General features: G+C 49.4%; 2 protein-coding genes and 1 long non-coding RNA gene across 6 annotated transcripts; all 3 read right to left on the bottom strand.

Annotated features, from left to right (window-relative positions):
• Positions 1-8,105: 8,105 nt before the first annotated feature.
• LOC120683922 (zinc finger protein ZAT5-like) lies at positions 8,106-9,871 on the bottom strand. The gene has a single exon (XM_039966017.1). The coding sequence runs from the start codon at positions 9,414-9,416 to the stop codon at positions 8,394-8,396; it is 1,023 nt and encodes a 340-aa protein (XP_039821951.1). The 5' UTR covers positions 9,417-9,871; the 3' UTR covers positions 8,106-8,393.
• A 6,670-nt stretch (positions 9,872-16,541) lies between these two features.
• Positions 16,542-46,622, bottom strand: LOC120681509 (polycomb group protein EMF2B-like). Of its 4 annotated transcripts, XM_039963020.1 has the most exons (22): positions 45,993-46,622; positions 45,759-45,854; positions 45,293-45,452; positions 45,125-45,180; positions 43,359-43,473; positions 43,144-43,279; positions 42,983-43,051; positions 41,901-42,037; positions 41,384-41,443; positions 41,114-41,238; positions 40,357-40,412; positions 28,408-28,460; positions 28,087-28,140; positions 27,953-28,012; positions 21,634-21,680; positions 21,371-21,552; positions 20,006-20,132; positions 19,836-19,884; positions 19,500-19,583; positions 19,272-19,351; positions 16,976-17,065; positions 16,542-16,871 (listed from the first exon to the last, which is right to left on the bottom strand). In XM_039963020.1, exons 2-22 carry the CDS (start codon positions 45,791-45,793, stop codon positions 16,751-16,753), a joined length of 1,896 nt encoding a protein of 631 aa, XP_039818954.1. In that variant the 5' UTR covers positions 45,794-45,854; positions 45,993-46,622; the 3' UTR covers positions 16,542-16,750. The 4 variants fall into 4 exon arrangements, 2 of the variants coding, with proteins under 2 accessions (XP_039818954.1, XP_039818955.1); XR_005677898.1 differs by lacking the exon at positions 19,272-19,351 and having other exon boundaries at positions 16,546-16,871; XR_005677899.1 differs by lacking the exons at positions 21,371-21,552; positions 21,634-21,680 and having other exon boundaries at positions 16,546-16,871.
• A 1,003-nt stretch (positions 46,623-47,625) lies between these two features.
• LOC120681510 lies at positions 47,626-48,812 on the bottom strand. Its single transcript, XR_005677900.1, has 2 exons — positions 48,489-48,812; positions 47,626-48,342 (listed from the first exon to the last, which is right to left on the bottom strand). It is a non-coding gene; the product is annotated as an uncharacterized LOC120681510 (long non-coding RNA).
• Between the last annotated feature and the right edge of the window lie 22,827 nt (positions 48,813-71,639).

Genomic DNA, 71,639 nt, shown 5'->3' with positions numbered 1-71,639 from the left:
AACTTTTGACGACACCCATTCGAAGAAAGAACACCGGGGAACATTCCACTACCATTCTATTAGCGGTTGCAAAAGAGGGATGCCGCCCTTAATAGTTGAAGTTAAAGTTGTGCTAAAATAGTTTGTATGTTTGTGGTTTCCTTTCGCTACTTTAACTCTTCACTAAAATACACTCCTATAAATCGACTCGTTGGAAATATCCGCACTCCTTTTTCATCTCGGTATGGCAACAGGGCATACAACATACACTTCGATAAATCAATTCTCTATAGTTGTCATCACCGTCTTGAAATCTGACACATGCTAGGTCAGTCTCAGTGCTAGTGTCATAAGAGTGTCATATGCATTAAAAGCTATGACACATCAGCATAATGGCAGCAGAGTAAGAGAGAGGGATGACCTGGGCCATCACCATGACCCTCTCATGGCACGGTTGCCAAGTCATGACACGGGGATGACACTCTCCATTGGGGCCGGTCTTCGTTGAGTCATGGCATATTTGATCACACAACTATTATACTATTTAATATTGTAAGTTGTCTATGAAATTGTGCCATGACACTGTGCACTGAGAGTGACTATGTCATTCCAGTGTCAAACTAATGTGGCACTCCTGGCAACTGTGTCATGACACTTCCCACTGAGACTGCCCTCATAGTCGTTCTACGTAAGCTACTATTATTGAATTATGCTTCTCAATGGCTGTTCCAATGACTTTTCTCATAGTTGTTGGCACGCTTCCCTAAATTACACAATGATGGTATGTTTGGTAGAGTTTTGCTCCTTCTAAACTGGCTTTATGACTTTAGTTTAGATGTTACAACCACTTTTTTGAGGACGCTATTTTAGAAAAAAATATTTAGCAAATCAGCTTCTTATAAATGGCAATATAGCGATTCAAAGAACAGCTTAGAGCTTAAGGAGGCAGACCAGAAGTCAGTCAAACCCATTTTTTCTCCTCCTATCTATTATATGCTGCTCTGGGGTTTCATGTGAGTTTCTTATGTGAAGCCATTTTATTTTACCTATTTGGTAGAGCTTCACCAAAAGATGTTGGAGAAGTCCTAGCAAACACACCCAAACAATTGCTAATGGCACTGGTGTTTGAGAATATGATGAAGGTTAAGGCTCGATAAATGCCATAATCAAGCCATTGCTTTGCTACCGACCCATTAAAATTTAACTATAACATTTAATATTTGTTTATTTGTTTGTAGCTCGATCGAAAGGAGAAGCATGCGTCATTCTAATGTTTTCCGCACTAATACTTTAGTAAAATTGAGTGTTAGAAGATGACAATTGTTGTGACATAGTTGATGTACACTGCAGAACTGGACAACTGCTTAAGCAAGCTATACATGTAAGTAATCGACGCAATGGTTAACTTGTTATAAAGCTGCAAAGGAACTACCACCAGTAGTAGTAATAGCATGAAAAATCAATATACATGTGCTTTTATTTAAGTAATTTTCTTCCAAATATTATTAAAAAATATGTGTTGCCACCTTTTAAGGAATTAGCGCATTCACTTGCGACTCTGGCCTTCTGGATGAGGAGCAGATCACTCGCCAGCGCCAGACCCGGACACCAGTGAAATTTAAAGACATATTAGGCGCGGAGGATAAAAAATCTTAGAATTAAGGGTCAGGAAGGCCCATGAAATAAAAGCCATGCAAATAAGGCCCACGATATCAGGGCCGGGTGTACTAAACGCAGACTTATCCCCCTAAAAAAACACTACACGCAGACTCGCAAGGATTCAACTGAAGGAAGCCAATGCAACTAGATTATTAGCTGACTGTTTATTGGTAACTGTGTTCCCATTTGATTAGATAGAAACACCTAGTACGGATAAAGGTTGGGCCCAAATTTGAATGGCCTTACCTAAAACCAAAACTAAAAAAGAAAAATAAACTCAATGCAAGTGAAACGCGTGCACACCAACCATATATGCATGTGGACCAAAAAAAGTACAAAGGGGAACAAATAAAAAATCAATGTTCTGTGAATTGATAGTATACCAACATACCTGAAAGGACTACCGTACCAATCATTATACAAATACCACGAGGCCAACCCACACATAATCTTTCTATACTAGTTTACACACTGCATTTGAGATCTCACTAGCTAAACCTACTAACTGACACATCAGAAGAGATTGATGGGATCTTATTTGTAATTAGCGGAGACGACTAGCGAATTGCTAGGATGACAAGCATTCTGAAAGGAAAAACAACATTATCAAGAGAAGAAGGCCTGAACATCCCTGATATAAATTGCTAATGGAGTTTGTTAACCATGTGCCTTATCCAGGCATGCACGTTGATGCTCCTTCTTGAACCACTCTGGCAAAACCTGATTATATATATGGCGCTTGTTTTTTTAGCGAGACATAAAAGAATCTATTTTCTACAACTGAGTTACCCCATACTACAGTAGATGAGTAAACCATACTACCGTGCTAAGTTTACAAATGACTTATTAGCTGCTGGCCCCGTGTGTTTTTCATGTATCCCGTCTCTAACCACCTATCTACTTTTGCAAGTTTCTGTGTTTCTAGCACTGCATCTGGTGAAGGTGAAGCCGCATGTCATGAATGAGCTTTCAACCTTTCATCAGCTGTGCAATCACTAGGCCGCCATTGCACGGCACTCAGAAGGTTCCCATTGACACTCGTGCACCCTGTGAAAGATTGTGATCGAAATGCCCAACTTGCCAGCGAAAGCCATCCATGTCCAATCAATAAAAAGGCCCCAAGTAAACGAACTGACGGAAGGAACAAAGGAGAATGGTATGGTTAGGAATTACTATGTGTACACCAGGCTAACTCGATCCTTCTGTCCCTTTACCGCATATGGTGCGAATTTCATTCTTTCGAGTACTTTTAATCAGCAGAGCTTGCTTTTGTGTTGTAGATGATATTAGTTTCTTGTCATAGTACTACCTTTTAGTCATAAACAATAATCAGTGACGGACTTCTACCACGCAAATACTTACATGAAAAAAAATGTAATGTATATAATTGATTATATCTACCAAATTTTTAATACACACTTATCAAAACTCACATACATATTAAGTAAGTACTGTAATTCATTAAAGAAAGTGTGTATTACAAATTTTTAAGAAATTGTATTTATCCAGTCCTACCTTTGTCGTAAAGTGTATGTGAGTTTTGATATTGTGTTTGATAGATGTCTTGATTTAAGAAATTTCTATAAAATTAGCTTATCAAAATATTTAAATATTTACTCCCTCCATACCCATAAAACTCGAAGTTTAGGATATGATTGTGGTAACCAAGGAGTCATTAATTAGGGGTAATTTTTTCCTCTCTACCCCTATTAAATGCAGTTGCGGTATACTTCATCTGAGAAACAAACCAAGGGCCTACTGGCTAGCCCAGCGTGGTGGGCGCTGTAACTAGCGTGGCACAGGGTTCGATTCCCCGCGGCCCCACAATTTTTTACTGCTTTGTTTTGCTCGGGCGTTGCTGGCTGGAGGGCACGCGAGGCAAGCGTAAATGCGGACGAGTTACGATGGGGCAAGCATGTGTGACAGTAGCGCAGCGGACGGGCGCGCAACATCCGGATCACGCGGGACAGGCCAGGGGCAGTCAGGTCAAATTGCTAACGCGGGGAGCCAGGGCGTCAAGTTTTGTAGAATCAGCCCGACAGCCCAGGACGTCAAGTTTTATGGGTATGGAGAGAGTATAATACTTGGAGAAGTAGAATATGCATGTCGACATAGTCAGCCTTTTCTACTTTTAACCACATTTTGGATTTGATTGAAACAAATTCTACAATTTTTATTGTTTGGAGTAGCAAATAAAATTGCACATACAATGGAAACACAAGTACCCGCTGTTTAGACAAAATCCTTGTGTCTTGTTGTGACACATTAATTAGAAAAAAAACATCATATATGTGTAATGGTTATCAACTTAACAGAACAATAAGATACACAAAGGCGTCGCCACTAATGTAATGTCTCCTTGTGACAAGAACATATCAAAGTACAGCTACAATAACTTTCAGGTACAACCGAAACATGTATGTATCACACTTAGTGTGATAGCATCTACCAGAGCATGCATCTTAACCCCCACAAGCCATGCTTCTTTGTGGTTAACAAAGGGTGTGTACATAGCATTTTCGGCGCGGCAAGGATGCTTCATGGGGGCAGTTAGTCGCAGGGCCCACAGGACAGTAGGTTCCAACGACCTCTAACTACCATCCAGGCGGGGACGGGAAGTGTCAAGTGTGGCCTGAGGCTGGCCCCGGCCGGCCAGCTGCTTTAATGCCAGTGGAAGTGAAGTCCACTTTGCTGGGAGTGTGAAGCACTCCACTCCACTACCACTCCCCTGCTGTGTGTTGTGGCTGCTGCAGCTGATCGATCCTCTCTCAATGGCTCAAACCCCCCGCAGACACATGGCACAAATACCCCTCTTCTTTCTTAATTAGTTGGTGGCTACTATACTCAACTTGAGCCAAACACCCACCGCTCTTTTCTAGTACCACACACACCATCACACTCGCAGTTTCATGGATTCGATCTGGTGGCAGAGCTTGAAAAATGCCCTCCAGCCCGGGCCAAATCAGTAGACAAGTGATGAACTATTGCTTTAGATCTAATTAATATATAGAAAAAAGTCAATTTTACTCCCCTCAACTATTCACTTTGTTCACTTAACCCCCTAAGTAAAATTTAGTCTCAAGGTACTCTCCAAACTATTTCATTTGGTCCAATCTACCCCTATTGAGATTTCTCTTTTTTATTTCTCCACGTATAAGTGGAATTTTAACTTCAAATTATGCAATGTAACTTATAATATGATGCCCTATTCCAGAAAATATATTCTATTTTTTCATGAGTATTTTTATGTAGAATTGTATCTTTGTGATAAATTTCATGTTAAATGTTTCCAACCTATGAAAATAACCATGAAAGACTATTAATATATTTTTTAGCATAGGGCCTCATGTTCTCTATCCAATCACAAAATTTGAAATTCAATTTTTATATAGAGAAAAAAAGAAATATCATTAGGTGTATATTTAACTAAATAGAATTATCGGTGGAGTAAATTGATTGCTGAGGAATTAAGCTGACAAAGTGAATTGGTTAGAGAAGTAAAATAGGATGAACTGTGCTGCAGCACATCCAACACGGGTCCTGGCTCTGCCCTTGATTTGATGTCATCGAGCATAGTGAGTCACGACTCACAAAAAGAGTGATTAGACTTGTTCAGTTTGGGAATGTCAGGAATGCAAAGAACCATTTCACACGATTTTTCCGGAGTTGATATAGGTACGACGAAAATTAAATTAATCAAGTGAAAGGTATGTCTCAATGCCATCACCCCTAGGTAGATTAGCACTTATCTCGCTGAAAGTTGCACGGAACTCTTTTGATCAGGATGTGCAAGAAAGCAACATGAATTGGTTTTGTATAGCGATAAATAAGTGGCCGAAAGATAAGATCAGACAGAGAATTCTACAGAAACATAGCAGGACAAGTGGGTGCGGTATCTAATACCTTATACGGAACAACTCATGGGGCCTGTGGTGAAAATGCTAGAAGAGAGCTCAGGCTCGGTATAAATAATGTCATTGGCGATTGAATCTGTTTCCGCTGAAAATATATGGATTTGAATTTCAAAATTACACTTATTTGAAAAGGTTCGTTGCTTGGTGGTTGAATCTAGGCAACAATTGATGGGAAATAATGATGAAATATTGCCGAACAATGTACTAGCAAGATAAAATTTCTAATCAAATTCTTTTTTTTCAAAATCAATATGCTTAGAAATATCAAAACACATTTCAATGAAATCACTTTTTTCGATGATGTCATATTTGTTTTTGGAGAAAATGCTTCCTTTTGCTTCTCGGAAAAGGAATATAACAGGAATAATGGGATCTAAGAAATTAATCTAGAGAAGACGGAAGACTTGTTCTTAATCATGAAGTCATGATGAACTGTACAGAGTATAATGACAGTACAGTTGGTGGTGGTGTATATGTATGGATCTTGCATCTGTATAATCCTTAGTCTAGGGGACTGATGAAGTTCCAAAGAATCAAGAAAAACCGAGCGTTGTTAGGCTGCATGTGCCACTCATCACCAGCTGTTACCTGACATTTACTCCCTCTACAGATGCACTTAATTAAATAAACAATAGATAGGCCATATATTTTGAGGCTTTATTTTGTTATATCAAGACTTGAGCACATCACTCGGACCATTTGAATTTCGGAAGAATTCTGCTGAAACAAAATTGTCCTAGTAAGTACAATTAATTTCAAATGGAACGGGGAAAAAACTTATTACATCTTCCTTATATAAGCATGGCGTCTATTATGGCCTTTTCTAACGGTAGTTAGGCGTAGATCAAATCCGGTTGATGCGAAAACGAAATTTCGATCTTTTGTCAACCCTGCATGATATATCCAGGCATTGAAGTATCACATGGAGATTTAAATTAGTTGGTAACGGAAAATGAAGGCTTACTGAAAATCACCAAGCAAGATTACACACACCGACGTGCTGTGTGCACATGTTTTATATATATAAGTTTATTAGTTTCATGTGGTTGGAGCCTTAGCATTTGGTGATGGTACGATTGAGCCAGGCACACCAGCGTGGTTGGGGAAGGTGAAGTGATGTTGACCAAACCCATTGCTAGTTCGATAGCAATCAGGCACACTTGAGACATCATGCTAATTTTCGTTAAATTTAGTAGTCAAAATCAGAGGTTCCCACATGTTAGCTCTCGATGAAAAAAATAAATAGTTTTCTCTCCTTTTTCCCAAAAAAAGGAAAAGTAGAAATGGAAAGAAAAGATGCTAATAATAAATCCAATAAGATGAGAAGCTGGAAGGGAAAGAGAAAGTAGTGGAGGGCCAGTACGTACAAAACATGTGTGTGTGGTGTGGGGAGATGGTTGGAGGCCATGAGTTGAGGCCTCTCACTCGGCGTCATGGTCAGGGGCCGCCGGCAGCTGGGAGCCCTGTCTGGCCCGGTTAGTTAGCATGTTGGCCCGTTGTCCGCTGCCCCACCGCACGAGCTCCCACACCACACCACACCACACCACTCCACACCCTCCCGCCGGATCCTCTGCACCCGCACCACCACCCCTCCCTACTGGCTACTTCCCCATCTTCTAATCACTCATCTACTAGTAACCTATAGTCACCTTTGAAACGCTAAACACTACTACCTGCAGTAAAGTCTAGTAAACTATAATCCTCCAATTTTTCTTTTACCCTTTTAGAGTATAGTCTAGTAAACACTAATACCCTGCAGTGAAGTAAAATAGGGTCATCATTCAGAAATCCTACCCTGCACTGCAGTATAGTATCTATTGATCATGCTGTCCGGGAACACTATATAGAGCACTGTTTGGCAAATAGGAATCGCGTCATAATATTATAATGGAGTGGTTCGCTTGTTGCAAGTTTGTGCTCAAGACAAGCGCTTGGATCAAGAATAGACTGAGGCACTAATTCGATCGGCTATCTAGGTCAATCATGTGAGCTAGTGTGAGGGAGAATCCTAATGCTGATCACCCAATGTGGCCACTGAAGAGAAGGGTTGGGTGGTGTGTGCTTCCAACTTCAACTTGCCAAGGAACCAACCAAGCGAGTGGATGCAACAATGCAAGCAACACAAGGGGGGGGAGCCTTTTCGTGGTGGTAGAGCAATGACCAAACCAAACCCAAGCTAACTCCCCAAAAAGATTAGATGATGATTACGATGGAGATGATGTAGACAGAGGGAGTAGTGAAGGGTCACAGAACACCTAGAGAGAGAGAGAGAGATGCAGAGGGAGGTCACTCCCTTTACGTGAGCACAATGCCTAGCTAGTACCCACCTTTTTCCAGCTCTTTTTCTCTCTCTCTGCTTCTCTCTCACTTGCTTGCCACTTTACACACTCCATTGCACTCATCATCAGCTCACACTCATCTGATCACACACTGGCATGGCAATGCTGATCATATCCTGGCCCAATCAATACTTCAGAAACTACAAGTGACAACTGACTGTTCAAGAAAAAGAATAGTACACACAATGTTTAAGAATTCGGGATACACTCCAGAAACACATCTGAATCAATCAATGAATTAATAGAATTCAGGGATCACACAGGTCAAATATCAAACATATTTCTGTACCGATAATTCACATCGCCCATTCCAAATTTCCAATCATCTGAACAAATAATGGAATGAAAATACCCAAAAAAATAAAGAAGAGAAACTAAAAATAAAGTAGTATTTAGACAACAAGGAGAATTGGTGTGTACTGTATGGATCGGAGTAGTAATTGTGTATGTATGTATGTATCAGCTGAGAACGAAGCAGAGGATGAGAGCTACTTGGTGTTTACTAGTAATGGCAGTCTACCAGGGCCGACGCCGCGGATGCCGGGAAGAGGAGGGGCGCCGGTGGCCTCTCCGCCGCAAAAGCGAACCGCGGCGATGTCAGCACCGGCGACGTCTCCGTCTCGTCGCAGGGTGCGGGCATGTTGAGGTCCAGCTCTAGTAGGCTCTTCTCCTTCCTCGGCGCGCCGTCCCGCGCCGCCGCCGGCACCAGCGGGCGGTGCCGCCGCATGTGCCCGCCCAGCGCCTGCCCCGACCCGAACTCGGCGCCGCAGATGGAGCACTCGTGCACCCGCGGATGCTTCGAGCTGCTGCTGCTGCTCGCGGCGATGAAGGCCGCGGCCTTGACGGCGACGGCGCTCGCGTCCTGCTCTTCTTGCTTCGGCGCCACGGGGACCGTGACCGCGATCGCGAGCACTGTTGCATCGGTGGTGGCTTCCGCCGGGGGCGGAGGCGTCGGAGGGAGCGACGGAGACGGCGCGGCTGGCTCGGCTGCCTTGTTATCCTCGGATGCGAGCGCTGGCGGCGGCGGCGGCGGCGGCGGTGGAAGCAGGCGGGGCTTCTTGTGGCTGGTGCGGTGGCCGCCGAGCGCCTGGAAGGACGGGAAGCACTTGTTGCACGTCTTGCACTCGTACACGTACTCGCCGGCGGCGGCGCCGTCGGCCGGGCGGCGGCTCCTGAACCTGGCCTCCTTGGCGACCACCACCGCATCGTCGTCCTTGGCCGCCGCCGGGACGCCGCGCGCTAGGAGCATGAGGCAGAGCGCCATGTCCTCGTCCTCCTCGGTGAGGCACCCGCCGCTGGACGCGGCCTCGTCCGACAGCGACGTCCCGGACTCCTCCTCCGCGGGCGCCGTGGCCGACGCCGCGGACGACGACCACTCGGGCGCCGCCGACGCGGCTGATGACAGCACCACCGGCGGCGCGTGCACGCGCTGCCTCTTGCTGCGCTTCCCCTTGACGAGCACCGGCGGCACCACCATGGCAGCCCCAGGCGGCGTGCCGGCCTCCTCCTCCTGGACGACGCCCATGGCTGGCCCCGATCGGAGGAGGGAGGAGGCAACTAGGCAAGGTGGAGTGCGCGTGTGGAAGTGGGAGGGAGGAAGGTTGGTGATGCTTGGGGAGAAGGGAAGGGATGGCGCTGCAACTGCAGGTGCGCTGTGCTGTGCTTTGCTGCCTGTGAAGGATATGATTTGATGCTAATGGCACCACATAGACATGCATAGGGAGGGAGGGAGGGAGTAATAAAGTGGATTGTCAACAAGAGAAGGGTGGAGAAAGTTAGGAGAGGTTGACATATGCCCATGGCTGGCAATGTGGCAATAAACTAGTGGCCGAAATCGTCGCATTGGTTGGCTTGGGGGAGAGAGTCTGATGCCATGGGGGATGTGGGGAGAACTGGAGAGGGAGTGGAAACTCACGACGACCTTGCTAGCTAGCTGGAATGGGAGGGAATTTGGTTTGTGGATCGTCACCGGGCGAGGACGATCCACCATCAACTAATTATCGATATAGATTATCGTTATAGAAGTTAACAGTTGTGCTACGATTTTGGTATGGAATTCAAGATTTCTATTTACTGTTCATGAGAAAATAAATTTTAATTGTTGGCTTGGTCCTTACTAATGTTCAAATATCTTGGCACCATGGCCGAGCGAGATTTGTGGTACCAGAGGTGTGGGGGCAGCTTTGATGCCATCTTTAGTGTCCTTGGTATGCAATTGCATGCAACCAGATTCACTGGCACCTAATTAGCGAGCGAGTGGCTAACTTAAAGTGTTGGGACTTTGGACAGTACCGAAAGTGAGTGTTTAATCAGGTGTACCTGCACATTATTGTCTAATTCAGTCCTTTTTTGGGGGCACTTTTATTTCCAACCCGTTTTGTTTCCCTCTGTAAGTTGCGCAGCGCTTACAATTAAGTAGCCATTGCTCCGCTCAGAATAATAATAATCCCCAGCACAGATTGACCAGCATGCATGCTGCATCTAATTAAGCTAGGAGAATACATCGATGCGTGTATTGACCGCCGTCGATCGCCACCTTTTCTGATGGTTTATGTTTAGTCACCAATGGGTTTTGATCTGTTGGCTTGGCAATGTGGAGATGTCTGTCAGACTCGGCCAACAGCTCACGGCCAATGTGTCACTGACAGATGAAAATTCCAATGAATAGGTATGCGTTGGATATTTCTTCCATCCAATCCTTTTTCTGTCCTGCTTATTGAGTCCACAAGGAGCTGCCATTTGCAAACAAAAACAGCGAAGCTGAGGAAGACATATCATAGTTGTTCGAGCATATCGATGTCAAGTTATATTCTGGAAATTTAGACACGACTGAAACCACAAATTCAGTCCTTAGATTTACATTGGAAAGGGACATACAAATTTGAGAATGATGAATTTTAAGAAAACAAATATGAATTGTCAATGCAATTTACTCAAGCATAAGTTAGTGGGTAGTGGTTGAAGCAATAATTACATCCTTGAACAACTACCGCGGATATGGATGCTAGCATATCAATATACTGTTCGGCTAGAGCGAATTTTGCTTACTAGTGCACTGTTTGAGCAAAAAGATTTGGGACGGATGTTTGGGGAGACAAAAGGTGGGGTGGAGGCTTGAAGTGAAAAGGAAGTGATTTCAACCTGGAAAAGAGAATTCTACACTTCTCTTTCAATACTAGGAGACTGCCCCTTCGTCTCCTCCTTTTGCGCCAACTTCTTTGTTAATTTCCGAAATGGAGTAAAGGTTAAACATAAAAAATAGAGATTTTGTTTCTTAATTTTTACTCCTGATCTTGCTTCTTGGCTGATTTATGTTTTTGCTCACTTTTTTATGCACATAAATATATTCGGGAAACAAGACTAGATGGCACACTATAAATTGTACTTTAGCTAAAATGGTTCTTTCATCATGCCCACACTTGGAGCATTTCCAAGAGACTGTAAAAGTAGGTGAATAGCTAAAAATTGCCAAACAGAGGTAAAAACCAGATCTAACAGTGTCTCTATTCTTCAATTCTCGCTATTTAGCTAGCTATCCACGGCGCCCCGCTAGCAATCTTCTCAGAGCCCCATCCTCTCGCCATCCCGGCCCGACCCACGCGCTACCTCCCTCCCTCGCATTGCAGCAGCAGCGCAGGGCTGCACGGCGCGGCTCAAGGCGAGCGCGCTCGACCACGGCTGTACGGCGACGCATGGCACGGCATGCGACGAGGCCGACCAATGGGGGGGGTGGGGGGCTGGCGGCCCTACGACTAGGATGCCCGGGAGGTGCCGGCGCTCGCGGAGGCGCGGCGCAGGACCGCATGGAGAAGCCCCGCGGTGTGCGGCAGGCGGGCCGACGCGGCGATGAGGCAGCGAGCAAATCAGCCGGGAAAGGGGCTGGGGAGGACCAGCTGCGCCGCCGCCAGCTCTGGATCTGGGAGCGGGGGCGTCGCGTGGAAGCCCTCCTCCGGCGGTGTGACGAGCAAATCGACCATGGCGGGGGGTGCAAGCATAGCGGCGGAACGGAAAGGGGTAGGGGAAGGAGATGATGCTTGGGTCCCACACATTAGTGTGTATGGAGGGGAACAATTGAAGGTGTAGTGGGGATTTGGAGAATGAAAATAGAGAGTCTGTTGGTTTTCCTACCTCTTAGAAGGCTCTTTATTTTTTTTAACAAAGTTAGAAAAACTCCAAATTTAGCTAAGAAGATACTATTCTCTTGAAGTTGCTCTTAGGCTTCGGGTTAATATGCCCTTGAATATATTGCAATGGTCTCATGTATAAATATCAACTCCTATCTACGGTGTGATTTTTAGGGTTATTGATGTTCTTGCCCCTATTTTGAGTGCCAATGATGATTTTTATTGAGGCAAAAACGCTAAAAACCTATTCTTTATTGTATTGATACCGTTTATGTTACATAGCTATTGCGTGATTAATATGCTCTGGACTATTTGCAACATTACATTTTTCACCGCAACAGTTACCTTAGATTATATTGCATATAAAAAGACATCACTAAAATCAAAATTATCTTTTTCTAATTCATATTGCAATAGGCCTCCGAATTTTTTATGAAGCACAAATACACATCTAGTGTGGCGCAAGACACCTTGCGCCTAATTTGTCGCTTCCTTATACTGTAGGTCAAGTATTCAGTTCAACCGCTTCCTCAACTCTACCCATTACCTTACTCCATGAGCGTCCCCTTTAATTAGATATGCAATGATCCAAACATTACATGTCAATGAGAGGAAATGAGTGATCCTTAATCATTTGATACCGTGTAAATCCGTTGGCACAAAAGATTAAATAGTTTTGTTCAGGTCAGAGGTTGGTTGGCTTGCTTGCGTCCCACTCCTGTTTTTTAAAGGAAGAGGCAGCTACGGCTGTTGCCTGTCTTTGAAGCTGCAACAATACTTTAGGTGTATGGTGTGCTGTGGTGTGGTGTGTACTAGTAGCATGGTAGTGGAGATGGTGTAAGTGTAAGCAACTGCTTCACTCCTCGCCTACTCTCTCTCTCTCTCTCTCTCTCTCTCTCTCTCTCTCCCTGGAATTTTGGCATCTGTTATTTTTATAGAATGGCCATTCAAATCATGAGAGATTCTCAATGATTAAATAAATCAGACGTCTCGATGGAGAGCTAATGGGCAGTAGTAGTACATGGCTCCTACCTCTCTTGTCATGACCAATTTGGTACATACATTTTGTTGAAGTAGCTGCTGCTTCTACGCAACCTGTATACTATAGATGAGCAACATTCAGCGTAGAAGAAAATTCCTTGGCCACTAGCAGCAGCTTGGTTGCGCAACTTGGACATGAAGGTTCTTAACTTCGCAATTTACTTGGAATTTCAAGTTGCACGGATCTGAATCAGCTCTGTTCCTGACTCCTGAGCTCAAGACTAGTTGTTCGTATCTTCAGACTTGTCCCTCACGTGTTTGCTTGCCCTGCATTCCCATTTCCCTCATCAAAGCATTGTAAGACGGTAGAGGTACATAACAACCATGCGAAATAGCTAATACCTGTATGTGGCTAAAATGCTTGCATTGGAAATTTACAATAGAAAATTTAAAACTTAATGTGACAAACTGTCTGCAGCTTAGTTGGGTTAATTGGTCTCAGATCACTCAGGAGCACAAACTGACCCATTCCGAGACCTTACGTGCAACCAGTTTCCACGTACGCTTCAACATTTGACACCAATCATAACTGTGGCATTGACCCCATCAACTCAGTTAATACTGGATCTGAGAAGCATATCAGCTAGGTCACACACTGTTATCAAATTAATCTACATAACTTGCATTGCTATCCATTCGCTTGTGCAGAGAACTACTCTTCCCCAGATCAAGAGATGTGCAGTTAAGCCTACTGACACAGGTTGACTTAGGCAATGTGTTGTGCACTAAGCACTTGCTGGTGGTTGCTGGCATGTTGTCTCCGTTGCATCCAACCCAACCCTCATGTTCGTCCTCATCATTGCAGTCTTGGATTTAGTTATTAATAAGAGCTCACGACGTGTCGGAGAGAGATTAGTGAATTTTGTGCATGTGGAGCGCTGTTTCAATCCTCTGATGGTTTTCAGTTACTTCGCAGTGTCCTCGGCATTTTACTTTTACATATTCTGATCAACTCAAGGTATTCCTGAGCTCAACAAAATTATTTTTTCAGAAGTTCAGACTTCTTCCCATCCTGTTGCTTGCCCTGCACTTCCAGTTCTGTCATCAAAAGTACATCAACAATTCAACTTGCATGCATTCTCAAAGTCAAGGGTAACAAATACACTAACACCTACCTACCTATTTTTTTTTCGAGTACAAGTTGGCTTCGATATTGAAATTAATACAAATTCTGTTAGAACTAAGGGCTGATATATATTTCGAGACAAAAATACACCAAGTGAATACTTTCTGGTAACCTTTTTGCAGCATGAATGACGTGCAAAGAAAAAATCGCACAACTAGAGGTCCATTGCACACCTATATATAGATCTTCATATGTAGCTTTACAACATAAAACAAAATTGACAACCGGAATTACTTTGAAAAGGAAAAAGAATAATGGCAATAATTTTTAGCACAGCCAGGCTGCAGCTTAGTTGTGCAAAAGCGGTCAGCTACACCGATTGACCCATTCCCACACTTCGCGCGCAATCCACATAATATACATCATGTGCAAAACAAGGAAATGACATCAACATTATAAAAAAAAGGCTACTTTTACAGTTTCCTGTGGAATTTCCGGGTGGCACTGGCACATAGTTGAATAGATTCATATGAGATTTGGTCACGTTCTTTTTCTTCAAATTTGATTTGATACCGTACACCCGGCTGGTCATTTAAACATTGTCATTTTGGCATAATCTTGTCGTAAAATTCATATGAGTAGCGTCTGCAGAGGATGTTAAGGAGTTTAGGTCTCTTTGGATAGGCTAAGTTGAGTGATAAAGTTTAGCATAAATTTTTTGAATCTTGGCTAAACTTTAGCCTACCCCATTAGCACTTGTGCACAGAATTAGCCATCCATTGACTTGTGCACAGAATTAGCCAGAGATAAGGGTATAAAATTGGATCGAAACCGGATCAGGAGAGGATGATGGCACAGTTAAGCCACTGATACTGTCTGACTTGAGGTATGTGCTGTGCACTAAGCACCAGTTAATCATCGCTGTCATGTTGCTTGCATTTCAGGATGTAAGTGGGTGTGTTTTGCGTCAACCAGGGCTCAACCCACTCGACCCAATGGGAAGCTTTTGCGTAGTGGGTTGACCCAAAAATTAAACATCGGGTTATCCAAAACCCATTGGGTTACCCAAAGCTTTGTGTATCCTGCATTCGGTTCCCCTGTTTTCTATCTCTGTCTCGCGCATCACCCTCTCCCTCCCCTACTCCAGCCAGCAGCAACAACAGAGAAAAGCTTGAGGCCGAGTTGGCAAATGCGGAGACCAAGATCCACCGGTTCCCACGCGGCCTTCGGGGGATCGGCAGCCGCGACGGTAACAGCAGCCGCTACATCGCACCGAGCGTGGTGGCCATTGGTGCGCCGTGCCTACGGAAGATGGAGAAGGTCAAGCTCGCGACGGCGTACAACCTCTGCCAGAGAAGAAGCTCGAGGCCGAGTTGGCAAATGCGGAGACCCCTACGCAGCCTTCGGGGGATCGGCGGTGGCGACGGCGGCCACTACATCGCGCCGAGCGTGGTGGCCATCGGCACAACATGGGACTCCGCCGAGGGGTCGTGGCCACCGCCGCCGCCGAGCTCGAGAAGCACGGGCGTAGGTGGGGGCGAAAATGGATCCCGTGCGAACAAGGGTGCGCCGGCACGGGAGGTGCGTAGCTCCGACCGATCCTATCTAGACGAGAGAGCATGGACAGGGGCACGCCGGAGAAAGCCATGGACGATGGTGGTGCTGCGCGAAATTGATTAGAGGAGCGCAGGGAGGGAGAAGAGGCTTACTTTTCTCTTATTTTTTGGGTAACCCAATAACCTATTTTGTAAACCAGTTATTGCACCATATTACTTTTGGGTTAGCTCTATAGGGTTTTTACCCTACTAATTATGAATTGGGTTTTGGGTCACGGGTTGACCCAGGAAATCCTGCATCCTGACCTGCATTGCATCCACAGCCAACACTCATGTTCTTTCCCATCATTGGAGTGTCAGGGAGGCAGTGGATTGCAACTAGATGGGGGAATCTTTTTTTTTTCCCATGTGGAGCGTAGTATCTCAGCCACATCACGGCGTCAATCTTGCTCCCTCGGCACATGGTTTTAGAAAATGAGCAGCAAAAGAAATTTACCTGCTATAGGAGCTTCATGTAGTCCCACGTAAAAAATTCAAAAAATGCGAGTATTTTTGGTATAGTTAGACTCAAAGGCCTTGGCTGGGCATAGTAGGGTGGGAGTCACATGTAGTTATACCAATGCGCTACGCACTCTAACAAGTGTTAGCAGCTTGAAAAATCCAGAACATCTCTGACTCACATGGTGACGGAAGGCTGTAAACGTCAATACAGGATCACATGGGTTACGTGCGACACGAAAAGTTAAGACTCAGAGGGCCTAGGATGGGGCTTAATGGTCACACGGGTGACAGGTATGACATGTTGGGCCAAATTGCTGCACAGTCTGAACAATACGTGTGGTACAATGAGGTAAACAAGGGAATGAGTTGTCCGAATCACTGAATAACCAACACTTCATGTAAAACTTCCTTCAGAAAAAAACAGGTCATGTAAAACTCATGGTACCGAGAATATTAATATCATGATATGGAGCTGGATGTCGATGGCATCACAAATATTGTAGGATGGGAAAGAAAAGAGTTTAACTTGTTTGTCATTGTTCATGACCGAAATGTTTTCAACGCATCGGCTTCACTTGGGATCCGAGCTTTTTTTGTTCTTGACTTCATCAATAATCACGTTGCAGGAGTTCATGGTGCACGCATCTATAAGATTGTGATTCCAGAGTTTGATCATGAAAAACCTCCAGCACCTGTTTGTTACGGTAAGAAAATCTCCAATAAGAAATCAAACTTATGAAAATGCATGCCTGCTGCGGTTCGCAGACATGCATAAACTCATGTAGCGGTAACTCACCGTAGTAGGGAAGGATTTCGTGCAAGTAATTGTCCATGAAGCTGGGAGAAGGCTTTGCAGGCCCATGGCATATGACTATCAACTATCACCCTGCAATTTACCCTTCCATTTTCAGTAAGAAGATCCAAACATATAGGTCGAGGAAATGACCAAACAAAGATGTTGAAGTGTGACAAACTAAATTGCAGTTCCAGGATAAAAATACTGATTAGGGTGGCTGCAAATGTAGTAAAAAAAGATTGTAGTCTGATTAGGATCAAACCATATCTTTTTGTTTTGATTGTTATGCAAGTCTTGCTATTGGCAGTTCCTTTTTTTAATGAAATGATATGCAGGTGTCTCATGTATTTGACAGCTCTCATGCATATTTACAGGAAAAAAGTCTGCTCAAGGCTCAACAATTGATGGTGCATCCTAATCCAAAGAAAAAAGAAGTATGTAGTGGCATTTAAGCAGCACATAATATTACATTTGTAGTACTGCCGTTGCACTATATTGAAGAATATGTTTTATCTAGTTGCAATGTTGGGACTTTATAGTGTTCCTAAATTCTCATTAAATAGACATTTTTTTTTCTGCACAATTCAACTAACCCAAGCTTGTTTATCATAACTAGCACAGTTACGTAGCCAATACTGCAAATACATAAACTAATTTCCAGTAATATAACGTCAATTAGACCATAGCAAACATACGGACATAATCTAAACCTGATGACTGAGCTATCTACATGGGTTACGAGCCAGTACAATACATATACTAGCAATAGACTAGCATTATTTTTTTTCTTGAATATGCAGGTTGCATTAAGATAGGAAGAAAAAAGCCAAAATAGACTTACAGAACACGACACTCTCACATCCTAACTGTTAAGGTTACATACTCGCCCGTGAACAAGAAAGGCCACCCTAGAGCCCTCAAAAAAAAAAGAAAAAAGAAAGGCCACCCTAGACCCACAGCTTAAGACAACTGTCCAACTGGACTCCTAACGACCAGTACACTTAACCCTTTTGCCAAACATCCAGAGCTCAGCTTCCTCTTGCACTAGAGTGATGGCAAGAGCCAACACTCATGTAGTGTAGTGGTAAGCTTCCCGGTTGAGGAAGACACCAACAGGCAGTGGCAGCCGGAGGAATTCATGATTGGGTGTACATAAATATTAGCGAACGGAACAGTCATTGCATATAGGTTTATGAAAAATAAAGGGTACACCGTAAGTAGGAATAATTCCTTAATCCATTCCTCAGTATTGGTGTGCAGGCACTAGCTATGGTTGATTTGGGTTTCATTGCGGCTCTAGTCCATGAAGATTCTAAAATCAATAACCTTCAATCTTTTTTATGCCTACAATTAAACAAATATGCTACATTGAACTACTGGACGAAATGCTGAATACAACAATTCACCGGACCAGACATGAATCAATTGCAACAATTCACTGAGTTGAAGACGGGAGGAGGAACGAGAGCAAACAGGCGTTAATTTCTGCGAGTGTTTTGCTTGAAGGCTTGATGTCCTGCCATTCCTCCCTATCTGGGCCAGTTATGAGTACATTATGCATCGTAACTGAATTTTTCTTCCCCAAATTATTTGGTGTACAGATGAACACCCATGCACCTCTACTGGGTCCGCCCCTGCAACCAGGGTTCAAATCCTGGCGGCAGCAAAAACACCCCTTCCCTGGCAACCCAAAAAATAGTCGCAGGGTGCCAGCCTGGGGCACCCGTGGTTGGTTTGGGCCCTCCTTTCAGGGGGTAGTTGCAGTGGTAGTTAACCTAGTGGGTCATGGTTGGCCCAGGTTATGGTGTGGCCCTATAGGGTGAAGCCAGGTTCGGGGGTTTTCTCGGCCGGATTGGCTGAGGTTGCTTCTTCGTGCAATGCCATGGGGGGCGGTCTTTCCCCTGCCGGTCGAGTTTTTTTTAGAGTGATGGCAAGAGAGACTCTATGTGACACTCCATACCTCACCCTCCAGATCGTCCAGGCACCTAAGACCACAAGTGAGTTGAAGCCCTGCTTAGCATCCTAACCCACCAGACTGGAGGTATGCTGCCACCAATCCAAGAGGCCAGCCGTGTTAGCTTGTGGTGAAGAGACATGAAGACTAGCATTTAGTCTTAGTCTAACTGAAGTAAGCTAACCTACCTGGCTACCTCAACAAAAGAACGCTATCCTTTCTAAAGCATGTCATAGCAGTGAAAACAATTCGAGCTAGTCTATCAACAGCAAGAAGTGAAATCACTTCTATTTACCAGGATAGCCAGAAATTAAATGCAAGAATTGGGGATGAAGACCTGACCTTTGTCTGGAAACAAATGAATTCCACATATGCATGATACACTTCTCATCTTTTGTAACATTAATGAAATCATCAAGCATCTGAATTTAATCAGAAAGTTAAATAACAAGAATTATTAAACTACTACCGCACAGCAAATACAGATTAACTTGAGCTCAAGCTAAGGTAGCAGACTGTTCCTATTCCGTCCTTGTGCAAGAATAGAGCAAAAAGAATATCACATCTTACCCTTCTATCTTCAAAGTCAGCAACATCATCATCAACTTCGTCTTCACTATCATGATCTGAGAGAACTTCTTCAAATGCCATTGGCTACAATAAATATAAGATGATGATTAATTAAGCTAGATGCAAATATAGGAATGAATCATGATGGTAGGAACCAAAGCTCCAGGACAACAAAAGTTACCAGCACAAAGCGCATAACACTAAAGCTAAAAATTGGCCAAAAATGTGTGGAAACAGAGATAAAACTGAAGTCAGTTCAATGCAATTACAGTCAAGATTGGTAGAAAAGTATAGGATGGGAACAAGACATGAAAAGAGCTGCACAAGTTTCAACACCTGTCCTGTGTGAGAATGGAAGAATTGACGTTTTTGAAGGAGTTGCTGACTGCCAGATGATACAAACACAAACAAAGCGATGAGTTAATCGAAGAACTTGTATCTAAGGTGATTGAAGACAGTATTAACTGAGTAACATGGTATCAAGAACATAAACAAAAGGGACATACTTTCTGGGGTTAATCTGGTTGACAGATAGTCTCCTGGTCTTTCCGAACTCGAGTATTCTTGGTGGTGATAGATGGCCGCCATGTAATGAACAGGCAGGATCAACTGACGTGTCTGACACAGAAGTACCTGAAAAATTTAGGCGACATCAGGAAATTTCTTGATTATTATCCGAAATAAAGTGTATGTGCTGCATGCAAGGCACTCTAGGGATACAATGGCAGTGACTGTCTATGTGGCACTATAGAAGCCACATGCAATGTATGCAGGATCCACCTGCAGAATATTAGTTGGAAGCTATAGAAAAATTTAATATTTGTTTTAGGGAATTAAGTTGGCAATGTAAAAGGGGATATCCAGATAGCAATCCCACCATGCCATCCATCCTCCCCTCTCCACAGTAGTTATCCAGCTATGAAATATGCAATGATTTTAGGGCATCATACACCTTAGTACCAGGTTATGCAAAGTAGTGCTGAAGTCAAAATGTAATTCAATATCAACATGCCAGCAGAATGGTTGCCAGAAATATATAAAGAACCACTTTATCAGGCTGCAATGACTCTATTCAACAACCTCTTTCCAAAAGCTACACCAAGAAAAAGGTCGAAGAGTTCAACTTGTACAGACTAGCATGGTGTAGACTAATTGTTCAAGAAGGGTTTTATAAAAAATTACTGCTTCATAACCCTCATTTCTGGTCCAAGATGAGGTGGTGTCTTTTCCCCCCCCTTTTTTTTCTGTTATTGGACCTATAGTTCTCCCTTTTAATACAAAGATACACAGCTCTCCTGTGTATTCGCAAAAAAAAACAAAATTTGCTGCTTGGACCATGTGGCTAATCTGATGTTGAGTATATGTGTCAAGATTTAGTACAAAAAACATGAAGTTTAAAATATATCTTCTCCCCTGAAGGCCTAAACTAAATTTGTTCAACAAATAACTATTGAACTAAGTTAGAAACAAGGGAAGGAGACAAAGGGAATAATTCATGGATGGGTAGGGTTTCAGTATGTTAATATGAATAAAAAAAAGCAAATCAAATAAGATAAGAAATTTGATGTGTCCAACCCATATGAGACAAGAAATCTGACACTGTACATGTTAGGGAATTGGGAGACATTGCTGCTTTAATACCGCAACAATTCTTATATATAACAGCACATGAGACTAGCCTTAGATAAGAGTACATGAGGACTTCCTTGCTAGATCAATAACTAATATGAAACAAAAACCATTAACCGTACACCTAACATTAGTTCATTTCAAAGGCTAAGAGGAAAAGTATATAAATGCACCAATTTCCTTTTGCACATAGCTTCCTTCAAAGCTCACACGGGTATCTACAGGTGATTTTGATCGCATACCAAGTAGATGTCCATGCCTGATTATCTCAGTTGCTTTTGGCGGAACAATCGTCTCAGTTGCTTTTGGCAGAACAGTCACCTCAGTTGCTTCTAACGGTGTGATCACCTCAGTCACTTTTGATGGAACGATAGCTTCAGCCACTTTCGCAACAACTAATCTTGGACGCTTCTTATACTTTGAGCTGAAGGAACATTATTACTGATACAAATTGGTCTGAATAGAGAATTGATAAATCATATAAGGAAAGGGAGAACAAGCATACAAGTAGGAAAATGTTCTCTGCCTCGGATCAACTCCTGCAGGGAAATCCTGGAAATGATAGGGTGGGGTGCATTAGTTTTTCCATGAAATTTATGTGCAAAATTTTTCCAACTAAAATAGTATTGAGTGAAAGTGAATGTGGCTCGGGAAAGCAAAGGTCTCTAGGGTTTATGGAAACGTAACCTAGGAGATGCTCGCCTAATACAATGCCTATCTACCTTTCCCTAGGGGCGACACACGGCAACAGGCCTGTGCGGCCAGCACCCAAGGCTCCGTAGGGCCAACCGAATACCCCTTGCTAACATTTATAAGATAAGTCTCACACATGTGCGTCTATGTATCTATCTATTATACTAGATAGGGCAAAGTATAGCCCCCCCCCTCCCCCCTCCGGGTGATCTCGACCATCGATGGGATAACACGGAAGATTTTCTGGCCTCCTGTGGCCGCTTAGGTGTTAAGAGTCTTGGAGTCTATATATGTATCAAGACTGTCCTTTGGGCCTAAGTTGAATGAAATCAGATCCATTTGGACCAATAATTGGTATCAAGATCCTAGGGTTTCATCTCCCCTTTCTCTCCCGTGCTCCTCCCTCCTCTCCGGAGATCCCACCACCGCCACCCCAGCTCCCCACTCCACGCCGCCGCCTCTATCCTGTCCAGAGGTGCCCCTTCCCTCTCCGGCCCCTCTCCATCCGGCGCTCGCGCGGAACAGCAACCTCGCGCCCTCGATCGAGCCGCACGCCCCTTCGCAAAGGTGGCGCAGATCGGGCAAGAAGAGGTCCAGACTCGGAGCCGCGGCGCGGGAGGCGGGCGTGCGCAGGCAGGCGGCCGGCGCGGGCCCAGCTGCGAGGCAGACGCGCGGGTGCAGGAGGAGCAGGCGTGCGCGCGAGGAAGCGGCGCTACAGCGGCCAGCGTAGGCCACGGATGGCCCGACGCTGGGCCTGCAGCGAGCGGCGTGCAGGCAGCCAGCGGCATCGGCGTGCAGGAGCAGCAGAAGGGCGCTCGCAGCTGCGATTCCCCTTCGGCAGCAGCTCGTCTCCAGCGATTCTTCTCCGACCATGGCTTCCCCTGCACCGAGCCGCGGCTCTAACCACGCCTCCATCTCGTCGAGCACGAGGCGCCAGCGTGGGGAGGATGCAGCAACGCTAGAGGCTGCGGCTGCTGCTGCGGAAGCAGCGCGCACACGTGCGGAGCGGCTACGGCGCGTGCGCGGGTGGAGCATGAGGCTCTCGAGTCCGAGGAGGCCGAGCGAGCAGCCACGGAGGTTGCAGCAGCCCGACGGCGCGGGAACCAACACACGCGTGCAATGGAGGCGCGTGGGGGCCGTGTCGCAGAGAACCAGCAGGTCGTGGCTGAGGCCATGGCCGTGCTACGCATGGCGTAAGCTGCTGACGGCGACCTCGGCGCGGGCAGCGACAACGACGATAGTGTCTTGGAGTTGGAGCGGCGTCAACGAGTCTCCACCCCCAGAGCAGCGTCGGCGGGTCTCTCCATCTCCGGAGCGGCATCGGCGTCGCCCGAGCGGCAAGGGAGATCTACTATCGTCCAGTCGGTCTTCAAGGACTCTGGCGGCAGCACGTGGCCGTTGCTCACGAAGACGAAATACGCAGACTGGAGTTCGATCATGAAGGTCAAGCTGCAGGCATGGCAGATGTGGGAAGCAGTCAAGTACAACGACGTCGACGACCACGAGGACCGGCGTGCCCTTAGGGCGCTTCTCGCGGCCGTCCCAGCGGAGATGGCGTCCATCCTCGCCAAGAAGCCCACCGCCATGCTAGCTTGGGAGGCCATCGCCCAGATGCGTGTCGGCAGCGACCGTGCGCGGCGGTCCACCCTCTAGAAGCTTCGACAGGAGTGGGATCGCTTGGCCTTCCTGCCGAGCGAGGATATCGACAACTTCTCACTCCGCCTCGCCAGCTTGATGCAGAAGCTGGAGATGTTCGGCGACAACGACATCAACGAGGAGCAGGCAGTCGAGAAGCTTCTTCACATCGTCGCCGACAAGTACACTCAGGTTACTCTGGTGGTGGAGACGATTCTAGACTTGTCCGCGCTCACGATCGAGGAGGTGACAGGCCGTCTCAAGGCCGTCGACGACCGCAAGCTGTCTCTCGTCGAGCCGACCACCACGGGTGGCAAGCTTCTCACCGAGGAGCAATGGCGTGCTCGTCAGGGTGAGCGGAAGAAGGGGGTGGCTTCAGGCTCGTCGAGTGACCGCGCGCGTCGACCACGCAAGAAGGACAAGGGCAAGGCTCCACGTCCGCGTGGGGCGACGGCAGCGCCGCCGACGGCGAGCGCAAGGCGAACAGGGACGACATCTGTCGCAACTGTAGCAAGACTGGTCATTGGGCCAAGACTGCACGCGGCCGAAGCGTGGCGGTTAGGCCCACATCGCCGAGGCTCGTGCCGACGATGAGTCGACCTTGTTCCAGATGCATGGGAGTGTCAAGCTGCGCTCCTCTCCTGAGCCGACCGTCACCGCGCTCCTCCACTTCGACTAGCCGTGAGCTCACACCTTCCTCGGGAAGGGCGCAGGCGACGAGAAGATCGATGGATGGTACCTCGACACCAGTGCGCTACCCACCACACGACCAGGCGGCGCGAGTACTTCTCCGACCTGGACTCCACCGTGAGAGGCTCCGTCAAGTTCGGGGACGCCTCCACCGTGGAGATCGAGGGTGTCGGATCCGTTATCTTCGTCGTAAAGACCGGCGAGCACCGGATGCTCACCGGTGTCTACTACATCCCAGCACTGCGGAACTCGATCATCAGCTTGGGACAGCTGGATGAGAACTGGTCGCGCGTGGAGATTGAGCACGGGCTGCTTCGCATTTGGGACACGTCCTCGTCTTCTCGCCAAGGTGAGGAGGAGGAGCAACTGCCTCTACGTCCTCCATGCCAAGGTGGCGCAACCCCATTGCTTCGCAACTCGACGCGACGACGACGGGTGGCGTTGGCACGAGCACTTTGGGCACCTCAACTTTGAGGCCCTGAGGCAGCTCGGTGCTAAGGAGATGGTGCGGGGGATGCCGCACATCGACCATGTCGAGCAGTTCTGCGATACCTGTGTTCTGACGAAGCAGCGGCGGCTGCTCTTCCCGCACCAGGCGAGCTACTGCGCCAAGTAGAAGCTAGAGCTGGTGCACGGCGACCCCTGCGGTCCCGCCACACTGGCTACTCCTGGAGGACTGTGCCACTTCCTTCTTGTCGACAACATCTCCCGCTACATGTGGGCGATCCTCCTCGACACCAAGGCAGCTGCTTCGGACGCCATCAAGCGCCATCAAGCAGCTGCGGAGGAGTGTGGCCGTAAGCTCCATGTGTTGCGCACGAACAACGACGGCGAGTTCACAGCGGCTGAGTTTGTGGCGTACTGCGCCGACGAGGGCATCCAACGCCACTACTCTGCGTCGTACACTCCGCAGCAGAACGGCGCCGTCGAGCAGCGCAACCAGACGATGATGGCCACGGCACGTGCCCTCCTCAAGCAGAGGGGGATGTCGGCCATCTAATGGGGTGAGGCGGTGATGACCACCGTTCGCCTGCTCAACTGCTTGCCTACCAAGGCACTCGACAGCAAGAAGCCATACGAGGTGAGGCATGACCGCAAGCCGGCGGTCAGCCACCTCCGCGTCTTCGGCTGTGTCGCGTTCGTCAAGGAGCTTGGCCACATCGGCAAGCTCGGCGACAAGAGCGCACTAGGGGTCTTCATCAGCTACGCGGACGGCGTGAAGGCCTACCGCATCCTCGACCCTGTTACACAGCATGTGCGCATCGCACGCGATGTTGTGTTCGACTAGGGTCGGGGTTGGGTGTGGGGCAAGGCGGTGGACGACGGCTCGACTTCAACGATCGGTGACTTCGTCGTCGAGTACGCCCACTTCGAGGAAGCTGGGGAGTAGGCAGCTCTCCGTCACCGAGCGTGTTTGCCCCAGCTCCAAGACCGCCACCAACTCCGGCGAGTCCTTCGCCGACACCACTGGCCACGCCTCACTCGCCTACGCCGGCGCCCCGTACACCTACTCCGCCGCCCACGCCTCTGAGTTCAACACCACCAGCCTCGGTCTGCAACGAGCACCGCTCGGTGGAGTTCGTCACGCCACTCTCCAACGAGGACCGCGTCGATGTGTACCACGACGGCGAGCCTCTGCGGTATCGCACCGTGGAGGACATCCTCAACGAGCAGCCGGTGCCTGGACTTGTACCGCACGACTTGGAGGCGGAGCTGCACCTGACGCACAACAATGGCGAGCCCCGCTCCTTCACTGAGGCGGAGGAATACGCAGCCTGGCGTGCCGTGATGCAGTTGGAGATGGACGCCGTCGAGAGGAACCGAATTTGGGAGCTGGCTGATCTCCCAGCCGATCACCTCGCAATCACCCTCAAATGGGTGTTCAAGCTAAAGAAAGATGAAGCCAGTGCGGTCGTCAAGCACAAGGCTCGACTGTTCGTGCAGCAAGAGGGTGTTGACTTCGACGATGCCTTCGCACCCGTCGCATGGATGGAGTCCGTGCGTCTCCTCACACTGGCAGCCCAGGAGGGCTGGCGCGTCCACCACATGGGCGTCAAGTCTGCCTTTCTCAACGGCGACATGAAGGACGAGGTCTACATCTACCAGCCGCTGGGATTCGTCATCCCCGGCAAGGACAAGGTTCTTCGCTTGCGCAAGGCCCTCTACGGCCTGCGGCAGGCACCCCGAGCTTGGAACGCCAAGCTAGACGCTACCATGAAGACCATGGGGTTCGTGCAAAGCCCGCACGAAGCGGCTGTCTACCAGCGGGGCAAGGACGGCTCTGCCTTGCTGGTGGGCGTCTACATCGACGACTTGGTGATCACCGGCGCAAAGGTCGACGAGGTGGAGGCATTCAAGGAGGAGATGAAGGCCACCTTTCCAGATGAGTGACCTGGGGCTCCTCTCCTACTTGGGGATCGAGGTGCACCAGGACGACTCCGGCATCAGTCTCAGTCAGATTGCCTACGCCAAGCGCATCGTTGAGCTAGGTGGACTCACCGAATGCAACCCCTCTCACCCCGATGGAGGAGAGGCTGAAGCTGAGACGCGACAGCACCGCGGAAGAGGTCGACGCCACGGAGTACCGGCGCCTTGTGGGGAGCCTTCGCTACCTCACCCACACGCGGCCGAACTTGGCATTCGCCGTTGGCTACGTCAGTTGGTTCATGCAGCGACCGACGATGGAGCATCTGCAAGCCATCAAGAGGATCATCCGCTACGTCGCGAGCACCCCGACTACGGCCTGCACTACCCGAGGTGTCCTAACGTGGCACACTTTCATCGGCTACAGTGACAGCAACCACACCGGTGACATCGACACTAGCAAGAGTACGAGCGGGATGATGCTCTTCCTTGGCAAGTGTCTTGTCAGCTAGCAGTTGGTCAAGCAATAGGTGGTGGCTCTGTCCAGCTGTGAGACAGAGTACATCGCCGCTACTTCTACCTCTACGCAGGCGATTTGGCTGGCTCGACTGCTTGGTGATCTCCTTGGCAGAGATGCTGAAGTAGTGGAGCTCCGAGTGTACAGCAAGTCCGCTCTAGCTCGGCAAAGAACCATGTCTTCCATGAGCGCAGCAAGCACATCAGGGTGAAGTATCACTTCATAAGGGGCTGCTTGGAGGATGGGAGCGTCAAGGCCAACTACATCAGCACATAGGACCAGCTTGCTGACTTCCTCACCAAATCTCTTGGGAGAGTGAAGTTTCAGAAGTTGCAGTCCAAGATTGGGATGATCCGGATTGGGACCACTATGTGAGACTTAGGGGGAGAATATTAGATAAGTCTAACACATGTGCATCTATGTATCTATCTATTATACTAGATAGGGCTAGGTAGAGACCCCCCGGGTCATCTCGACCATCGATGGGATCACACGGAGGATTTTCTAGCCTCCTGTGGCCGCATAGGTGTTAAAGAGTCTGTTAAGGTGTCTTAAGAATCTTGGAGTCTATATATGTATCAAGACTGCCCTTTGGGCCTAAGTTGAATGAAATCAGATCCATTTGGACCAACAACATTTAGTATGCATGAATCTCCAATATCATGCATGTAAAACCCATTGGATATTCCATGTTAAGCATTCAAATTCTAAACTGGGTTTCAGTGCACCCTTGACTTTTGCATCCAAGAAAGCAACAAGAAAATAGAGCTATGGGTCTTGAACTAGCAAAAGAATAAGAGGGACATGAAATTTGAATGACTTGTAAACCACTGAATGGGGCATGCGTATCAATATACATTATTATTGTTTATTTCTTAATAACTAGACAGCAACATACATTTGATTTTCTTTATCGTTAAATTACCTCATTTGTCCAGGTATTGCGCTTCAAACTAACATTGACACCCTGTTCCTTCTCAGATATCTGTAAGAACAAGCAAAAGTAGTTATCAACAATTGAGTGTGTTTGAAGTAGGTTAGTTTTAGAGGTTTACGAACCCAGAACTCAAAGTTGAACTGGTCATGCGATGAGATTAAGTGATACTTCAGACCCTGACACCCAAAATCATTATATTAGATATGACATCAAAACAGAGTAGAAATGAATGTTACTTCTTTTTTGGTATAAATAAATAAAATAAATATATGAGGTGAAGGTGTGGATATGAAAACACAATCGCAAATTCCTTTATAGGAAAAAAAATATTTGGTTTAATCATTAAAAATGTTATTTCTCTCAATACTAAGAACAGGAGAATCCTTAGGACGAAGTAGTGAAATATAGATATAACACAATAGAAATTTTTCTCCAAACTTTACCATGAAGCTTCCACACTTTATCAAGCAAAACGAGCAGCAGAAATCTTCAGTAACTGGTAAGAAGGATTCAAAAAATCAATATAAACAAATGTTATAATGAGGAAAGGTTCCTGCTGTAACTGCCAGTAAGTGATGCAAAATTGCAGTACAAAGAGCAATTGCAGAGCGTAACTTATAATATTGGCCATGAAAAGCTACCATAGAAAGCACAAGCAGATGGCAATCCAGGATTCCAGGTGTAAAGAAATGACCCCGGGAGCTAAGTTTCACCTTAAAAATGGTAAGTGTCTCACCAAGAACACCACATTGAAATCCCTTAAAAATGGAAGATCACTAATTCACTTTACTACAAACAATCTTGTTTGTCTGTCTAACACCCCAAACAAAACTTTGACTCGTTTCACTACTCTAAACATAAGATTAAATTGCATAATTTATGTTGTACTTTCAGTTTAATTATGCTAGTGTGCCCTTTCCTACCGCAACTACCTTCATCCTATAGTCAATTCCTAACAGGGGCACAGAGCGTGACACGAAGAGTTACATGCATACACAAGACAACGGCACCAAAGTGCCTTACAGAGCTCCCTTTTTTAGAGGAAGCACAACACACAGCAAGGTGAAGGAATGAATTGGGCTGATGATGAGACGGAAAGCGATTCAATGCAAGCCTGCAGACCTGCAATACTTGCGGCTAGTCAAGGGTGCTGTATCTTTTTCTTTCATGCATACACAGAGACAGCTGTGTATCTTTGCATTAAGAAGAAGCTTCAGAAGAGTTAAAATTGCAATCGCGAGGCAACTAGGAGCTAGCGGTTCACATGCATCCAGGTTTCATACTGGGTGTGCTGTATCCTTCAACGCACCGCCAAGCAAAGAAGGATCGAGTGAAGTAGGTGATATAAGGTTGATATGGATTCGAATGCCTGCGGCAGGAAGGGTTTCAATGGTAGAGAGTACTGTACACATACTTTCCCACTATTGTGTGCCAAATTCTAGGGATAGGAAAAGCACGAGAGTAATTATGCCCAATGTCGCGTGCACAACTTAGAACTACCACTTCCTGAAGCAAAGACATTGGTACTAGATGCTTTGATGCCTTGCTAACTAAGACATTAAACCTCAAAATAAGCTATTCAAACATTGTAAAAAATATTTGTATTCGCAAATGTTATAAGTGTGGTGCCATTCTCAAAATAGTTTAAAAGATGGTCAGCCCATACATATTAGCCCAATAAATTTCTGTTGGAACCGAATGCCGGGGATCAGCGTCGATCGGAGGTGTCGCGCCGCCGGGCTCGATGGTGACCGCGGCGACGTGAGCTTTGGAGGAACACACGCGAACACTTGGAAGAAGAACACACGCAAGAGTACAGCACCAATTGACGTGCTTATTCGTTGCATCGGATCTCAGATACATAGGCACAAAGCCCGGCCACCCCGTCGCCACAATGCCCCCGTGATCGCCCTCTTTTTCGGATCGCCGCGGGACATGCACGAACGGCATCGCGACGGGGTCAGACACTGAACGCGGTCTCGGCGTGGGCACGCGCACATCTCCGGCCCACCCAAGATTCTATGCGACAAAGCAGCAACTACGACACGATTACATGACACGATTACAACAGGATTACACCTGTGAATTTATCCTAGAACTAACATTTCACCCCCTTAATCCTGTTGCACTGGAACAACGCCGAGCTTCAGTCTGAACTCTGCAAACTTCATCCTCCCAAGAGGCTTTGTCAGAATGTCAGCCACTTGCTCATCTGTCCTCACGTGTTTAACCTCAACCATGTCTTTCTCGATGCAATCACGGATATAATGATACCTTGTGCTTGCTCCACTCATGAAACACAGGGTTCTTGGCCAATTCGATAGCTGACTGGTTGTCGACTAAAAGTCTGAATTTCAGAGGCTCTCCTCCAACCAGTTCTGCAATCAGCCGGCTCAGCCACACTCCTTGGCAGGTTCCCAGCGCTGCAGCTATGTATTCAGCTTCACAAGATGACAGTGCCACTACCTTCTGCTTCTGTGAAGCCCAGGTCACCAGATTTGAACCGAGGTAGAAGACTATCCCCGAGGTGCTCTTTCTCTGAATCAAGTCACCTGAACAGTCGCTGTCAGTAAAGCCTAACAGACTGAGATCTGTTGGAGTATATTGGGCCCATGTGTATAGAGGCCCATCTAGAGGCCCATGTATAGGTATTATATATACCCACCCCTCTAGGGTTGGAGGAATACAAGCATTATTCTCTCCTACATGGTATCTAGCCATCTCTTCCCTCTCCCTCCCTCCCTCTAGCAGCCGCCGCCGGGCCCACCCCACCACCGACGCCGCCGCCGGCGCCATGGCCAGCCGGCCGCCTGCGCCCCCTCCCCTCTCCTCCTTCCCTCCCTCCCTTCTCCTCTGCTACCGGCCGCCGATCTCCTCTGCTCTGGGCGCGAGGCCCGCGGCGCCCTGGGCACCTGCCGCTGCTTGGCCTGCGGCGCCCTGGCTTCCCGCCGCGGCCCTCGCCGTCGTCGAGACCCTCCCAAACCCACTCCTCCCGCCGCCGGCCTTGGAGGAGCCGGATCCGCCTGCCCTAGGCACGGATCCGGGTGCGGGCCTGGCAGCCGCCGCGGCCGATCTCGCCGCCCAGGGCGCCGATTCGACTGCCCTGGGTGCACTGGGTGCCGGGGACGCGGCCACAGGAGGTCCTGTTGCCGCCGCCGCCGCCGCCCGGGGTGTTAATCCGACGCCCCAGGACGTCACCGCCGCCGCCCTTGCCGCAGCCCTCGGCGCGGATCCGGGCGCGGGCCTGGCTGGCGCCACCACCGCCGCCGATTCTGCCGCCCGGGCGTCCCTGGCCGCTGCCGCCACCGCCCCTGGTGCAGCTGCCGCCACCGCCCCTGGTGCAGCTGCGACCGCCGCTGCCCAGGCCGCTGCCGCCCTTGCCGCCACCCATGATGGCGCCGGGACTGGCGCCGCCCCTGCCCCCGACGCCCCTCCTGGCGTCGCCCACCCGGCTCCCAGCGCGGCATGGCCGTGGCTCCAGGGAGCCGCCACCGCCTCCTATGCTGCTGGCGGCCAGCCGCCGTGCCAGCATCCGCTCCTGTAGCCGCGCGCCGCACCCCTGCAGCCGGGTCCTCTCCAGCCCGCGTCGCCCGTGCCGCCGCCGGGGCCTGCGCGGGTGCCCACCGCCGCTGTCGCCGCTGCTGCTCCTCTACTGGCGTCCGTTGGCGCGCATCTGGCTGGAGCGGACTCGAGCGCGCGGACGGCCCTGTCGAGCGCCTCCGCGAGCTCCTGCAGCCTCGCGCCGGCGCGCGCCTCCTCCGCCGTGCGGCTCTTCGACGCGCACTGCCACCTCCAAGACCCCCGCGTCGCGGCCGTCGCACCCACCCTCATGCGCGCCGCCGCCGCCCCTGCTGCTGCCGCTGCAGCCCCTACTGCCGTCGGCGCCAGGGCCCTTCCTATGGGCGCGTGGGCCTCCAGCGTGGGCACCCCTCCCCTGTTCCAGGCAGCCGCCCAGGCGCCTCCTCCACTCCAGGGCATGGGCCGCGCCGCCGAAGCTGCTGCCTCCCGCGCCGCCGCGCACGCCGTGCAGGCCGTCGTGCCCGCTGCGCAGGGCGCCCGCCGCGCAGGGCGCCGGCCGCGCAGGCTCAGGCCGTCGCGCCCGTAGACCTGGCCGCCGCCGCGCCCGCCGCGCGGGCCGCCACGCACGCCGCCCAGGCCGTCGCGCACGCCGCGCCGGTCCAGGCCGTCGCGGGCCCTCGTCCTCGGCCCAGCTGGCGGCCATGCTCGCCGCTGCTGCTCCCCTGTTCGCGCCATTCTGGACACCGCCCGCTCCACCCAGCCAGCAGCCGACCTGGCCTGGGGGGTGGGACCAGGCCGCACTGGGGCAGTCCTTCAGCGCCATGGGGCGGACGCCGGCGGTCTGCACCGAGTGGATCGCCGACTCGGGTGCCTCCTTCCACACTACCCCACATGTCGGTATCCTCTCTTCTGTCCAACCCCCACACCCCTCTTGTCCTTCCATCATGGTTGGTGACGGGTCTTGCCTTCCTGTCACCGCCGTGGGTTCTGCTCCTGGCTCTTTTCGTCTTCCCAATGTCCTTGTTGCTCCTTAGATGGTTCATAACCTTCTTTCCATTCGTCAGTTTACAGCTGACAATTCTTGTTCCATCGAGTTTGATTCTTCTAGCCTCACTGTAAAGGATTCGGCCTCCCAGCGTCCGCTACTCCGGTGACAGCACGGGGTCCCTTTACACCCTTCGCCTTCCTTCTTCCGCTGCATCACTCTCGTCTTCTTCTTCGCCCTGGCCGTCTTGGTCTGCCGCTTTTGCCACGACGCCGTCTTCCACCACCTGGCACCGCCGTCTTGGTCACCTTGGCCGCGACGTTCTGGCTCAGCTCAGTCGTAGTACCGATGTTCCTGGTACTAGGGCTCCTGCTGAGCCCCTCTGCCATGCGTGCCAGCTCGGTCGTCATGTTCGGCTCCCTTTTTCCTCTTCTTCGCATGCGACACATGCATTTGACCTTGTTCACTGTGACCTGTGGACCTCTCCTGTACTTAGCCTTTCTGGTTATAAGTACTATCTAGTGGTGGTCGACGACTTCTCGCACTACTCTTGGACGTTTCCTTTGCGCGCCAAGTCTGAGACCTTCCCCACTTCTTTGCCTGGGTGTCCACTCAGTTCGGCCTCACCGTTAAGGCCGTCCAGTGTGACAACGGGCGGGAGTTTGACAACTCCACCTTACGTTCCTTCTTCCTGTCTCGGGGTGTTCGGCTGCGTATGTCGTGTCCGTATACCTCTCCTCAGAACGGCAAGGCTGAGCGGATGATTCGCACGACGAACGACGTCGTGCGCACCCTCCTGATCCAGGCTTCTCTGCCCCCGCGCTTCTGGGCTGAGAGCCTCCACACCGCCATACCTGCTCAACCGCTTTCCGTCCACTGCTTCTCCTGCTCCCACTCCACACCACGCTCTCTTCGGTACCCCTCCTCGCTACGACCACCTTCGGGTCTTCGGGTGTGCGTGTTACCCTAACACCTCCGCCACCGCTTCTCACAAGCTGGCGCCCCGTTCGACTCGTTATGTGTTCCTCGGGTACTCCCCTGACCACAAAGGGGTACCGATGCTTTGACCTCACCTCTCGCCGCGTTCTGATCTCTCGACACGTCGTCTTTGACGAGTCGGATTTCCCCTACTCTACCTCCTCTACACCTTCTCCTGACCCCGAGCTGGAGTCTCTGTTTCCGACTGACCCGGTGGTTCAGACACCGTTACCTGTCTGTCCTTTTCCTGCAGGTTTTCTAGCCACGCACGGTCCCCGGACCTCCGGTCGTGCCGCGCGCGGACCCGGTGTCTCCCGCTGCTCCACGCGCGGCCCCGGTGCCTTCACCTGCACCTGCGCGGTACGCTCAGCCGATGCAGGTGTACCGGCGTCGCTTGGCGCCGACCACGACACCGCAGCGGTACGCTGAGCCGGTGCAGGTGTACCGGCGTCGTTCGGCGACGACACTAGCGCCGCCTCCTGCTCCGGAGGATCCTGCGACGCCGACGCCGGAGCCGTTGCCGCCGCCGCCTCCTCCGGCTCCCTCTCGAGCAGAGCCGGAAGTATACCACCCGCCAGTCATCCATCGGGATCCTCGGCATATCCATCCCATGGTGACTCGGCGGATGGCGTCTCAGGCCGCGACTCTCTCCGCCACCGAGAGAGAGCCGAGGGTCTCTCCGGTACCCTCCTCTGTCCGCGACGCCTTGGCGGATCCTCACTGGCGTCGCGCGATAGAAGAGGAGTACGCGGCTCTTCTTGCCAACCAGACGCGAGACCTCGTACCGCGTCCGTCTGGTTGCAATGTGGTGACTGGCAAGTGGATCTGGACGCATAAGCGTCGGGCCGATGGCACACTGGAGCGCTACAAGGCTCGCTGGGTTCTCCGGGGGTTCACTCAGCGGCCTGGTGTGGACTATGATGAGACCTTCAGCCCAGTCGTGAAGCCCGCTACGGTGTGCACGGTCCTATCGCTTGCGCTCTTGGCCTGTGCACCAACTGTACGTGAAGAATGCGTTTCTTCACGGCACTCTGTCAGAGACTGTCTACTGCTCTCAGCTAGCGGGATTTGTGGATTTGAGTCGTCCAGATATGATCTGCCGGCTCAACAAGTCTCTCTATGGACTGAAGCAGGCTCCTCGGGCTTGGTACACTCGGTTCGCCACGTTCTTGCTGACATTGGGGTTCACCGAGGCCAACTCTGACACGTCTCTCTTCTTCTACCGCCGTGGGGATGAGACTTCCTATCTGCTGCTCTACGTTGATGACATTGTGCTCACAGCCTCTAGTCAGCGGTTGCTTCAGAGTGTCATCTCCTCTCTGCAGCAGGAGTTTGCTATGAAGGATCTCGGTCAGCTCCACTTCTTGGGCGTCACTGTTGAGCCTCGCCCGTCTGGTCTTCTCCTGCACCAGCGGCAGTACGCACTCGATATCCTGGAGCGGGCTGGGATGACTGATTGCAAGCCCTGCTCCACTCCTGTCGACACTCAGGCGAAGCTGTCCGCTGATCTGGGTGATCCGGTGGCTGATCCTATTGCCTACCGGAGTCTGGCTGGTGCTTTGCAGTACCTCACCTTCACCAGGCCGGACCTCACTTACGCTGTCCAGCAGGTCTGTCTCCATATGCATGATCCCCGGGAGTCACACCTTGCTGCGCTAAAGCGTCTCCTCCGCTACGTCCGTGGCACTGTGGACCTCGGCCTGGTGCTTCACCGCTCGTCCTCTGCTGAGCTGGTGGTCTACACCGACGCTGACTGGGCTGGCTGCCCGGACACTCGTCGCTCCACTTCCGAGTACGCCGTCTTCCTGGGCGGCAACCTGGTCTCCTGGTCGTCCAAGCGGCAGCCGGTTGTCTCCCGCTCCAGTGCCGAGGCGGAGTACCGGGCTGTCGCTAACGGCGTAGCGGAGGCGTCCTGGCTACGACATCTCTTGACGGAGCTCCACAGCCCGCTCGCCAAGAGCACGCTCGTCTACTGCGACAACGTCAGTGCCGTGTATCTCTCCACCAACCCCGTCCAGCATCAGCGGACGAAGCACGTGGAGATCGACCTACACTTCGTGCGCGACAGTCGCAATCGGCGATGTTCGGGTACTCCATGTCCCGACTACCTCCCAGTTTGCTGACATCTTCACCAAGGGGCTGCCCTCCTCGACCTTCTCGGAGTTTCGATCCAGCCTCAACGTAGCCGGTGGCTAGTTGTGGCTACGGGGGGAGTATTTGCCCTTTGTACTCTATTTGTACTCTCTTCTTGTCCAGTCTTGAACACTGCTGCGTCGGTAGTTCAAACTGCGGGGGGGTGTTAGCTTTCTTGTTGTCCAGTCTTGAACACCGTTGCGCCGATAGTTCAGACTGCGGGGGGTGGAGTATATTGAGCCCATGTGTATAGAGGCCCATCTAGAGGCACATGTATAGGTATTATATATACCCACCCTTCTAGGGTTGAAGGAATACAAGTATTATTCTCTCCTACAAGATCAGGCCTCCCATTCTTCAGATACCTGCAACCATAGTCAAGTGGTCCAGAGATGTATCTTACAATTCTTTTGACCACAGCCCAGTGTTCTTTAGCTGGTGCCTCCATGAATCTGCTAGCTATCCCCACTGCATATGCTATTTCTGGCCTAGTGTTCACCAAATATCTCAAGCTGCCAATCACACTTCTGTATCTGGTAACTTCAAGTTCAGAGCCAGGTTTTGCAATAGAAAGTCTCACCCTCAGCTCCATAGGAGTATCAACTGGGTTACATCCTGTCATCCTGCAAGTTTCAACAATCTTTGCAGCATAGGCCCTTTGGCAGACAGTGATGTGGTCTTTGTCTTGCTTGACCTCCATGCCCAAATAATAACTGAGTAGCCCAAGATCACTCATACTGAATATTTTCTTCATTTGTTCTTTGAACTCGGCTATCTTCTGTTTATCAGGGTCACAGATAATCAGATCATCCACATATACCCCAACTAGGAGTAATGTGCTCCCTGTGCCTCTCTTATACATAGCATGTTCAACTGTGCTTCTCTGAAAACCAAGAGCATTCAGCTCCTGATCAAGCTTGGCATTCCATGCCTGGAGCCTGTTTTAGCCCATAGAGAGCTTTCTTCAGTCTAAGCACTTTCCTAGCTTGTGCAGCTTCTGTGAAGCCTGGTGGCAGATGCACATACACTTCTTGGAGATCTCCATTCAGAAAAGCTGATTTTACATCCATATGATGTACTTCCCAATCTCCTTGTGCTGCAAGTGCAAACAGAATTCTCACTGTTTCAATTCTTGCAACTGGTGCAAAGACCTCATCATAATCCACCCCCTGCTTCTGGGCATATCCCTTAGCTACAAGCCTAGCTTTGTGCTTGACAACCTCACCAGCAGCATCTCTCTTTACCTTGAACACCCATTTTAAGCCTATTGCTTTGTGACCTCTTGGCAGATCTGATAAATGCCAAGTTTCACTATCTTTGATTGACTGAAGTTCAGTTTCCATGGCCTTCTTCCAGACTTCTTCTCCTAGAGCTTCATCCACACTAGCAGGTTCATCAGCTGCTAACAAACACAGCCCACTGTACTGCAAATTCTCCAGTTCTTCAGTATTGTCATACAGATCATTCAGAGTTCTGAATCTTAATGGAACACCTTCAAAATCTGCAGATTGACCTTGTGGTGGTGTGGCCCACTGAATGTCTGCTGGTGGTGTGACAGGTGTAGCTGGTGCATTAGAGTTACCAGGTGATGCTATAGGTTGGTCATGGTCAGAAGATGCAGCAGCTGGGCTCCCTGGTTCTGAATTTCCTGCTTCTGGAGCTGTTGCCGGACCGTGTACAGTGACAGGATATTCAACAATGAAATGATCAGGCTGGTTCTGAACTAAAGTACTTGTTCAGTCCCATCCTAAATCTTCCTCAAATATCACATCCCTGCTAACATGAAGTGTCTTAGAAACAGGATCAAGTAGCCTATAGCCTTTTGTACCTTCCTCATAGCCAATGAAAACCATTTTCTGAGATCTGTCAGAAAGTTTCTTCACACCTGGCCCAACTTTCTTAACATAAGCAATACACCCAAAAATTCTCATGTGATCCACTCTAGGTTTTTTACCATGCCATGCTTCATAGGGTGTGACCCCCTCTAGGCTTTTTGTTGGTGCTCTATTCAGGATATATACTGCAGTTGCAACAGCTTCTCCCCAATAGCAAGCTGGCACACTTTTGCTTTTCATCATGCACCTAGCCATCTCAACTACTGTCTGGTTTCTACACTCTACTACTCCATTTTGCTGGGGGGTGTATGGAGCAGTTGTATAGTGCATAATGCCAAAATCATTGCAAAAAGCACTGAAACTGGTTGAGTTGAACTCACCTCCTCTATCAGTTCTAATTGCTTTCAGTTTTGTTTCCATTTGAGTTTCAGCTCTTGACTTCACCTTCTTTATGTAGCTCAGTGCCTCATCTTTGCTCTTCAGCATTTCAACCCACATGAACCTGCTGAAATCATCCACAATTAACAGGAAATAGGATCTGCCACCTGGGGTTGGTGGCTCTATTTTTCCACAGAGGTCAGCATGAACTAATTCAAGTCCCTTCTCAGCTCGATATGACGAGGCTGCTGGGAATGGGGCTTTGTGCTGTTTTCCCAACGCACAACCATCACAAACTTGCTCCACTCTCTCAACAACAGGCATACCTGACACCATTTCTTTTCTGCCCAAATCACGCAGTGACCTGAAATTTAGGTGTCCAAACCTTGCATGCCACTCCCATGCCTCATCATCAAGTTTTGTCAGGAGACATATTGGTGAAACTGAGTTGAACTTAACTGTATAAAGACGGTTAGCAGTTCTTGGTGCAGATATCAACAGAGTATGGCCGTCAAGTACATTTAACTTCCCATTCTTCAGAGATATCTCATAGCCCAATTCCTCAAGTTGACCCAAACTAACAATACTACTTCTGAGTTTAGGAATGTAGTATATATCAGTGAGTACCTTGTGTTCTTGCTGCCGTCCTTGGATCACCATGGAGCCAAGCCCATGTATCTCAACGCTGGAGCCATCACCAAAACGCACTGTGCCGCGAACTCCTTCATCAAGGTGTGCTAGTGCTTCTCGGCACCCGGTCATATGGTTGCTAGCACCTGAGTCCAGCACCCACACTCCACTAGCACACTCCACTGGCACTACCCTGTCCTGGACAAGGTGCACAGTGTGTACCGGCGTGTGCACCACACCTGACGAAACGGCCATGAACAAGGTCGGCTTCTCTTCTGCACAGACCGCTGCATTTGCCTCGCGCTTCTCTCCTTTCTTCTGTTTCTTAGGACGAGTGCAGTCCTCTGCCCAGTGGCTCCAAATGCCACAGTTTCTGCATCTTCCCTTTCGCCGAGGTGTACCTTCTGAGGTCAACTTCACTGCCCCGGGATTGCCTGATTTTGCACCATCAGAACGCTGTGGTGCCTTGCCTCTTCCCTGGCCTGCATTGTGATTGCTTCCCCCCTCTCGGCTTGGATTTGACTGGAAACGGTGCCGATGTTTCTCTAGCCAATCCTCTTCTGCCAGTAACAACTGGCTGGCTTTGTCAGTGATCTGTTCTACCTTCTCTTCGAGACGTTCCTCAGCCGCGCGCAGGCGTCCGATCAACTCCTCCACGGTGAGCATCTTGAGGTCGCAGAACATCTCAATCGAGACGACCACGCTAGTGTAGCGCGGAGGCACGACGCGCAGAAACTTCTTGATGACCTTGATGTCGTCAATTGTCTCATCGAGAGCTTTCAGGTCGGCGACGAGGTTGGTGATGTGCATGCCGAAATCGTCGATCGTCTCCCCCTCCTTGAACAGGAGATTCTCGAACTCCTTCGAGAACTTCTGGGCGTTGACGTCCTTCAGGCGATCTGAGCCGAGCCGCATCGTCTTCACCGCCTCCCACGCCTCCTTGACGGTCTTCTTGCCACCCAATGTCTGCCACGTCTCTTTGGGTACGGATCGCAGCAGCGCGCTCATGGCTTGTCGGTCCTGGCGCGCTTCACGCCAGCGCCGCCGGGCTCGATGGTCTCCCATATCTCCATGGCTTCGTAGTTGCACTGCATTAGCATCGCCCACTCGGTGTAGTTCGATCGCAACAGCATAGGCCACATCAGTGAGCCCTCCTTCACGCCATCGACGCCGGAGCTCGGACCGACGTCACTCATTTCCTCCTTCTTGGGTTTCTTCAAGGCTGGTGATCTAGGCGGGCTTACAGATCCGCTATAGAACATCCACCGGCTCTGATGCCACTTGTTGGAACTGAACGCCGGGGATCAGCGCCGATCGGAGGTGTCGCGCCGCCGGGCTCGATGGTGACCGCGGCGACGTGAGCTTTGCAGGAACGCATGCGAACACTTGGAAGAAGAACACACGCAAGAGTACGGCACCAACTGACGTGCTTATTTGTTGCATCAGATCTCAGATACATAGGCACAAAGCCCGGCCACCCCGTCGCCACGACGCCCCCGCGATCGCCCTCTTTTTCGGATCGCCGCGGGACATGCACGAACGGCATCGCGACGGGGTCAGACACTGAACGCGGTCTCGGTGTGGGCACGCGCACATCTCCGGCCCACTCAAGATTCTACGCGACAAAGCAGCAACTACGACACGATTACATGACACGATTACAACAGGATTACACCTGTGAATTTATTCTAGAACTAACAATTTCCACCATTGAACAAAAGCTGCTAGCTTCTGTTCCACTAGAAGGAACATAATTAAAGGGTAGTCATATACTCATATAGTTATATTTTGCCTCTAATAAAATTATCTTAACTGGGATTTGCAAATCTGGTATTGGGAAAAATGTGTGACAGCTAAATTGAAAACAAACCAAGGTAGCTTGTATCAACCAAACAAAATATAGGTAACAAAGTTCTTGGCTTCTGCATGTGTACCTTCTGTCTCGCAAATATTGTTTCCGTACTTAAAGAGCACATTTCCAACTCTTAACCTGTGGGAACAAAATTTATCACAGCGAAATTAGATACATCAATACGCCAATGTATTTGATAAAGAACGAATATAAAGCAAGCTGCTATAGCTAGGCCCACAAAAATTCTATTCCTTGGCAATAACGTCAGGTAATGCTAGTTGGTCTAGATCAGCTTCAAGTGCACCACACCATTCTATATAAGAGCTAGCTCCGAAATCTAAAGCCCAGTTCTAAAGTATGAAATTACTTATATTATCTCAAAAGCAGATTTTACCAGCTTGTATTAGAAAGTTATTGCAGCATCAACCTAACTAAAGACTCGCTATCAAATGCATCATGACATGCATATCACAGTTTGCCTTAGCATGTATTGGACAAGCTCCAGTATTAGCCTCAACCTATTCACACTCTCCAAGTAAACTACGTAAGTGTTAGGAATGCAACTCATCTGCTACCATGCCCAAAGGGGCAGATATGAAGATGTACAAAGGGAATAATTACATAATGTATGTACTCTAACAGTAAGGACAAGATGTAATGATCTGCAGGTCCCCTCTCAATATAATTCAAACAGCAAATAAAGTATCACATTTGAAGATAGAGCGCGCAAGTATTAAGAACAACCATTCCTATAGTGGGCGGTCATGTAAAGAGCACAGAAGAATGAAGAAAATGCACAATTAATAACATGAGAGAGCTCTATGGAATGTTATCATTACCTTATGATATGTGGTAAAGAAGACGGTGGGACATCATTGTATGAGTAATAATTATAAGGAGATTTAAACATGTCTCTTGCGCCGACCTCGTGGGCACATATGCTTACTTGTAATTGATATGGACACTGAAACAACAAGGCTCAAAAACCTCAGCAAAAGTACAATAGTAGATTACAAGATAGTTGTACTCCACTGACAATATTTATCACACAAAAATCAATAAATATTAAATACATTGAACAATAAACAGAGGAATAGGAAGGACCTCACCACAGCATTAAGCTTACGAGAACAAAATGTCAAGAAACTGCTCTGCTTGAGAAATTTTTGCTGCAATAACAAATCAACAATTAACAACAACGGAAAATACGATTAGCATACTGTTACTGTTAGAAGCAATAAGCATAATGGAAGTGAAAGATATGTTAGGAAAACATGGATAAAGTAGCACCCAAAAGCCAAAGTTAGGTACAGCCCTAGGAGTAATGAAGTAAGGAACTAGGTAATTTTCAATTAAACAAGATCCAAAATTTAGCTGAGGGCATGAACCTGAGCTTGGGTGGTGCCGACACACACCAACCATGTGCAATGCAATGGTAGATAAAAGATGGTTATGTAATGACCACGTGCATCCAGTAATAGTCCAAGGGTTAAGCAGACAAAGAAAAAAAATTCAGGGGATCAACCAAACAATACCATTCTTAAGGGGGATAAAGTAGACCTTTATAAAAAGGCGTAAACCCATTAGAATATGCAATATATATAGTATAAGGACCTAGTTGCATACCTCTATGAAGCCTGGGTTCATAGTAATTGGCAAAGCAAACTGCTTAGTCCGTCCTAAGCTTAAATCCACGGAACACTCCAATGATGAAGAAAGTAAACCATTCGGTATCTTACCCCAGAAACATTGTCCTCCAAGCTCTGTTAAAATGCGCCATAAAAAAATAGTTCACATGATAAGGATATGGTTTGTTTGTACGAGACTATCTGTCACTCTGCCTAGAAGATACACATTTATACTATATTTGTTATGTGCGGAAGATGCAATTATGAAGACACCATAAGCAAGAAGAATATTTCATATTACTCACAAGTATAAGGACATCGGTATGTCTGTCTCAGTAAAAGGATACTAATGCAGTCTCTGTTTAAAGATACTTATGCACTCCTTTGGTATAACATGCAAACAAGGCGAACACTTTGCGTTGCATAACATGGCAAAGCATTTTGTGAACTAGTTATCCACCGATAACTGTGGAAATGAAAGGCAGGAGGTTCCCGGATGTGTGTGGCATGTTGGATGCAGAATAATGCGAGATAGTAGAATCCATACACCATACAGGCTACAGACACAAGAACATTAAGACAGAGACCTTCAGTGTTAGTATTAAAAAGATGTTTTGGTGTTCCATATTCCTGCATGGACATACTTTAGATGGCCCTGAACCCTAGCAGCACGACCATGCAGACACCCAGCGACCACACCACAAGGGCAGGGATAAAGAGGCTAACCCTAATAAACTGGTATTTTTCTTGCTTGATGAAAATCGATAGAAAGTCCATCTATATATAGACGGGAGGACTCACCTATCTCTAGAACTAAAGAAACAGATAACAACTAAAACCAATATAACCTAATCTCTAACAGAATGGACTCACCCTGGGCCTAGCATGCCACACGGTACTATTGAACAGCACTGCACATGAGCAGTACCCCACCAGCCCTAGGGAACCTGGTTTAGCACTGCTCCTTCGCATGGGTCCTAATGGGCTAGATATGACAATTCCAGATATAGATGACAATAGGAGGCAATATATTTTAGAAATTATTCAATGTCTTCCACAAAATGAAAATCATAAACTTACTTTCAAGAGAAGGATTCTCCATATGGCTCTCGGAGAAGTTATTTTCATCAGGTGTTTGTCCAACTTGTCCTTAACATCGGAAAAAAAAAACAATCAAACTTGATGAAATCAAAGAAATACAGAACACAGATAATTTCATAGGAATAGGATGCACAATATACCGCAGCTAACAAGGATAATGTTAGCTAAAGTCTTCAGGTCTCGAAAGATGAATGTGGCTTCAGTGTGGTTGTTATGTCCAGATTCATCAAAACAAGTCAACAAACAAGCCTGGCTGAACTGATATACTGGAGAATGCTGCAAAGTCATGTCATAAATGAGAAAGGGGGCATTTGGTGGCCATAAAATTTCAGTTGCATAAGGAGGATAGACTTACCCCTTCATGTGAAACAGCACTAATTGGTTTAGCAAACAAAGCATACAGTGGAAAGATATTCTGTGCCTGCACTTCAGGATTTGAACTTCCAGACAATGATATGGTTATCTCAATCCTATACTCATGAAAACAAGAGAATTTCAGTATTTGCAACAAACAAATTTCAAGAATATCAGTAATCAATCACAAAATTCATTCCTCAAACAAACTTAATAATTTCTTAGGCCTCCTTCAGCCTGTCTATCATCTTGTTTTTGTCATAGATAAGTGGCAACCATGTAGTTATTAGCTTCTAAAAAACAAAATGATGTCAGACATACAGCCATTTGGATTAGTTTACAAGTTTCTCTGCTTGATAATTGATTCACACTTACAGGGTAGGATTTAATCTTGAAAGGTAAAACATGTTTGGTTTTACGGGTTTTTTTAATATAATTTGCTCGCCTGAGCTGCTGGGGTCCTGAAAACAGAAGGTACTCAACTTTCATAAACAAAGTAGCTCCAATTTCATAAACACCTCCACACTTCACGTGTGTTCGCTAGACAATTATGGTTTTCCATTTTGCAGCCCCTGGGTCTAACAAATTTGGTACCTAGCCGAAGAAGCATTTCGTTGACTGATTGTGGAAGAAACCTTGGAGAAAAATTCCTAAACAACACAAAAAGGGTTTCAATTCTCTGATCATTCTTGGAGCATGGATCCTCTGGAAACATTGGAATGCTTGTGTTTTTGATGGGTCTGCTCCCAATCTGCAGAGTACACTCCTGGATTTTAAGGATGAACGGAAATTGTGGCTCGCTGCAGGTGCGAAGGGTCTTGCTGCCCTTGTTGAGGGCCGGGTGGCTCAGTAGATTTGAGCCTTAGAAGAGTTGGGGGTCAGGTCTTTCATGAAGTTTAATTTGTAATGGTTTGTTTTTTAAACCTTTGTTCATCATCCCCATTCTAGTCCAAGGTGGGATGTGGTGTTTTGTAATTGAACTATTACAACAACAACAACATAGCCTTTTTTCCCAAGCAAGTTGGGGTAGGCTTGTAATTGAACTATTCTTCTCCTTAAATTCAAAGATGTGCAGCTCTCCTGCGTATTCGAAAAAAAAAAGAAGAAGAAAAAATCACTTCAATCATGTCAAAGACTCTACAAGCCTTGGTGTTAGAACTCTCAAAATAGCGTCACCTGTTGCAACCATTCCTAAGATAAAAAATGAATGGGTCCAAGGTAATTGAAGATGAAAATTTGAGGGACAGATACCCCCATCTAAAGTCCTACTTAAGTTTAGATCCATGACAATAGTCAAACAAAGTTCGCACTCATTTCTGAAATACAAAAGTTTCAACTGAAAATAAAAACAAAGCATTCCAAATATTATAGTTTGGGTTGCATTTCCTGCAGAAGGAAACATCCAATGCATATATGTTACACAAATGAAAAAAGTGTGTTGTTCAGCTAAAAATTAACATGCTTTTTGAATCGAAAATCTTGATGCCCTCCAAATTATGCTGAAGTATGTGAAGCTGTGCGCCTGTACCGCACATTGGATATATCATGGCTTGGTTACCAGAAGTTCTAGTATAAAGTGTGCAATCAAGCTTCATTTCTTACTTATATTTCTTAGAAATGGTTCAACAAAGTCTCTAGCAAAATATACTGAATAACAAAGCTCTAAGTAGAATAAGATGCTATACCGACCCAAAAGCTCAAGTGAATGCAAAACAATACCAATGCAGGGTGGAAATACTGAAATCCCAAACCATTGAAGGATGTTACCTCTTTTTTTGCTTGGCATGTATCTTGTAACAAAGGTTTCTTTGAAGAAAATAGGGCTGCAGAATTTGATTTATCAGTGATGTCGAAAAGCACTTAACAAATTAAGAGTGGCAATTCTCATGTGTGGCATGTTAAAAGAAGGGGTTACAGTTTTAGGATCAACTTTACCTTTTTATTGGCTCGTTTCTGAAGAATTTCACACAGTATAACATGTTTGGAATACAAATCGCGACTTGTTTCAGCAGAATCTGGAGATAAATCATCTCTTGGCTGGGAATGACATATCTGGTCTGATGACGAACTAGAACCATATATGCAACCCGTATTCCTGTATACATAGCACAGATACAAGTTGCCCAAAAACAACTAGATTACATATCATCTTCAGACAAGAATCCCATCCAGGCATTGACCATATACACATGGCAAGGATGTACAGAGAAATTAAATCCCTAACAAGAATTTATGGACCACAAAATCCCAGACCATCACACACGCAAATGGTCACCAAATTATGAAAGTAAACATGTTCCAAAGAATCCCAAACACTTCAAATTTGCAAAGAGGGTAGCACAGATGCCAGAGCAGAAGACACACATAAAAAGCAAGATTAAAGATAGGGTTAGGGTAATACATTGCAGCACCATCTGGTGAAACTTGGCAAGACATCCTGGCGGACGAACACTACCCGTGGGTTCCAGGAACCCCACCAAAACCTTGGCACGATAGCCTGTAGGAAGATCTTACGGAATTCAAATTTCTACTGATGAAATCATCCAGGAACTGGATTGGATCCTGCAGGCAGATCTGACTTGCTGCTCTTGCAAGGAAAGAGGGCAAAATGAAACTAATCAAAAGTAGTGCTTACCAAATAATCTTCAGTAGTGGTGGGAGATTGCGGCTCCCTTGATTAGATCCATTCGGGAGCAGCGGCGGTTGAATGGTGGGAATGGGGAGATTCGGGGCTTTGCTTGCAGGAGTTTTGTTCTGGGCTCGGTCAAGCCCAAATGGTGTGCGCAAAAGGGCTTTATTGAAAAAAGGCGGTGGATCCAGTTGGACCGAGCATATGCCAGGCAACAAAGTGAAGAATTGGAGTATTGGACAATGGGAACTAATGTAAAAAAAAAGAAAATAAAGCCACGGTGAATTCTGAGTAACGCCAGTTGCAAAAAATCTGCAAATGTAACGCTGGCATTTATCTGGGTTCCAAAATAGAGATCAACCCAGGGCCCTTTGAAATGGTTAGACTGTGAAATGGACAGCTTTAAATTGAAATTAAGGGATGCTTTAAAAAATAGAAATTATATTGCCATTATTAGCTTCTTGGTGATTTAGATTGATATTATTATCATTTCATTATATGTTAAATAATAAAAAAATGAGAACCAGAGGGAAGGGTATTCCTGCTGATGTTTCAGTAAGTGGGGTGTGGCCCTTGAAACCGGGTGGGCTGGGCAAGTTCTCTGTTCCCAAGCCACTAAACCCATGAGAGTCATATGTTAAAGAGTAAAGTCTATTTTTGGCCATCCAACTCTTGCCTCGGTTTAGTTTTAGCCATTGAACTCCAAAACCGGGTATCTTCGACCATCTAACTATCAAAACCGTTCACATTTGGCCATCCGACAGTTTTACAGGGCAGTTTCGCTGACGTGGATGCCACGTGGCAGCGGGGCCCACTTGTCAGCCTATTTTCTTCTCTTCTCTCTCATCTCTCTCTCTTCGAGCCCCCTGCTCGCGCGCGGCCCCCGCATCCTCAGTGGCGGGCGCCGCCCCGCGCTGGGCTACGCCGCGATGGGCGCGCGCCTGCTCAGCCTGCCGCCGACCATCGCCGGGCCACGCTGCTCTTGCTCGGGAACAGCGCGCCCGACGCGCTCTCCGCACTCGCGTCCTTCGCTGCCGGGGGCGGCGGAGGGGCCGCCGCCGTCGGGCTCAACGGCGTGCTCGGCGAGGCGATGTTTGTGTCCGCCGCCGTGCTCGGCGTTGTCACCCTCCGCGTCGCCGGCCACGGAGTCGCCGTCGACCGCGCCAGCTTCTTCCATGACGCGGGCTTCCTCCTCCAGGCTCTCGCCGCCGTGGCCGTCGTCCTCGCCCCTTTTTCTCCCCCGGCGGCTGACGATCCCGAACGCGAGCAAGGAGCGGTGGAGCAAGCCGACCGCGGTGACCGCGGCCACGCTCGCCCCCAATCTTCCTGTCCATCCTCTGGAACCACCGCGCCACGGGGAACCCGTTCCCTGCCGTCCTCCTCGGCGACGTCGCCGGCATCGTGCTGGGCCTCCTCGCCTTCCTCACCACGGACGCAGCAGGGAGACGCCGGTGACGCGGCGGCGCTCACGGGATCCACGCGGCATGGCACCCCGATGGCCAAATATGACCGGTTTTGAGAGTTGAATGGCTGCGGATGTCTGGTTTTGAAGTTGCATTGTCAAAACCGGACACAGTGGATTGTTGGATGGCCAAAAATGGACTTTACTCTATGTTAAATAATCACTGACTTCTTTATGTAATATAATAATAATTTCTCTCTTTATATAAAGATTCGCACCTCTCCTGCATGTTCAAGGGGGGAAAGTAATATAATAACAATGTCTTGTCTCTTGTGTTAAGAAACTAACACAACCAAAAAACACAGGAACAGTAAAGAAGCTCTTATTTTTCATCTAAAATATTGGAAGCTATCAAGATCCTAAGATCATAAGAAATTCCAATCCTTCCAACAGCTAGCCTCCCCGTACAGCTTGCTGCACCGCATCATCACTACTATGACACACCAGCTCACATCTTCCCTGCTACTCCACAGGCCTCTTCATGTCCTTCGACGGTAAAAAATTAACAAATTCCTGTGACAGTCGCAATTATGTTGATAAAATTATATTCCTACTGGCATATAATTCTACAAAGTACCTTTAAAGATGAATTGGCTGTAGTATTGACATGACCAAATCACATTATATTATTAGTAGTTCTATCGTTACCAGGTGGCACTAATTTCATTAGTATGTAACGTGACCAAACCGAACAATAGCACAAAAGGAGTACCTTGTGACCATGAACAAAAAACAATTTCAGGAGCTGACTTGGTGTGGAGGCATCAGGTTTTATTTCAACCCCCAAATTCGTTGGAACTTAAACGCATCTGAACCTTAACTAGGTACCAAGAACTTCATTGGAGGCAACCGGCGCCGAACATGGCATCTTGCAGAATGCCGAAGAGGAAGGACCTAATTGAACCATAGACCAATTGAATTACTGAGCCACTACCGCAGGAAACCAATTGCAGAAAAGAAATAAATAGAATTGGAGAGGAAGGGACAGCATTTGGTCAATTAAGATGGAACGGACTAGGAACAGAGCCAGGATTACTTACAAGCAAGAATGCGAAACCAATCCATCCCATCCGGATCGAGAGCTGCGCCGGCCTGCTCCCCGGCGGAAGTCGGCCCCCACTGCACCGGCCGCCGTCTCAGATCTGCGACGGCGACCTCATGTTCATCGTGGCTCACGACGGGCTGGTGGCCGAAGCTCCTCCATGCCCGAGAAACTAGTAGCGGCCGCCGGCTGCCTCCTTCCTCGCGACGCGCAGAGGCGCGGGTGAAGCCAGGCGACGCGGCGGCGGCACTCGAGAGCTGCTGCACGTTCAGCAGTTGTTCTGTTGTTCCCTCGATCTCGATTTACACGAAGCATAAGCTTAGCACTGATCATTTTCTCTTCTTCTTTTTTTGCTTTTGCATTTCTTTTTTCGTTCCAGATTATTTTGTTCTCTGTAATCAGCGAAATACATCGGTATTTTGTCGGCTCAAGTATTAAATTAGTCTTTTTATGAATTTCATATTACTGCAACACAATTATATTCAACAAACTACGAAACATTATCAATAAAGTCTTATGCTCATGTTCAACAAACAAATAAGATACAATCTTTTGTCTGCGAAATACTATTAGGAGAGTATGATTCCGAGCATATTAGCATATGATAAAAAGTTGGACCATATATTCCCATAAATTTTTTTACCACTGTCCAGCTCCACTAGCAAGTGATTCATTTGTGACAGATGTATGTACCACATGTATTTATAGGGAAGTCACTCGTGTAGGATGCCGACGAGCCACACGGCCTAGCAGGGCAAAGCGAGGGTCACTAATGGTGAGATCCCTGTATGTAAGCAGGTCCAGGCCCCGATCTCCCAACCTCAAATTCGAAAGGGGACACATGGCATTCCCCCAACTTTCCCGTGAGGAGCTTTGGGGATCTAGGATCGCCACACCAACCAACAAACTACCCCCGACCTCCCTCCTCAGGAGAAGGTGGCAAAAACCATGGTGGGTGGAGCATTAATGTGCTTCACAGCAATGTGACACGCATGCCCTGCCTCACACCTGATGCAATGCCAGGAAGCATAGGGGATGGGAATGAAGATTTCTAGGAGCTGGGTACCCCTGTAGGTGTTATCCTGTACCTCCATTTTTACCTCGAGATTTGGACGGTGTCGGAATGGAACAGGTCTATATCAAATCATATATTCTATACGTGTACATGTACAGTTAGTATACAGAATAAAAAGGGTAGACTCCCCCTCACCCCATTTCAAAATCATTTGAATCTTTTGCTTTCTCTCTCATCCCGTCCGTCTCAACCCACGGTAGGTGCTCCCGAGGCCAGTGAGTGGCACCATCGGCGGCGCGGCCAGATCCGGCGATGGCGTGTCCCGATCCGGCGCTGGCGCGCCCAGATCCGGCGGTGTTGCGTGTGGCGGCAGGCGATACCGCGGTCGGCGGTGCTACGCGCCACGGCGGGGCACAACCGCCGCCCGCGAGAAGCGCGCGGCCGGAGGGCGCGACCGCGGACCGCAGGGAAGCCACAAGCAGATCTAACGTCGCCGCGAGCACGACAGCCGGTGATGGACGAGGTACCTCTGTGGCAAACGCGGCGTTGATGGCCGCGAGAGAGCAGACCCTGTACCAAGGGGTGTCGACGGCCGCGAGAGTGCAGCTCGCACCGAGGAGCTCCACTGGCCGAGACCCTCGCCTGTAGCGGCCAAGACCCTCGATCTGGTACAGTCAAACGATGGGCTTACTTGGGCGGCGGCGGATCTGGGTGTCCTCCTCGGCCGGCGGTGCTGCGCGCGGCGGCGGGGCGGGACCAACTATCCTGTCCCTTCCCCTCCCACACGTGGTACAGCTTCGTCGGCGGGGACTCCATCCTCTCCACCGCCCGCACCAGCGAGGACCAGATCCAGGGCCGGCGAGACCGGATCCGGCGGCGGGGGCCGAGATCCGGCGAGTGCCGTGGCCATATCTTCTCTGCTGCTGCTAGCTTCCACTCCGGGGCCGCCACCGCGGCGGGCCCCGCCTGGTGATACACGGTGGCAGCGGAGTCAGAGGCCTACAGCGACGCGTGGTTCTGGTACTCGCCGCCCCCGCGCAGGCCACCGGCGGAGCAGAAGCTGCCGACGCGCTGCAACAACTACATCGACAGCGCCGGGAACGGCAACTGGGGCGTGGGCGTGCCGGTGGCGAAGGCTCGAGTGCGGGCGTCCCACGCCGTGTCGGCGCCGGCCAAGGGCGCCGCCCGTAGGGTGGTCAAAACTGTCGACGCCGACCTGTACTGGGTGCCGCCGCCGGACAACTCCGTCGTTTCCCGCCGTTCGAGATGGGTACATTCCAGAGCGCGGCCGAGACGGGTATGTTCTAGATCGGCTGCGGGGGCGGGAGGACCTCGGCGGTGAGCGCGGCCGTGGCGCGCGGAGGACGAGGCCGGGGCGGCGGGTGGCCGGTACGGGGGCGACGGCGACCACCACCAGCACGAGCACCTCCGCCATCCACACCCAACCCACGGGGCCGCCACCTTCGCCATCCACGCCCTGCCCCCCGACGGCATGGCCCCTCACCGCTGCGTCGCTACCGGAGCATAGAGGACGACCGACCGCTGGACGGGAACCGCGCGCGGCAGCGGGCAGAGGACGATCTGCACGGCACAATGGAAGTTCTGGCATTTCTATCGAGGTACAGCAAGAGAATTTCCTCACTGATTAATCTTGGCTTTGTGACTGAATATGAGTACCCATTATGTGTGTTCTGCTTCTTTGTTACGATTCTCTTTGGAAGCATGGGTTCCATTTTCTAGTATGTGAATTAGACTGTTTAATGGGATTTCTTCAAATGTGCTCAATTGGGCCTGCATTTTCAGACTTCAGTAGTGAGTAGGGACTGATCAAAATGCCAATTTGGTTTTATTTGGATGATGAACATAATCGAACTACACTAGATTGTAGGTTACTATATCTGCATTTGCTCCATTTCACTCCATAAGTTTAGGCACATTTCTGAACATATGTATCTCAAAGTTAACCTAAACTGTTAGGAAAATTGACTAATATTTAGCAAAAGATCATTCAACTTGCAAACAGCAAAACATTTTCTAGTGATTCTAGGTAACAATCCTAGATAACAAAAGTATTTTTTCTGGTTATTTTGTTATCTTATTTGAAATTCTTTATCAGTACATGTTTGACAAGCTTGGTTTGACGCACAGGTATAGTTAAGCTAGAAGGTTGTGGACGCTATATATTCAATAAAAAACAATAGCAAAATGCAAGATCTTAATCTTGTTATTTAACGCTTTGTTTAGAGCCATTTAGTAGCAGGGAGACTCTGAATACTTGTTTCAAAACTTCTGCTGTGTAAATGCATCCTGCCTGTTTCCAAGTTCCCATTTTTAGCTCTCAGAATGTTTGTGCATATTGCTACATGCACGTTTGTTTTGCTTAATCATTCAAAAGAAAAACCCTGAAACAAGCTTGTTTTGACAATAATTGCATTATTGCTGTCTTCTTGTACAATCTCATATGTGCATTCATGTAGTAGTACATGTTAATCTTTAAATAAAGTTGTACACATGTACTGAGTTTCTTCTATATTTATCTTTACTCTTGAGTTTCAAAAATATTTCTCATTTATAGTAGGTACACTGGGGCAGCCGGCAATCGGGGGTAGCGTTGTGCGGTATGCGCGCGCTGCGGTGGTCATCGGTACTACATCCGCGTCCTCCTCCACGAGCAGCAGTCGATAGGTACTTCTACGAGCAACCTTCACTTCTCTGTTCTTGCCAAGGGGGTAGTGTTTTATTTTGTAGACTATATTACTAGCTAAATCAATACTTGGTATAAGCTGATATCAAAACTGCACCTTCTGTGATATGCTGATCCATTTTTTCTCGCCAATTGCTTTTATTGAGTGGACTAGTGGAGAGATTCTAATTTTTGTTCTGATGTGTGTGTAGCTGGGCAAAACCTCTCGCAATTTGACTCGTCTGCTCTGTCTCCTACCGTCCTCACTCTTTGATCTATGATAGTTCCTTAGATTCTTGACGTACCTGAACCATTGCAAACGGCAGCAAGCTCCCTTGCTTGTGGAGCAGGTATACGATGTATAATTCCATATCGAAGTTCAAATCCCATAAACACGTACTTTAAGCAGTGTTTTGATTAGGGCCTTGCTTCTCTAAGATAGACACTGGCCGTGACCATGTACATTTTTGTTTGGATGGGGCTTTGGTTCTCAAATAAATTTGCACATGATCTTTTATATTATTTCGAAGCTAGTTGTCGAAACACAATATGTTTAGGTACATGTACCGCACTTTGATATTCTTTGACCTTCTTTCAGAAATTCCTGGCAATTTCGTTTCTTTGTCATCCATAAAAATCGTTGTGCTTAGGCTCGGGTACTTGGTGGTACTAGATAAATTGAATAATGTGCTGCATATACATCATGGTACATAAAAAGCCTATATACATGCCCTGGAGGATCAGCTTAACGGATAGTAAATTTATTGATATTTTTTATCTATATCATTGCAAATGAGTTCTTGTACACATGATATACCAGCTAGCACATGAAGTGAGAAAAAAATGAATATATATGACAGTTCTACTATATTTGGACAGAATCTTTCAAAAAAATTACTAAACACTTTCTTCCAGTGTTACTTGTAGTTAAAATTCAAAATATTTATCGACAAGGTACCAGTACCGGTACATGCTTATTCCACTACCAACAAAATATTATTATTGGCTGGAGCTGCAGTACATGATTGAGCAGCTAATAAAATTAGTCTTTTTTAGATGTGTGAAGAAATGGTAAAAAAATGAGTGGTGGAGAGGTAATGGTAAGAAAATGAGCACGGAGGACGGAGCTGCAACTGCAAAAAGTAAAATAGTGCACAGAGGAGCATGCTTTCTCTAGGCTTCCGTGCACTTTATGTCTATTCACCTGTACCTCTCGCAGTGTAGAATGGAAATCCGAGGAATAAAAAAATTAAAATACAAGAGAATATAGCCAAATAAGACAAGAAAGCACAGATCTCGGTACAGCACAAGCGGACAGGATAAAGGCACTCGCTGTTGCCGGGTCCAAAATGGTGTTTTCGTTGGGGATGGCCACAATCTAGAGGACCACACCCTATGGCTTTGGTCAAAGAAACCTTCATGGCCCCCACTGTGCACTCATGACGCGCCCCTTGCCACCGGTCAGCTGTCATGTCTCTAGCATGGGTAGGGCTGTACTATGTAGACGTTATGTCCTGGTGCGGGATGTTGCCCCATGATGATCCCCGGTCAAGCAACCACGAGCTAGGACGACCCATACCGCAATAATATACTGCATGCATCCTCTGCCACGGGAGTTGGCAGATGGGACTGCTACCATGCCTGACTTTGTGCTTGACCCTCCACAAAGTGCAAGACGCCACGTCGAGACATGCTACAGGACTAGGGTCCACGGAGCATAACGCTTTGGTAGCCCCCCCCCCACCGACCGACCATGTGTAGGACTCCCAATATGCTCACGGGTGACCCAACCACTAGGGTTGTGGAACCCCTACTTTCTCCAAACCTATATAAGGTGAGCTGAGCACTCTTTTCTGGACTCTCTCTCTCTCGACTCTCATGCACGACATCTACACTCACTCGCTTGCTAGCATCCCGTTGTAAGCCACTAAGCATTCAAATGCAAGAAGCACCAACTCGACCCAGACTTGAAGTAGCTCAAGGTGGAGAAATTCTAAATGGGGCGGGGATCTACGCAGATTCCACCCCCCCCGCCCTGTGCGGGGATAATAGGGTAGGGCCCCGAAACTTAGCCGGTCGGGGACGGGGATCAAAATTTCCCTGCATGCTCCTTAAGAACCCAAAATTCATTGGTATTTTAGCCAACAATGACCCATTTGTCCACCAATCCCTATCCTCAGAAAATCCCTTGCTTGGCTTCGATTCACCTCGCCCAGTCACCCTCATCCTCACTTCCTCACCTCGCCCTCGTCGTCCTCACCTCATTGGCCTTCTAGGGCGCGCGCCGTCATCTCCATCCTCGTCCCGTCAGCCTCCTCGGGCGTGCGCCATTGCTGCTCCTTGCTGTCCTCCTTGTGGTTGCGCTGCCCTCATCCTCGCTGCTCCTTGCCGGCCGTTCCCACACAGCTCCTTGCGCTGACGACGCCTCCATCCACAAACTCAATGGCAAGGTAGAGTACATACTGCGCACCATATCCATTAGTGCACGGTTACACATCTTAGCTACTCTATTCTGCTGAGGCTCGCCCAGTGTGGAATACTAGGCAACTATGCCATTTTCCTGTAAAAATCTTGCAAAAGGTACAGGAACCTGTCCATATGGGGTATGTCGACCGTAGTACTCCCCCCATATGATCAGAACTGACTATTTTAATCTTTTTTATTATGCTGATTCTCAACTTTAGCCTTAAATATCTTAAATTTATCCAATACCTCTGATCTTTCTTTAATTGGATAAATATAGCCAAAACGGGAGTAATCATCTATGAATATTATGAACGAGTCATAAACATCCATACTTTACACAGGAAATGGACCATAAATGTCTATGTGGATTATCTCTAGAATTCCTGTACTTCGTTTGGCACACTTTTTGATTTGCTTTACAAACTTTCCTTTAATACATTCTATGTATTATTCAAGATCAGAGAACTAGTGGATGAAGAATTTCATTCTTAACTAATCTTTCAATTCTCCCAATAGAGCCTCTCGTCAACCCCAACAGAGACCGAGCCATGCTCTAGGTTAAGGTTGGCAGAGAAATTATCCCGGTCAGCTTAGTGCGTTCTTGCAACACCATTGCGGAAGCTAGGCCGGAGCAAGACCCACTCAAAGAGGCTGTGTGCACCATACAGGAAGGGCTAACTCAACCTGACGGGGGTGTAAACCCAAGGACCCTAACAGGCCTGACTCGTAGAGGAGGAAGCCCAACAAATTCCCTGGGCCGGACACGACACGGCCCATCATCCCGCGTGGGTAGCTTCCTTCGCTCATAAGGCAACGCGGCCGGGAGCCCGACCTCCCGGGACACGCGGTAGCCCCCCCGACCTGGCACTTCGGGTCAGAGCCATGCCGGATGACCCGGGTCGTGCGCTCCAAGATAGCTGCCCTCCCTGACAGTCGTGCCGGTCAAGCTAGGCCTCCGCGCTGTCTCCATGATGACAGCTTCCCTTATCTTGTGGCACAGATATAGGCTACAGGACTCCCTGACAAAGGGACAGTGCCGCCCGTGCGGGCCCCGCGACACTACAAGAGGGGGGCTTCAACGGACGTCCCCTCCCTCGCCGTAATGATGGTTGCCCCTGCGCACCACCCCATTACGCCAGCGAGTATGACCGGACACCCCCGGCCTGACCTCGATAAGGCACCCCTCACTAGGAGTGCCGTCCCGCTGGCAGGGGCTATGCAAGGGAGGCAAGGGGAGGCCCTGCAGACAAGGGACGTAGGCCTAGGCGGACAAGATTGGAGGTAATCCCTGAGCAGCCATCCGACTGACCAGGCCGCCCCGACTGGTCTAGGATGGGACAGCACCTGAACAACCCGTCGCCCAAGAAGATCGCCAGGATCAAAACTCCCCACTCCCGACCGACCGAGAGGGCCCCGACAACTGACAAGAACGAAGGATACCCCGACGGTGCCAAGACACAGCGCTAGATATATTAAATGGGGGCCCCACCTTGGACTATAAAAGGGAAAGCCCCCCACGTAGGAAAGGGTTGGACTCCTAGAGGTTCGACACTGCTTGACCAGCTTGTAAGCTCCCCTCTGAACTTTGAGCACCCGAGCTCGAGAGCTGAGAAAGAACACCACCCCCCATACTGGACGTAGGGCACATTCGGCCCGAACCAGTCTAAATTCTCAAGTCTTTGCGTGCTAGACCATATCCGATCAAGCGCACATCAAATGAGCAATCGAGTAGTTTAGTAGTCGCCCATTTCCCGCAACGACAGTTTGGTGCCGTCCGTGGGGAGCGCTTTGTGCGTTCATTGCTTCGGCGATCGGATGGTTTCGATCACCCCATTCGCCGCTCCGGTGGCGAGAAGCAGTGAGACAATCCTCTTTGGCTCCCTGGAGTTCCCCGCGATCCCCCGCGACGGATCGTGGCGCCTCCACCATTCCCGCCATCCCAGACCTTCCACTTTGGAAGTCTGGAGTTCGTCACCGACTAGCTCGGTGCACTGCGTCTCCATGAGGAGGAAGCCGCTGATGGCGCCCGTTCCTCCTCCCAAGTCTCACAAACTGAGGCATCGGCGATCAGTTCGCTGGCGCATCTGGAAGCACAGGCCATCATAGCTAACCCGTGCGGTGCTCCGCCGCATCACGCTCATGATGGCCTCCAGCCCCGCCGTCGAGGATGTCAGCCTAGTCCTCTTCTCTCTGGCCAACGTCTCTCGGTAACTCGCAGGCGGACCTCCGCTCCCAAAACCCCGCTCGTTCTCAGAACGGCTCTCGTTCGGTCTACATAACTCCGCGAGCGTCTACGTTCGGGAGCTGCACAAGGCCGCCCAAGGGCGCCAACCCGCGTCCCAGTTTGTGGGCGTGACGGAGAGCTACCCCGACTCCGTCCATGACCTCCTGTGCTACAAGGATATCCTGAGCGATTCCTCCAGCATGGGAGACAACCACCTGGAGGGAACATCCCCGCCGCCGCGCATTGCGCCATGGCCGACAACGACCCGCCGCCCAAGGTGGTGCCGTCTCAGCAGACGCACACCCCACCGGACCACCGCGAGCGCACTCGCCAATGGGCAGGCTCACGGCGAAGATCTCCGCCATCGCCAGCAGACGCCCCCGCCCGTGGACCAGCCTCCGTGGGCTCCCTCCGGGTCAAAGGGGATAAACCCCGCGGGTTCCGCACGTCAGCGCGCACGTGGGGTCAACCGCGACATGATCAACGACGCTCGCATGCAACTCCTGCAAGAGTTCCGCGTGGGCCAGAACATCGCAGCGGTCGCGATCCTCCTGCAGACACTGCCAGAGTCGGAGGATCCGGCCTAGAGGAACCTTCACCACCAGGTGAGGAACCTGGTGGAACTCGCCGCCGTCCAGCAGACGGAGAGCTCCTCACTGCACCGCCGGCAGGACGCTGTCTCGTGTTCCGCCGGCGGCGCGAGCCACCGTGGGCGGGAACCCTCCGAGGTACAGCACCCCCCCGGCGTAGCAGGCCAATGTGGGCGGCGTGCCAGCCCCAACGGTGGCATCCGCTCCTCTCCCGCCGAGGCCAACGATTCACGACCGCGTCGGTCCCAACTACGACGCGCGCAACGTGATCCAAGGCCGGCAGCAGGCAAAGCACCACGCCAACGTCGACCGCGCGGCCGCTCGAGCAGAGGACGCGCGGGCATACACACCCAACCCGGAGCGCTCACCGCTCCGGCAAGGGGGACGCCCCTACGACCCTGACATGGATCGCGACCAGAGTCCGAGCCCGGACCCCACCAGACCGAATGGCTTTTCCAGGGCGATTTGTGGGGTGCCTTTCCCCCAGCGTTTTCGGCCGCCGACGAACGTCGTGAAATATACCGGGGATACGAACCCCGGCATGTGGCCGGAGGACTACCGGCTTGCATGTCGGGCCGGAGGAGCAAGCGACGACCGCTTCATCATCCAGTATCTTCCAATATGCCTAGGAGAGAACGTCCGTGCCTGGCTGGAGTTCTTGCCTGCCGACTCCATCGGCTGCTGGGCAGACCTCCGGAAAGTGTTCATCGGCAACTTTCAAGGCACGTACGTGCGCCTTGGCAATTCTTGGGATCTCAAGAACTGCCAGCAGGAGCCCGGCGAGTCCTTGCGTGACTACATCCGGCGCTTCTCCAAGCAGTGCAACTCGCTCCCAGGCGTCATCGACATCGACGTCATCAGCGCGTTCCTCAGCGAGACGCACTGCAAGACCCTGGTCCACAAACTGGGGTGCCAAAAGCCGCGCACCACGCACGAGCTCGTGGAGATCGCCACCAGCCATGCCTCCGGCGAGGAGGCGGTTGGGGCCGTCTTTGAGTGCGACCAGCATGCGACAAAGGCAAAGCGACATGATCGCGACAGGCCTTCCTCAAGCCGCGAGAATAGGAAGAACAAGAAGAATCACCGACCCTCCGCCGCCGGGGAAGTTGCGGCGATCGAGCGCCAAGATAAGCGCCCTCCTAGAAACGACCACTTCAACTAGCTCCTGGAGAAGCCATGCACCAACTGTGGCTATCCGGTGAACCACAAGTTCAAGGATTGTGATATGATGAAGCGCCTCCTCCGCAGGGCAGCCAAGACCGACAGCGACGACCGCGACAAGTGGCCCGACACCGACCAGGACAGGGAGAAGCCGGTGGAAGGAGCATTCCCGGACATGAACCGGTGCTTGGTCATCATCGACGGCCTGGAAGATGAATGTTCTCGGCGACTGCAGAAGGTGCGGCTCCGTGAGGTATGTGCTGCTGCGAGTTTCATTCCCAGAAAGTTAAAGTGGGTATCCACGCCCATCATTTTCGATCAGGACGACCATCCAGCCAGCATTCCTCGGCCTGGGAGCTACCCTCTCATCGTTGACCCCGTCGTCAGCAACATGCTCCTGTCCAAGGTGCTGATGGACGGGAGCAACAGCCTCAACATCCTCTACATCGACACCCTGGAAGCCACGGGGATCCCGCGAGCCTGCCTGCGGGCCTCTCTCTTCCCCTTCTACGGCATCCTGCCGGGCATGAAGGCGTACCCGGTCGGCAACATCGACTTGCCGGTCACGTTCGACAGCAAAGCCAACTTCCGCACCGAGACCCTCACGTTTGAGGTGGTGGACTGGAAGGGGGCGTACCACGCCATTCTCGGGCGCCCCGCCTACGCCAATTTCATGGCGGTGCCAAACTATACCTACGTCAAGCTCAAGCTGCCGGGCCCAAACGGGGTCATCACAGTGAGCAGCTCCTTCGAGCAGGCCTACGTCAGCAGCCGCGAGTACTTCGACCTCACCATCACTGCGGCAAACTCGGCTGAGCTTGGCCAGCTTCGCGCCGCCACTCCCGAATGTTGTCCTGACCCTGGCATGCCAAGCCAGGCACCGGCCTTCGTCTCAACCGATTGGACCAAGTCGGTCGTGGTTGACGACGCCGATCCAACCAAGATGGTGCGGGTCGGCTCCCAGCTGTCAGCCAAATAGGAACACACGCTCGTCAACATCCTCTGCGCCAACAAGGACACTTTTGCCTGGAAGCCGTCCGACATGCCGAGCATACCAATGGAGGTCGCCGAGCACGAGCTCCGCATTTTGTCGGGATCCAAGCCCGGCCAGCAACGCTTGCGCCGCTTCGACGACGAGAGGCATAGAGCCATAGGAGAAGAAATTGCTGAGCTGTTAGCCGCTGGCTTCATAAAAGAAGTCTATCACTCCGACTGGCTCTCTAACCCAATCCTTGTAAAAAAGAAAACTGGTCAATGGAGGATGTGTATCGATTACACCATCCTGAACAAGGCTTGCCCCAAAGTCCCTTTTCCTTTGCCTAGAATATATCAGATAATCGACTCCACCTCTAGATGTGAGGTCTTATCTTTTCTAGACTCTTATTCAGGCTATCACCAGATAGCAATGAAGGAATCCGACCAGCTCACGACATCCTTCATCACGCCGTTTGGCTCGTACTGTTACGTGTCGATGTCGTTCGGTCTTAAGAATGCAGGGGCAACATACCAGCGATGCATGCAAGCCTGCTTCTCCGACCAGATCAACCCGTCGATCGACCCTGATCGGCCGGATCCGCCTCGGGCGATGGTCACGGTCTATGTTGACGACATCGTTGTCAAGACGCCGCGCGCGGATGACCTAGTCGCCACCCTGAGCACCACGTTCGCAAATCTCAAGAGGTTCAACATTAAATTGAATCCTGAGAAATGCACGTTCAGTGTGCCCAAGGGCAAACTTCTCGGGTACATGGTGTCCGAGCGTGGCATTGAAGCCAACCACGACAAGATCGCGGCTATCACCAACATGGGACCCATCCGCGACAAGATCGTGTCAATGGTGTCCAGAGGTTAACCGGGTGCCTAGCAGCGCTCAGTCGGTTCATTGCCCGGCTGGGAGAGCGAGGCCTGCCGCTGTACAAACTCCTCAAGAAATCCGACACCTTCGTCTGGACGGAGCAGGCAATGGCGGCCCTCGACCGCCTCAAGACTCTCTTATCCTCTCCACCGATGCTCGTGGCACCGGATCCCTGCGAACCCCTTTTGCTTTACCTGGCAGCCACTAACCATGTGGTCAGCGCCGCTCTAGTAGTTGAAAGGGAAGAACAGGGACACGCCCTTAAGGTCCAATGTCCTGTGTATTTCGTCAGTGAAGTACTGACCGCCACAAAGTCACGGTACCAAGACACAAAAACTCCTCTACGCCGTCGTCATGGCAGCCAAAAAGCTACAGCACTACTTCACTGAGCACGAGGTGTCGGTCGTCACCTCATTCCCACTCGGTGAAGTTGTTCGCAATCACGATGCCGAGGGGCGGATTTCCAAATGGACAGTCGAGCTGATGAGCTATGACCTCAAGTTCATGCCGCGCACGGCGATAAAGTCCTAGGCCCTAGCCGACTTCATCGCTGAGTGGACGGAAGTCCAAGCTCCGACCCCAGAAATCTCTCACGAGTATTGAACTCTCTACTTCGACGGGTCGGTCATGGGACCCGGCGCGGGGGCCGGGGTCATCCTGGTCTCCCCAGACGGAGGCAAGTTCCAGTACGCAGTCCGCCTCCACTTCCCCGCGTCAAACAACATCGCCGTGTATGAGGCGCTCATCAGCGGCCTCCGCATAGCCATCGACATCGGGGCAACCCGCCTGTACGTCTACGGCGACTCCAATCTTGTAGTCGACCAAGTCATGAAGAACTCCAACTATGAGAGCCCTCTCATTGACGCATACTACTAGGAAGTACGTAAGCTAGAAGGGAGATTCCGGGGTCTAGAGCTCCACCACATCACACGGAAGCAAAATCCCGAGCGCAAGCCGGCACCCAACGGCATTTTCGTCAACGACCTGAACACGCCGTCAGTGCGAGAGAAGCAGCCGGCCGCAGACAGGACAAAAATAGAGGAAATAGGGGAAACAGGGCGTGCAGAAAAAACAGAGCACGCTCCCTCCGACCCAGCCCCCGACCAAATACCCGGGGGCCCATTCTGCTTAGCAACGGGCCAACCCGACCCAGGCCAGGCAGACAACACAAATTGGAGAGCCGATCTACTGGCTTATCTCCTACACGAAGCCCTCCCAGAGGAACGTAACGCAGCCCGCCGGGTAGCCCGATAGCCAAAACCTTCGCTGTAATCGACGGCGAGCTCTACAAACGCAGCCCCTCCGAAACTGGCATTCTCATGAAGTGCATCCCCATTGCCTAGGGCATGGAGCTTCTTCTCGAGATACATGTCGGGATCTGCGGACACCATGCTGCACCACGCTCCCTAGTCGGAAAAGCCTTCCGACAAAGATTCTATTGGCCAACAGCACTACGCAACGCGGAAGAAATCATCCATGCATGCAAAGGCTGCCAGTTCTACGCTAAACAAACCCACCTGCCAGCCCAAGCCCTTCAGACCATTCCCATAACATGGCCATTTGCCATGTGGGGCCTGGACATGATCGGGCCACTAAAAAAGGCACCAAGAGGGTTCACCCATTTACTTGTCACAATCGACAAATTCACAAAATGGATAGAGGCAAAACCAATCACCACAATCGACTCCAAGGAGGCCGTTAAGTTCTTCTTGGACATCGTTTATAGATTCGGCGTGCCCAACTCCATCATAACCGACAACGGAACCAACTTCACAGGCCACTACTTCCAAGAGTTCGTGGAAGGATATGGGATCCGGATCAATTGGGCATCGGTCGGACACCCACGCACAAACAGGCAAGTCCTCGCCAACGGCCTAATCCTCCAAGGGCTCAAACCACGAATTTTTGACACGCTCAAAAAATTCGCGGGCCGCTGGGTGGAGGAGCTGCCAGCAGTGCTCTGGAACTTGCAACCCACACCTAACCAGTCTACAGGGCTAACACCTTTCTTCCTAAACATACGGCTTCGAAGCCGTGCTCCTTTCTAATTTGGACTACGGTGCGCCAAGAGTCAATGCGTTTGACCCAGAAACGGCAGCCGAAGCCCAGAGGGATGCCATGGAAGTCTTAGAGGAAGCAAGGCTGTCAATGCTACACCGATCGGCCCGCTACCAGCAAACTTTACGCAGGTACCACGAGAGGCGCATACGGGAGAGGACGCTGCAGGTTGGAGATCTGGTCTTGCGATGAGTCATGATGACGAAGGACAAGCACAAGCTCTCGCCGCCATGGCAAGGACCCTACAACATCGCAGAGGTGATATGGCCAGGCACCTACAAGCTAAAAGACTCTGACGGTAACATTCTAACCAACTCTTGGAACATAGAACAGTTACGGTGTTTCTTCCCTTAAGAAGCACTAGTGGCTCAGTCCAAGTGCCCCGACCCGGCCACTTCCGGCTCGGAGCACTCGGGGGCCCAACACCTGTCAATTTTTTTCTCACCACACAACAAAGTGCACTCACCCGGGGTCCTGACCCGGCCACTCCCGGCTCGGAATCACTCGGGGGCTGGACACTGCATCCTTTTCGCTCGCAACACACAAGCTCTTTGGTTTCTAGCACCCCGACCCATCCACATTTGGCTCGGAGCGCTCGGGGGCCAGACCATGGTCTTCGACCATCCTACTTTCTATTATTTTTTGCCTCTAGAGCCCCTTGCCCTGAGCACTCTCAGGCCAAGGTGCTCGGGGGCCTCACTAGGACTGACTGTGCAGCACGCGCACACCGGTTTCTCCTGCCACACAACACACAGAAACTCCCATAACCAAATCGAAAAGCAAACGCCAGAACTTTTTCCAAAAAAGAAACCCGAGCGAGACGAAAAACAGAGCAAAAATATAAGAAGCAAACACGAAATTAAACATAATTAGGGGCGCCACACACATGGTGAACGCCCCAGGAGTTCACCCAAGCCGCACGAACGCCTTGGGGCACAACACTTACATAGTTTTGACAATTAAACAAAATAAAAAGATGGCCGCCGGCTGGCCCCGCGCTCCGCCGTAGTTCCACTGGGCCTCTACGGGCCGTCCAGCTCCGGGTCCGCGCTGTGCCGCAGGAGGTCGTCGACGTCCATCTCCGCCGCGACGACCCGCCCGAACCCGGCGAAGTCCAGCATGGCCCGCCGACGAACCGCCACGCTAGAGGTCTCTGAGAAGCCGGGGTCGATTCCCCTGAGGTGCACCCCAGTACGCAGACAGACGGAGGCCAATGCAGCGGCGGCGCCACGATGGATCCCCAGCCTCACCGATGAGCGAATGATCTCGGGGAGGGCGTGGAGCTGATCCACCCGCATGGGCCCCTGCGGCTCCACCACACGGAAGACAGCGAATGCGCCGTCCTCCAGGGCCTCGCGCTGGTCCTCCGCCTCACCGAGGCGGCATTGCAAGTCCGTCAACTCACTGCGAACGGCCTCCAACTCCTCCTCCAGCATTGCAGGCAAAAATTATGAAATTGCAGGAAGAACGGGGGATAGGAGGCCTGATCAAGAATGGAAATCACCAAAGGCACGGGCCTGGGCGTCTGCTGCAGCATCCCTCGCCGCACGCGCCTCTTCCTCGGCAGCGCCCCGAGCCACCTCGACCACCCGCAAGCTTCCCCCACAGGTGCTCGATCTTGACTGAGGCGGCCGAGTAGTGACCACGCTCCAAGTCACACTCCCGCTGCAGAACCGGTATGTCCGGGTGGACCTCCGTAGAGCCGGACTCCGAGGACGTGGCGGACGCAGCAGGCAAGCCCGGCGCGAGCAAGCCTGGTGCGTGCGAACCTGGCACAACAGCGGCTGCGACCGACGGCGCCGCGATGACCGGCACCGGTGGCACGACGGAGGACGAAGCCAAGCCGCCACCGGCAGCAGCAGACGCCCCGGTTCCACCCTGCACCGGAAGCCTGCCAGACGAAGAGGAGCCGGAGGCGACGGGGCCGCCCGACGGCCCAACGCCGCCTTGCCCCATGATCCACGCTCCGGGACCCGTCGACGGCACTCTACCACCGCGCAGGTATCATCACGAACATAGCCAAGTAAAATGCAGGGACAGATTAACGAGGACGGCGTCAAAAATACCTTCCCCGAAAGAGCTCGCGGCATACCCGCGGTAGACCGCGCGGCGGAGCACTAGACCCCTCATCGCGGGGGCGCTTGCCATCAGCCATTAGGAGAAGATCGACGATGACGATGAAGGCGGTTAGCACTCCTCCTCCTTCTCTTTTCCCCTGTGCCTTTGCCCTCTCCTTCTCTCTATTTTTCTCTGAGAACGGGCAGGCAACAACATCGACGAAGACGAGGCGATGGGAGGTAGGGGGTTAAATAGGCGATCATCATCATCACTCCGCGGTGGTTCCCGAGCGAAGCGATGCCTCGAGACACAAGCTGGCACAGACGGACCTCTTCGTGGCAACCGGCGCGACGCATCGGCTCCACAGGTGCGTATTCCACTGTTTCAATTAAATCTTCGTTCTCAATTCGTTTCCAATTGTAGGGAAGACGGCGAACCGTTTCCATGCCTCAAGCGAATCACAACCGCACGATTCGATTTTAAGGTTCGAAGGCCAATCCGCTAAGGGCTCCGCGCCACCTTGACCCAAAGAGCCAGGGAAGAAAAACCGAGACGAGCACCAAGCGGCCCAAGCCCGACCTGCCTCGGCAGCAATCGGGTCGTCTCAAATTTTCTTGACTGATCCAGCCTCTAGCGTTCCACGGAATCCCCTCCTGGGGGGAGGCCAACTAGGCCCCCCGAGCTGGCTGACGGCTCGGGTATCTGACTGGGATGCGGGCTGTAGAGCAGTGGAGTGCTCCCAATGGTGCTCCGTCAACCGGGTCGTCCGCGGCAGGGTCGGACTTCACTCGGATTGTCCTTAAATGGGTGTACCCGCTATCGAGCTCACCGAACCTACCATTCCGGGCCATCTAGGTTAAGTGGTAGGGTTCATCTCCTATGATCGCTACCGGTCGCAGTGGAGCCATCCGTCGTTGAGGCACGAAAACAAAAAGACAGTGCGGTAAAATAAACAAACAGAAGCGCCCCAGGGCTAACTCTATTTCATTAATCATCTCCTTAAAACAATCGGCCGGAAGCCGTTACAACAAACGAAAGCTAGCTATTCTCGACTCAGGGAAACAACGGATACAATGGATCAGATCCATTTACTCCCTGTCAGTGTTTACCACCAAGCCTGCTCAGGGATACCCTTAGCAGTAGGGTTTGTAGGTAGGGATCGACGGCTCTGGAACTCGATGGTGCAAGGAACACAAAGATTTAGACAGGTTCGGGCCGCGAGTTGCGTAATACCCTATGTCATGTATGGAGGTTTGTATTGTCTTAGGTTTAGATGTGTTTCGAGGGGGTCCCTGCCCTTATATATCCGGAGGGACAGGGTTACATGAAAAGTCCTAGCTGAGTACAGTTGGAGTCCTTCTACAACACGATCGGGTAGTTTCCTTGTACTGCAGCTAGTACTATGCCTATTCGGGTAGTTACAAAAGAGGTAAGGTACATCCATGAGCTATCCCTTACTCTAGAACATTCTATGCCTATGAGCAGTCCCGCTGTCCCGGGTCTGACAAGCCCCCGAGCTCTTCGTAGCCGAGTCCTGCAGGCGTCGAGTACTTGGACGGCGTCTTCGAGTACTTCGAGTAGTCAGAACATCCTTCTGGTTGCTTCTGGGTCTTCCTTCTGATGCGCCGAGAAGTCCTCCAAGTACTTGTAGTTGCTCCGAGGCTGTGAGGTGCTCAAGCCCCAAAATCTTGATCATATATGGTGCGCGAAGTACTCGCGCTCCATATAGAGTAGCCCCCGAGCCTTAGATTGAATCACAGAATCAGGCTGAGGGTCACTTCAGTCTTTTTTCTTCTTTATTTTCCAAAAAAATTGAAAAATAAATCTCTGATGCACATATCCCGCAGCCCCCGAGTCTTGAATTTAAATTCCTCCATTTAGATTTAAGAATCAATATAAACTCGTGGCAAAAACTGAAAACTTCTCTAAGAAGGAAAGAATCCGTTGGCATCCCGAATATTCACAAAATTGCCCTTAAAGACCGTTTAAAGCCGATTGAAAAACTTCTAAGAGTTTTACCCCTTGAACTCCTGGCCGCCGTCAAACTCAAATTCACATTTGTCTCTTCTCAGTCAAAATCCAAAAGCCCCTCTCGTAGCCCCCAAGCTAGAACTCATGACTGTGAGATGGCTCCCAAGAAGAACAAATCCAAGATTAAAGAGGGAACGATTGCCAATATGTCCACAGGTTGGCATAAAAGCAAGATGTCTGAATCACTGGTCCGGGAGTTGGAGAGTATGGGTCTCCTCCAAGAGCAGGGCGTAAGCCAGTGGCACGCTGGTGAAGGAGAAGATTACCCCATGGAAGGTATCCTTGAGATCATTATGTTTCGTGATTTTGTAGAACCTGGTCTCACTCTTCCTGTGTCAGAATTTTTCTATAGACTTCTTCAGTTTTGGGGAATTCAGTTACATCATCTCACTCCCCAATCCATCTTGCATCTTTCAATTTTTACTCATTTCTGTGAGGCATTCCTTGGAATTCTCCCCCATTACCACCTTTTTCTACATTTCTTGTTTCTTGTTCCAATCCCTAATGCCACCAATCCCGCCGTCATCGGGGGATGTGAATTGGTACTCCTCCCTGAGAACCAAGGCGAGTACTTGGTTTATGATCCGGTGGGTCAAGGAGCCGAATGCAAGAAATTCTGGTTCCATGTTGGGAACTTTGAGTCCCCACTTCCAGAAAGGACTGCTGGTGTCCCCCAAGTCCAGAAGAGTTGGTCGAGTAGAGGACCTGGTGGCAAGCAAGTTGAAACCATTCTTCGTGCGATTGCCATTATTAAGAAAAAGGGAGTCACTGGAGATCATGTGGTCTTCTCATTTATCAGTCGCCGGACGCAGCCTCTCCAGCTGCGAAAGCATCCTGCCTTTAGATATGAAGGTACGCAGGATCCCACTAGGATGTCCTCAGAACCAATGGCTCAGTCTGAAGTAATAAAGAGATGTCGCAAAGTACTCGATAACTTCGACAAGTCTTTGACGCTTCCAACACTCTTCTCGGCACAAAATCCTCCCGAGAATGCCTGGGTACGTGCTTTGGATAACATATCGAGTACTTGTAGTCAACCATTTTTGATCTTCTGACTAAGTATTGTCTTCTTTCTGCAGAAGAATTATAAATTCTGGTATTGTATGCCTCCGACTTCTGCAAATGCTGATTCTGACGACAGCAAGAAATGGAAGGTGTCTCCCGGATCAATGTTGCAGAGGAAAATTCCTCGTCTTGATGCCAGCCAGTAAGTATATAATATTTTGTTGATTGTATCCCGTTTGCCTCAGCTTTCTTATTCAGAATTTTGCTTGGCTAGGGTCCAACATCTTTCAGCGCATGAAAAAGATCAAGTCCAAGACTTCCGCAATTGGGTGTCGAGTGTTTCGGAAGGAACTAGTTGATCAGCCCCCGATTCTCCTGTAATTGGGTTGATCGAGACCTCGGCTGCCAGTTTCCCGAGTGCAGACACAGCTGAGAGACCAAGCGAACCAAGCCCTGAAACATCTGATACTCCTGCGGCTGCTGAAGGAGCCTCCAAAGCTGGTGGATCTGGGAGTAGTGGAGCAGAAGGGTCAAAAGGTCCTTCTGTTCGACTGGTACCATTCCAGTCTATGCCTCAGTCAGCCCAGGAAGAGTTGGGAAAGGAACTATTTGATGATCCACTGTTGTCTCTAGACAATATGAAAAAACTTGCAGATTGTATGCAGTGGAGCTTTAAATTTACCAAGGTGAGTCTTTCGCCACTACTTGTCTTTGTCAAGTAGTTGTTGATGTCTGACCAGATTCACCTTGTATGTCTCAGAATATAGCCAATCAATCTTTCTTGAAGTCTCATGCTTTATATAAGACTGTAGACAATCGGAAGATCTTAGAGGAGCAAAAGACCATGATTGTCAAACGACTGGATGAAGCCCTTGCTGCTCGGAACAAACTTTATGAAGCAAGTCAGCAGCATCATCTGGAAGTTTATGACATGAAGCACCAGATTAAGAGCCTTGAAGAAGAAAAATCAAAGCTTCAAGGGGAAACTTCCAGGCTTCAGAAGCAATTGCAGTCTGCCCAAGCCTGTAAGCACTCGATCTTTTGTCCTGATTTTACTTTGTCATATCAATTTCTGAGATATCTTCCCATCAGGTTCTCCGAAAGGCCATACTCGATTAATAGTAGCAACTCAAGCTCTTGTGGATGTGGTTGATACTAAAGAAGAGTCGTCAAGTAGCAAGTCCTTAGTGGAGCGTTTGGAAGAGGCTCCCCAGAAATTTTTTGATGTCACGATGGCTTCTTCCAAGAATTATCTAACCCACATGATAGGAGTTGTCAAGTCATACTTGCCTCAGTTTAATTTAGCTCCGATAGCTAAAGGAATAGCTCCTAGTTGCTCTGATGAGAAATTCTGAGAATATTGTTAGGAATCAAAAGTGATTGAGGAGGAAATTCTAAAGAACATGGCAGAGTAGACTTCTTATAACAACTCTTATAATCTTCAGTGAGCTCTTGTCGTTGTTCATAGCTTGTATCCTATTGGTGTGTCTTCAGAAGCATAATCTGATACCGTAGGATAAGTATGAGCTAGTCGATCAATTGAGTAGAATACCCGCATGGAGTAATCCTTAAAGTTAATCAGTTAGGATGAGTCCCGTCAGACTATCCAAATAGAAAAAACTTGTAAAGACATCCAAAAACTACTCAAGCAAGCGAGTAGTATGTCCTAACCAAGGACTGGAGTAATCCGTAAGACAGAACTGTTAGGTACGAACCCCGTCGGGTTGCCCAAGATGTAAATGTCGAAGGGATATCCAAAAATTACTCGAGCAGGGCGAGTAAGGTGTCCTTTAACCAAGGACTGGAGTAATCCTTAAGTCAAAACTATTAGGTATGAACCCCGTCGGGCTATCCAAGTGCCAGAAAAATATCCAAAACTTACGTGAGCGAGGCGAGTAAGGTGTCTAACTTGTAGACTGGAGTAACTACTAAGATTGACCTGTTAGGGCGAGCCCCGTCGGGTTGCCCAAGATGGACAAAATGCAGTAGTATCCATAACATACTCGGGCGAGCGAGTAGTTTTGCATTTACAATAATGCTGGAGTTCCTCATAGTTGACCTGTTAGTATGAACTCCGTCGAGTTACCCAAGATGGACAACTAGTAAAGGTATCCATTCACCTTCTCGAGCTAGGCGAGTAGGTTGTGCCCTTTAAGGGAAAGGATGCGGCTTGTGTAGTTGTTCTGATGCAAAACTGTGTAAGCTTATCCTGAACTGGTGATGCTGTAAAAATTGCCTTTAATGTAGTCGATATGCCAATAAGGATCCTCACTTTATTAAAGAAATCAACTGACACCACTAAGTTGTTTGGATCAGGGATAAAACTTGCGCAGGTGCTCGATGTTCCAGGAATTCGGTATCTCATTGCCATCTGCATCAGTGATTCTGTATGAACCTGGTCTTGTAACCTTAGTTACGATGAAGGGACCTTCCCATCTGGAATTTAACTTGTGCAATCCTGTCTCATCCTGAATCTGGCAAAGTACTAGATCTTCAATGTTGAAGGATCTTTGCTGGACGTTGCGATCATGATAGCGTCTGACTCCTTGAAGATATCTAGCCGATTGAGTTAAGGCATTGACTCTGGCCTCTTCGATTGAATCTAACTCCAATTGTCGAGCTTCATTTGCTTTTCCTTCTTGATAGGCTTCTATTCTTGGGGATCTCCACATGATATCAGCAGGTAGTATAACCTCTGACCCATAGGTAAGGAAGAAAGGAGATTGTCCAGTTGCTTTGCTAGGCTGGGTTCGCAGCCCCCAGACTACATGCGGTAGTTCTTGAATCCACTTGCCGCCTTTCTTGGTGTTGGCGTCGTAGAGTCTTTTCTTCAATCCGTCGAGTAATAAACCATTAATGCGCTCAACTTGTCCATTTGCTCGAGGATGAGCTACTGAAGCATATTTGACCTCAATGCAGGAGTTGTCATAGAAATCCCAAAAAGATTGTGACGTGAAGTTGGAGCCAAGATCTGTAATAATGGTGTGAGGAAAACCAAACCGATGGATAATGTCGGAGATGAAATCCACTGCTCTATCTGATGAAATCTTGACAATGGGCTTGTACTCGATCCACTTGGTGAACTTGTCGACTGCTACTAGCACATGATTGAATCCTCCTGGAGCGACGGTTAATGGTCCGATCATGTCCAAACTCCAACAGGCGAACGGCCATGATGGAGGGATTGTTATCAAGTTGTGTGCTGGGACGTGAGTCTTCTTGCCGAAGAATTGGCAGCCAGGACACCATCTGACCAGGTCTTCTGCGTCCGAGATAGCTGTTGGCCAGAAGAATCCTGACCTATACGCCTTGCCGACTATTGTCCTTGATGCAGCGTGATTGCCGCAAACTCCTTCGTGTATTTCTCGGAGGATGTCTTTGCCTTCTTCAAGGGTAATGCATTTCATGAGGATGCCTGAAGTAGAGCGCTTGTATAAGTTGTCGCCAATGAGGACCAAACCCTTGCTACGCCTGATAATGCGGGCGGCTTCAGCGCTTTTAGGATCAACATGTGGTGGGAGCTTGAATTCCTTGATGAAGTCGATAAACTGAGTTCGCCAATCTTCTTCAATCATCATCACTTCTCTGACTGTGGCCAGGGCCTCCGTGTCAGTGGCTTGTTGGCTTTGTTCCTTGACTGATGGGTGGTGAAGTTCATGGACAAAAACTCCTGGTGGAACAGCTGCTCGAGTGGACCCAAGTTTGGAGAGGACGTCAGCTCCCATGTTGTTGTTGCGATCGACATGGTGGATTTCCAATCCTGAGAACTTGTTTTCGAGCTTTCTGATTTCAGCAACGTATGCGTCCATTGTATCCTTGTTGACGTCCCATCCTTTATTGACTTGTTGAACGACGAGTAGAGAATCGCCGTAGACAAGTAGTCGCTTGATGCTGAGAGATACTGCTAGTCGGAGGCCGTGTAGCAATGCCTCATATTCAGCTTCATTGTTGGAGACCTTGAACAAGATTTGGAACGCATACTTCAATTGTTCTCCCTTGGGGG

Source organism: Panicum virgatum, chromosome 7N (assembly GCF_016808335.1).
Source record: "Panicum virgatum strain AP13 chromosome 7N, P.virgatum_v5, whole genome shotgun sequence".
NCBI classification, from domain to species: domain Eukaryota; kingdom Viridiplantae; phylum Streptophyta; class Magnoliopsida; order Poales; family Poaceae; genus Panicum; species Panicum virgatum.
Note: the sequence above shows the minus strand (reverse complement) of the source record. Positions and strands in the feature narration are given on the sequence as shown.

Bases quoted from the DNA above. Each gene is read 5' to 3' on its own strand.
- LOC120683922 (XM_039966017.1), bottom strand. From the start codon at position 9,416: ATGGGCGTCGTCCAGGAGGAGGAGGCCGGCACGCCGCCTGGGGCTGCC.
- LOC120681509 (XM_039963020.1), bottom strand. From the start codon at position 45,793: ATGTCTTGCCAAGTTTCACCAGATGGTGCTGCAAT. The intron at 43,474-45,124 runs GTAACATCCTTC...TCATGAGTATAG, and splicing joins CATGCCAAGCAAAAAAAGAG to GATTGAGATAACCATATCAT. The intron at 43,280-43,358 runs GTAAGTCTATCC...ATGACTTTGCAG, and splicing joins GTGCTGTTTCACATGAAGGG to CATTCTCCAGTATATCAGTT.